Source organism: Bicyclus anynana, chromosome 22 (genome assembly GCF_947172395.1).
Source record: "Bicyclus anynana chromosome 22, ilBicAnyn1.1, whole genome shotgun sequence".
Classification (NCBI taxonomy): domain Eukaryota; kingdom Metazoa; phylum Arthropoda; class Insecta; order Lepidoptera; family Nymphalidae; genus Bicyclus; species Bicyclus anynana.
Genome location: NC_069104.1, coordinates 277,133 through 349,221, shown reverse-complemented (window position 1 = coordinate 349,221; position 72,089 = coordinate 277,133). Strand labels below are relative to the sequence as shown.

General features: G+C 40.2%; 3 protein-coding genes across 4 annotated transcripts; 1 reads left to right on the top strand and 2 right to left on the bottom strand.

Moving 5' to 3' along the window:
* Nucleotides 1–12,660: 12,660 nt before the first annotated feature.
* Nucleotides 12,661–29,826, top strand: LOC112043839 (transketolase-like protein 2). Its single transcript, XM_052888511.1, has 13 exons — nt 12,661–12,866; nt 14,663–14,780; nt 14,889–15,106; nt 15,490–15,640; nt 17,550–17,777; nt 18,954–19,141; nt 20,716–20,787; nt 22,111–22,234; nt 23,695–23,843; nt 24,569–24,686; nt 25,684–25,795; nt 26,099–26,218; nt 27,105–29,826. Exons 1-13 carry the CDS (start codon nt 12,769–12,771, stop codon nt 27,275–27,277), a joined length of 1,869 nt encoding a protein of 622 aa, XP_052744471.1. The 5' UTR covers nt 12,661–12,768; the 3' UTR covers nt 27,278–29,826.
* Nucleotides 29,698–59,482, bottom strand: LOC112043838 (uncharacterized). Of its 2 annotated transcripts, none has more exons than XM_024079455.2 (3): nt 58,971–59,482; nt 33,372–33,456; nt 29,698–33,084 (listed from the first exon to the last, which is right to left on the bottom strand). In XM_024079455.2, the coding sequence occupies exons 1-3, from the start codon at nt 59,011–59,013 to the stop codon at nt 31,128–31,130; spliced, it is 2,085 nt and encodes a 694-aa protein (XP_023935223.2). In that variant the 5' UTR covers nt 59,014–59,482; the 3' UTR covers nt 29,698–31,127. The 2 variants fall into 2 exon arrangements, with proteins under 2 accessions (XP_023935223.2, XP_023935224.2); XM_024079456.2 differs by lacking the exon at nt 58,971–59,482 and adding an exon at nt 46,535–47,039.
* Nucleotides 59,483–59,944: 462 nt separating this feature from the next.
* On the bottom strand, nt 59,945–65,799 carry LOC112043872 (B1 protein-like). Its single transcript, XM_024079530.2, has 4 exons — nt 64,403–65,799; nt 63,782–63,808; nt 63,140–63,382; nt 59,945–61,467 (listed from the first exon to the last, which is right to left on the bottom strand). Exons 1-4 carry the CDS (start codon nt 64,451–64,453, stop codon nt 61,339–61,341), a joined length of 450 nt encoding a protein of 149 aa, XP_023935298.2. The 5' UTR covers nt 64,454–65,799; the 3' UTR covers nt 59,945–61,338.
* Between the last annotated feature and the right edge of the window lie 6,290 nt (nt 65,800–72,089).

The window sequence follows — 72,089 nt, the reverse complement described above, 5'->3', positions numbered from 1 at the left end:
GGGTCGCGCATCGGCGCACCAAAGGTTATAAGTTCCAGAGGCCGGGATATTTATTCGCTCGGTTGGATTGTAGTTTTATGGTCGGCCGTAAATGCTCTGTTATTGGGCCACATTTGAATAATACGAGCGCTCCCGAATGTTTGTAACTCGCAAAAATATTTACCTTTAACTCCCGCCCGCCCTCCGCCCTCCGCCCGCCCTGTACACGTTATAGCTCGTAAAACTTGCGCCACTAATATTGGAAACTTAATTGGAGTCCATCGAAGTGTACATACACGTCTTACAAATAATAAATAAAATTAAATTGTGTGAAAATAAAATGTATGAAATAGAATAATGACAAAATCAATAGTAAGTTTATGTAACGTAAAAGTAATTCTGTCTGTCTGTTACTACCTTTTCACGCTCAAACCGTAATTCGATATGGACGTGTTATACAAATAAATTGGACCTAGCAGCAGAACGTAGGGTACTTTTATCCCGGATGTTTTTTTTGTTATTAGTTATTGATTTTTTTTTTAATTACCTACAATTTTCTTGCGGTACATCGATGATGTCAAAATATAAAACGGACATAAGCAGAAACAGCTTTGGTTTTTGTTTGAAGACTGGGTGCCATTTTGAAAGTTAACTTTCAATAGCGCCACACTTAATTTGCTAACATTACAAATGCCACTGCTGGGCAAACGGGCCTCTAGTAAAGACATCCAATCACCAAAGTTTTGAGCTTGTATCCTGCTCCCTGTTATCCGCTTGGTTTGGTGGACCTATGACATAATGAACAACCACGAAATAGGTTTAAAATCCTATGACATAACATTGCATGAAAAGCGTCGATTACTTTTATTTATAAACATATTGAATTTTTTTAATAATTATGTATTATTCATTCGTGTATCTATCTACCTTGTATAAAAATAATAAATAATATTTATATTAATAATTGATTAAAAAATATTAATTAGTTATGTGTATATTATTTTTTCTTGAGACAAAACTTCCAGTAATTGTACGTATTCGTATGAGCGACTGTAGTTTCGGATCTTGAATTTCTTGGGTTGGAGCTAGGGTCAGCCTGTGAAATATTGAGCAATTTTACCCAAAAATTTCCTCTAAAAAATTATCCAAATAATTGTATGGAAACGCCGTGTTGAATGAGGCGGTTGTCACATATTGTATGGCGCGTTGTGTAATAAGAAATTTCACACTCCCTTAATTTAACGAGACATTAATTTGTGATCATCGATCATGTTGTAAGCCTCTTGTAACGTGATTAGCGTGTGGATGTAACACCAGCTCGCCGCATGCCAGCCGCGTGCCAGCCGCGTGCGGCGCGCGCCAGTGGCGGGCTGGCACGTGCCAGTCGCGTGCCAAAGTTAATAAACCGAGAGAAAAAGGGTTACAAAGACATGTTTGCAAACAATGCGTTTATTTCGCCTCGTTATCGTGTGTTTATACTGAGCTTAAGCTAATAGTTCTGCAAACAGACTAATAGATGTGCAGGTTCGTTTGATGGCAAGTGACTGCTATAAACAGGCGATAAAGTTTGTAAAACTTATTTGTTGTTATTGTAGACAACGTTATTGATAATTTTGGCCTACCCTGGGAATGAGAACCGAATGCTTTATCTTGTTTTTCGGAATAATATCCACTTGCTATCGTGTACCTTGTGTTTGTATTGCATTTATATTATTTGGTATATTTTTATTGGGTATTAGTTACTAAATACGCTCTGGGAATAATCAACAAGACTACTCATAAAACTGAGTAAACGTCAGACATCATTTGAAGGGCTCTGGCAACGGTGATTGGTGGAGACATGCATTCAAACTGAAACGCGCTAACACACAAACTTCCTTTAGAATGATTTGTATGCCTAATAGTTAAGCTGTCGTGACAGAGGATGTCCAGGGAATTACTGCTTTTTCTGCTGCCAAGAAGAATTGCTGTTTCGGTCTAAAGTGGTGAGGTTGCCGGTGTAACACATGAGTTTTATGGATACTGGGCGGCACGTTGTGCGTCGTTTTCCTAGCATGCCACGCGTGTTTCTGCTTAGGTATAGGCAAAGGTATACCTACAAATCAAGACATCAACCAATTATAAGTGCATATACCAGTAACAGAGAACCGTGATAGCCAAGTGGATATGTGGGCATGCACCTCCAACTTTTTAGTTGTATCGTCCATTATAAGATATTAAACATCGCATGTCTTAAACGGCGAAGGGAAGACATTGAAATGAAACCTGCATACCTGAGAATTTTCTTAATTCTTTACGTGTGTGAAGTCTTCCAGCGTGGTGGACTATTGGCCTAACCCATCTTATTCTGAGAGCAGACTCGTGCTCAACAGTGAGTCGAATAAAGGTTGATAATGATGGTGATGATGATACCAGTAGCATGATAAGTGGATATCCTTCAAGACCTACAAGTGCTGCTCTGTGACCATCAGCCTGATGCCAATAGTATTATTGAGTATAATAAATCACACCTTACCATGCCTTTCAAACCGATATACATTGAAGCACTTTGACGGCAGTAATATACCTGGTAGCAGTACTTCACACACACTCCCATAAACTTCTACTACTACCTAACATGACATTATACGAGTAATATTTCTCATTTCTCTTCTCTCTCTTCATCTTTTCTAGAACTAAGCGCGACTGTAATGTGACGGGAAGTGGAGCGAAAAGTCCACCCCTAAAGTTAAAAAATGGGTATTTGTATAAGTTATTAAGTCTATAGCTTACTTACTTGTAAACAACTAAGACGACAATTAAACAAATATTACCGCATGCAATAAATTTAAATACGAACATTATAACACCGTTCCCGAAACTAGAAAGACTTATTAATTCCGAACTAAGTGACGAGTTGAGCCTCACGAACTTAAGTACAACGCAAGTAACACTTAAGTAGATGTAGTGCGAGTTGCGACAGTGGGCGGGAGGTGCGGCCATCGCATCAAAATTGTATCAGCGCCATCGGCTTCTACCCGGTACAGTCGCACGCAACGTTGGCTCCCGTATTCCGTATTATTCCTTAGCGGGTGTGTGTGGTTCCGATCTCACCGTCATGTGTCGTCCAGCCCCAGAAGGGGGAGAGTGAGTATTAAGGAACAAGGAGCGAAAAGAGACAATAACTTGTAGGGAGTCAAGAAGGCGTCCCGGGAACACGCAAAGAGCAAGCAAGCCCTGTTCCCGTCGATTCGGCCCAAATTACCGAAAGGTCAAAAGGACCATGGGAAATGGTGGGTTGACATAATTATGTTTGCTTACTTAGTAAATATTTTTGAAGTGATAACTTCTTATGTCCCTATGGCTGAGTTTGTTGTGGGTTCTTCTTCGAGCAAGACGCCTTTTGGATCCTCGTAACTTGAATTTTAAGTTTTCGACCAATTATAGACCAATAGTTTTGAAAGTGCTTGTAAATTAAGCCTAATTGAAATAAATGAATTTTGACTTTGACTTTTGGCTTTGACTCAATAGGAGGGTAAACCGTTTCGCTTAACGTAACGCGTTACGTCACAACTCTGTCTGGCTTCCTTTTTTCTATATAATATGTCAGCAGGTTTAAATTATCACCTCCACAGAACAGAGATCGCTAAAAGCTAACGCTTTTAGCATCTTATATCTGTGATCACCTCTGTCGAGTGTCCCGACATACATGTTTTTTTTTAATTTAACAACAAAACAAGCATTAACTAACTGTGATCTCATCTTATGTTATGTGACGGTGCAGTCACTTTACTTATGATAGCAGCTGGCTGAACTTAAACGGGTCAAAAGTTTCTTCTAAAGGTTTAACGCATCATACGGAATACCTGAACTCTATGTCCTCCTTTCTCTCAGTCACACTATGAACCCTATCACCAACACGGTGAATCCATGGAATGCTGAAATACTAGTCGTTTTCTTTTCATTTTATTAATATGGAGTCAAATAGATAAGTTGTCGGGACAAGAAAATGACCCTTTGGCAGATCAACGCTTCGCAGAGCTAGCAAAGAATACTTCCTTTATAAAATCAGCCGCGATTGCAGTCATGCTATAGCTAATATAACAAATAAAACTTGGTTAGTGTTGATGTCGGTGACAGTACCGAAATATTATTCAAATAAGTAGTGAAGTGAATTGCGGAGGGTGTCACACCGCGGTGTTACACTTGTCACACAAAAACTTGTGCGTCATATCTCGTAGCGTAGGTATCTCGTAGATATCTTGTCTCGTAGAGGATCGTCTCCCTGAGCCAGCGCTCCTTGGGTACTTATTTGAAATTTGTACTTGAGTCTATAGTGACTGTTTACATCAATAAGTAGACTCTTGAAAGTGTTTTCCCTTCTACTACAGAAAAGAGATGCTATGAACGATGGCATTCTTACGTGGTTGCCAGCCACGCGACCGGATCATTAAAAAATGTGGCTAAAACGGGGGAAATTATCATTATCCTTTTCGGTGCTCCCGTGTGCGTGTGCTACTTAAACGTTTAAAGCTACACATAAATCATGTATGACGGAATTGTAGATGCCTTTATCTGTTATGGTTGATTCACTTTAACCTCTTTAATGATATTCAAGTGTTTCCACGCATGGCGCAGGTAAAGTCACGGACGTTCGCTACAAAACGATATGAATAGATCATTTATACCTACCTACCTGTTCTGATGGAGCTGCAGTATTAATAAATGTACAAATACTGCAGCTACAATTTAGCAAGGAATGCAGCGAATAAAAATAAAAATCGCGACAGTATATGTTTATCTATTAAGGTTGTGATAGTACAACCTTTTTTATAATATTTAATAGTTTCCACGGACAAACTCGCTGGCCCACGTTAGTAAACATAATTTATAGACTCATATAAATAGTAGTAGGCCTAGATCTATACTCTAGTGGAGCTGCAGTATTTATACACCGGGTACAATTCGGCGAGGAATGCAGCGAATTACAAAGGAATCACAGAAAGCTAACGGGAAGGTAAACACGATACGTGCACCCCCTCGCGCTAAACTTCGCCCTTTTACAATTTGCCGACACGCTGACCGGGGAGCGGACAGAGACGTGTGGATGCGACTGCGTCAGCACGACTGCAGTAAAGGCGATCTTTCTATCGTATCTGGATTTGCTACGATTTTGTAACGTTCCTTCCTTAGAGGAAGTTCCTTCAATTCTACTAAGGTCTGGAGAGTTACATTAGAGGTAGAAGTAGAATAAACTTCTGTCTATACTGCATGAGAAAGTCGAGGGTCATTGAATAAAAAAAAGATTTAATTCTGATTAGTCAGTAGAGTTGATTTAACTATGAGTGGCAACACGGGTAGGAGCAGCATAACTCCTACCTCCTTTTTCTTTTTTATAACTTGCGCTTGACTAGGTACCTGATGGAAAGCAATTTTGAGACGCGTTGTCTAGAAAGTGCCTATTCACTCTTGCCTTGAAGGTGTTTTTGAGAAAAGAAGTTGACAAGCATGAGGCAGTTCTGTTATATGCCTATTCACTCTTACCTTGTGGATTTTCACCCTTCTCCTATCAAATTAGGCCGCTTCCATTTTAGACTGCATCATCACTTACCATCAGGTGAGATAGTAGTCAAGTGCTAATTTGTAAATAATAAAAAAAAAGTTCAATATCTCCTGTGCACACTCTAACACTCTGCGAAATATATTCTGTAAAATACCGAGAGACCAGCAACCTTCCTACGATGACCAAGGATTTGAAGTTTTTTCAGAAGGGGTGCGCCTCCCGCCTCGGCGATCTAAGAATTGGATAGAAGCAGGCGTTACTTTGTGTTACCCATGAAGACCCACTCGACAAAATACTCTCTACGTAGGTTTTAAACTTAATTGCAAAACTTTGCAATTGCACGTTATAGAGTCAACATCTCCTGAGGATGCTCCGGTTTCGGGGTGAAACGTACCTACGTAGAGAGTCTTTTGTCGGACCTGGGTGACGTTGTCGCATGGATTCGTCGGATTTTCGCGGATAATAGCAAAATAAATAAAAAAAATATCTAATCAAGAATTAATAATAATAATCTAATCTAATTCGTTGAGAATCTATTACCAAAGCAATTCAAGTGAAAAATGTAAAATAAATACGTCACTTGGGCGTATCCACAACAAGACGTCTCGCAATCGTTGGATTGATATTCAATTCGGGCGGAGAAAGATCGCCGCGGGACGAGCGGCGCAATTGAATTTGAAAACAGCATCCCTCCCCCGCCCCCGCACCGCACCCGCCACCGCACCCGCCGCTGTCGCCATGATGTACCATAACACAGGACGATGGCTTAAACCTTCGTTTTCCAACCTGTGGTCCGCGGACCCCTGGGGATCCGCGGTGTCATCTCTGGACTATACATAAATGCTAATATCTCGTAATCGCAACTTACATAAAGCGAGCAGATTTCTTTTTAGATGAGCGCAGAGCACATTAGAAATGATGCAAACTTGCTTGCATATGTTTTTTTTTTATTTTGTTTACCTCTGTCTTCGCACACTACAGGTGAAGGAATATTTGAAGTATGAATGAATGAATGATATTTTATTCATGAAAATGTAGGTTTAACATGATGGTACATATATAATTATAGAATTGAGCCTTTATACGTTTTACCATAACTGGTGTATTGAACAACTTTATTCCACTCGTGAAATTACTTGTAACCAGTTTGTGGCATTTAGTACCGACGGTGCTTGGGCTATGACCGGGACACGAATAAGGCATCAGGCGCGCATGAAGAAGATGTATCCAGCTATTATCATCATCATTCATCATCATCATTGCTGCATTCATAGGGATTTTTTGCTGTTTATTTTATTAAGGGGGTCCGTGAAAACTGTGCTTGATTTCCTAGGGGTCTATGGCTGAGAAAGGTTGGGAAACACTGGCTTAAACTACGTGTAACTTTTCATAGTTCCTCACTCATTAGACGTCCGCATGCCACAGTGTGTAGTGACTCTTTCTGCATCCGTGGATACGATTCCCACAACTGGAAATATTTATATGATGAGCTTAAGCTTTTCAATGTCTGGGTGTGTTTATACATTACAATAAGTATTTATTATAAGTGTACTCGTTTATATAAATATGTATGATTAAATCAGCTATCTTATGCCCAGCCTGTTTGAGCAGATTTATGGATCTTAATTACGAAAATTGACGTACAGTTGGACACACTGTGACGTCCGATTAACTACACAGACAATTTGCGCAGTCCTTATAAGCAGTTTTATCGTACTTAGCCAGGGCAGATACCACCGAAACGAAAGCAATCAGGAGCAAATCGTTACCTTTCAATTCTGCAGAAAACAGCTTCCTCGGCAGAGACGCAACCTCGGTACTACCAAGTTATTGTCTTTTGCACACCAAGGTTAAATCACACTTAAAAGCTTTGATTTCTTGTTTTACAAGACGTAATGTCCAAAACTAAATTAATACGTTTTAAAATATTTATCACAAATCACATTTACCAATACGAAAATTTGATAAATGAATGAAGTGCACGTTAAACTCGTTTCTGAGTTTTTCCGTTAAAGCTAACTAAATCGAGTCAACAATGGTGGCCGATCTTGCGTTCGCACGGTAAAGGAACCTTTCCATACTACCCTCAAATCGGTGAATAATCTTTCTACCCAGATTAAGGAACTGTCGCGAGTTGGGATAACTACACGTAATATTGCACCGAGTAGGTACACTATGGTCACCCTACCCGCCCGGTCCGGCGCGGCCATTCTCCCGCCCATAGACAACAGTTTTATTGTTTTTATATTTATTTATCCGGACGGAGAGCTGTTCTGCCTCATCGCTCCTTTTGTATACATTTTATTATGACGTAGCAAAAGGCGCAATGACACTTTAGGAAACGTGATCATAATGTGCAGGTTGATATAGATGTTCTATTTAAGTTGACTTTGCTTCTGTTGTAGTAGGATAGATACTTAATTTGTGTTGTGTTACTGAAGACAGACAGTTTGTAAAAGCGCATCAGCAATGCCTGTGGTCTGAACACATCAAATCAAAATAAAGTTCGTTTATTTCAAATAGGCTTAGCAAACACATACTATTTAATTAATTATAAGGTATTTATAGAGACTCTACCACAGGTTTAGAAGAAAGGTTCTGCTGATAAGAGCCGGTAATAGGTATGGTCAACAGTTGCTCTTTTAAAATCATCATTATTTGCAATATTTATTATTATCATTAAGTATATAAAATAAATAATTCTACTTCCTGTGTATGCATCTACATGTGACTGTAAATGACGTAAAAGTTTTATGATAAACAGGATTTAAATCGCTTTAAATAATTTAACGCGTTTCTGCGATGCGATCACTGGCAACACGCACTGTTCGTAGCACTTCCGCTTGATGACTCGTAGAGCTATTTTGACTTTTATTCTGCAGAAGATCTTCTCATTTCTGCTTAACCTCCATAAGACGCCCATACACGGCGACCAAGTCTCGGATCCATAGGCATCGCTGGCAACACAAGCTATTACAAAAACATTCGTCTTTAGGTACTGAGGACTGTTGGACGACAATAAAACGCGGAGTTTCCGGACGTTTACTAACAGAGTTGAATTTGGCAGTTCACTTCCTTCTCGAAATTTTACCTCTTGCTGGAGTACGTTTCGGTCGATATCTGATGAACAGGTCATAGTCATGTAATTGTTTAAAATTCATTTAATGGATAAAATTGAATCCATATAGATATACTGCAAATGTAACATCTGATCCATACTTTGTCTATCCCCGTATCAGGTAAAACAAAGGTCTTATGATACGTCAGCGATTCCAGCAGAATAGCCACCCTTATTTTATCGCACGTCCTTACCAACTCACTTTAACCCAAGCACACGAAAAACAACTTACTTCCAATATGATAAGGATCATACCAAGTGTATTTAATAAAGTAGTCGAGAGCATAAGATGCATGATTTTACCAAGATATAGAATACTATTAAACACACAATATTGGTCTTAGTGCAATTGGAATAGGTGCTATACAGTTGACATGTGTAACGTTGTGTTCTAGTTTGTAGTTGAGAAGATATGGGGCAGCTCTTATGCTTATCAATTCAATATCACAGAGCCTTTGATCGGATCGTTTCGATCGTTTACTTTCTTCTATTATTATTTCGATTGTTATTCGAAGTCAATGCTTGCATGATTTTATATTATAGGCTTCAAAGGAATTATATTAGTTGCTAATATTTTTTTCCTTGGAAAGATTTGTGCATTTTTTGTACCTATAATACATTTCGCTTTTAAGTGGAAAGTTTGACAGCTCATTCACATGCTAACTCATGTCTTCAGTCCCTCAGACACTTAATTTCGTAGCAACCCGTCACCAGATATCCTAACAGTGCATTCTACGGTCTACCTTGTTTTTAAATAGGAGGGAAAATCCTCATGGACTAATGTCCAGGCCAATTTTAGGTAGTGTCTCCCCCGGTAACCCTTCTTACCAATTATACTTTGCTGTTCCTACCTTATCAAACCATATTCGACTCACTGCTGAGCTCGAGTCTCCTCTCAGAATGAGAGGAGTTAGGCAAATAGCCCACCGTGCTGGCCCAATGCGGATTGGCAGACTTCAGAAACTTAAGGAAATTCTCTGGTATGCAGGTTTCCTCACGATGTTTTTTTCACCGTTTGAGACACGTGATATTTAATTTCTTAAAATGCACATAGCTGAAAAGTTGGAGGTGCGTACCCTGGACCGGATTCAAACCCTCCCACCGGAAACGGAGGCAGAGGTCATATCCACTGGACTATCAAAGCTCTCAAGCTAAGCTACCTTAGGTAGAGGCGTTTCATTTCGTGTTTTCCACATTTGGTTCATCATTCCCCGGTAGGGACATGCCAGATAATAGCTAAATATGCTTCTGCTCTCAGTGAATTTCCTCCCCTTCTCCTTTACCTACCCGCTACCTGTTAAAAAACCCATAGTGTCACCTCCGTAGATAGTTGCCTACCGACCTTTAGTAGGATTTGTTTATTCTTAAACATGGCCGTTAATTAGTCTTACACAGGCTATAAGACCCAAATCACAGATTAAAGAATAACAGGCAAATAGAGCGCACGGAACACGAAGGTGTCGTAGCCGTTTCAAATACATTATTCAAAAACGAATACATTTTCGAGCCAGTACGACACGAAGCGTCGCATCAGTAATTTTCGATATTATTCAAGAAATGGGGTCTTATGTTTTTAAATATTTTAAAAACAAAAACTAAAGAAATAAGATGGAGTAATTATTTATTGGTAATTATTGATTATTATAATAATTTTCGTAATTGTTGTTATTGTTAAATTTTGAAATACAAATTATGAAAAAAGTTCGTAGCGGATGTGAAGGAGACACGTGACGTTTGGGGGTTTTTATGGGTTTCACTGGCTTCCCCACGCTGCTTATATAAAAAAAGTATATTAACAAATATAAAATAAAATAAAATTATGTTATAATAAACTAGCTGACACCGCGCGGTTTCACCCGCGTGGTTTCCATTCCCGTAGGAATACGGGGATAAATTATAAGCCTATAGCCTTCCTCGATAAATGGGCTATCTAACACTGAAAGAATTTTTGAAATCGGACCAGTAGCTCCTAAGATTAGCGCGTTCAATCAAACAAACAAACAAACTCTTCAGTAGTATAGATTTCTAGTTCCCCTTTACAACACTGCAACAAACCGGCAGCACTGTAGCCGCAAGATGTCGCTAGCTGTAGACAGAGAAGCAGTTTTTGCGGAACAAACTCCGGCAAGTGGTTTTTATGATCCCGTCGTCGGCCGCAGCTCATCAATCTGTGTTTAACTTGCTTGTTGTCCGTCAAATTAAGCAGCTGTTGCTATCGTACAAGTTGCGTTATTAATGCTTCTCTGAAGACTGATATTATGATAATACCGCGATATTATAAATTGATGAAAACTTCAACGGTTCAAAATATTATGTTGTATAAATTCTATAATAATAAACTTGCTAGTTAACGACGTGTAAATGGCTATTTAAGTAGGTATATTTATACCTATGTATTTAATATGGCGTATTTGGAGCGAGTATGACACCGTCGTATTCCGTACGCTCCATCTGTACCTATACCTACCTATTATTGATTAATCTGTGATATCAAATATGTTGTATGTGCTATTATGTACTTTGAAGAGTGAAACGAACTGTCACTCGCGCCATCCTACATGAAATTTGAAATTACTCAATGTTTGGCACCCTCTGCCCATAACGAAATACATTGCAAGATTTAGGAGAAAGATGCGAATAAACAAAAGTGACAGTAGATAAAAAGTATATAAATATAGTTTTAAGTATAGGCTTTTGCCGCTTTATGTTAGGTACACGGGATTTCCTTTGTCGCTACCAGGCCACTGCCACAAAACTAAATAGATTTGGCTTCCTGACATTAATATAGATTTCGAATTTTACTATGAACACTCGAACTCTTGAAACTTTTTTTAATTCCTCCGTAAAATTTATCCTCTGAAATCTAATTACTACGTGACGTTTGATTTTGACAACGCTGAAAGATTTTCTTTTGGTTCTATGGTTCTAATCTATGACGGCAACGTCATCTTTCTCGCTCTATGGCTTAGGCAAATTTTTAATCTGTACCAAAAAGGGATGTCCATAGATGTTTATCGACAAGCAATAAAAAAAGATTTTACAGAAGATTGGTGCAGTGCGTAGTTATTCTTTCCACAGCATTCATGGCTAACTGTGGATTCGATTTGCACTATTTAGGTGATAAAGATACTTACGCTTACTTTGATGATACAATTTTCTTTTCCTTAATTTTTTTTATTTATAGATTTTAAGACAAAAACACTGAGTAACCAGAGTGTGTCGGTGCCGGTGCAACCCATAAAAAGTCACGCGTCTTCTTTGGAACCGCATATACAGCTTTTGTGAATAGTTTTAAAATATTTATAATCACAAGACGCCATTTTTCTTGAATAATATTGAAAATTACTGATGCGACGCTTCGTGTCGTACTGGCTCGAAAATATATTCGTTTTTAAGTAAATAGTAAGAGCGGCGATAGCCCAGTGGATATCGCCTCCGCCTCCGATTCCGGAGGGTGTGGGTTTGAATCCGGTCCGGGGTATGCACCTCCAACTTTTCAGTTGTGAGAATTTTAAGAAATTAAATATCACGTGTCTCAAATGGTGAATGAAAAACATCGTGAGGAAACCTGCATTTCAGAGAATTTTCTTAATCCTCTGCGTATGTGAAGTCTGCCAAATGGCATTGGGCCAGCTTGGTGGACTATTGGCCTTACCTTCTCTTTCTGAGAGTAGATAATATGTTTCCGCGCAGCGTACACTATGTACGTCTCCATAATAACGCCTGAAAAGTGTAAGGTGCCCAGAATAGGTTGTGCAATTTTACTGCCTTTATTTTTTTTCATACTGGGAGTACGATTCTTAAGGAGTAAACTCCAAAAGTCTGTATCTTATAAAAGTGAAACGAATAAATTGATAATGCGATGATCCACATCAGTTATTTATTTACTTAAACAGTTAGGTTCTTAGTTATGAATCTTGATCAAAATATCGATAATTCAAAAATCAATATTTAGAAGTCACTAACCGAGACCGCTAACCGCACCGGCCGGTTAGTTTGACTTTGACATGACATGACAGCTAAAATATTCTATTTTCGAAAGCCCGCGTGCGTGTGGAGTGGTTGTGAGGCTAAGTTAGCTTGATAATAAATATATTTTGTATAAATTTTTATTTAAAAATCCATCAAAATGAAGGGTGATAAGAACGTAGACTTCCAGGCCCTCAAGGATATCGCAAACAAGCTCAGAATCGACAGCATAGTCGCAACAAACGCCTCCAAATCCGGGTAAGTGCAGTTAACCTCAACCAAGTTTCCACTTGATTGAAGGTCTAATGAAGGTTATAAAGGGCAGGTTCTTAGCGGAATATTAGCTAGATCTTGTACATTTTCGCGTTAGTATCTTTTCTGTACACCTTAGTTACTATTAACATACGAAATCGAATGCATGGGACAGTTGACCTCCCGCATTGCCGGGTCAAATATCGTATACTGAATGATAATTACTTATTGTGTACCTACGTGAAATAATTAACAATTCGAGATTATCATTGTATATTACAACTGATAACTCTTCGTTTTATTTACTTTAATAATTTTGATAAAGACAATGAGGCTTGCTTGGGTGATAATTGATCAGATTTGGTTCTTTACACGTGCTGTTGAAATCTATATCCATACCTTGTCACTAGTGGTCACATACTACTAGCTGATAGAACTAACCAATAGTCCATTAGATAATACTTACCTATGCCTTTACTTAATCAAATAAATTTCAGTGCAATTACACATGGAATATCCTGCATTATACTGCTCTGCATCCTTCAACTACCTAATTAAAAAAAGCAAAACCTTTTTTGCCATAAAGTTTCTGTTCAGTCAAAAACTTAAAAAAAATACATTTGTAATAAATGATTGATAGAGACAATTGTTAGTTAAAAACATGTCAAGGTCAATCATTAAACATTGTTTTAAGTCATTAATTACATAACATAAGAGTTAGAATCATCTTGAGTTGGCAACAGTTTTATCTTGTACCTACAACTACATTTAAATACCTACTTAAAATACTTAGTCATTATGCAAAAGCTATTGTTGAGGCAGAAATACTGTATAATCGAGGATCATTTATTATTTATTTATTTCACCAGTGTATTTATTATTTATTTATTTTACCATTGTTCATTGTTCATTTTACTCTTTAATCTTAAAGCTAAACATTATTTAGCATGTACACTTTATAAAACAATTCTTTATTCAATTTGAGCAATAATAATTATGTCTATTATGACTTTTGTAGTTAGTCCTGAAGTACTGAAGCTTCGTTCTTTTAATTGTACAATATTATGTTTTATTATGCAAACACAGTGGCAAAAAAATAAGGAGCTGAGCAGTGTTACTATGCAATAATACACATTTTATTGTAGTTCTAAATATGTTTTGAATAACAAAACAAGTATTAATTTCTTTGTAGATTCATAAACTTATGGCTATTATTTGCTGAGTGACTAAGTCTCAGATCATCACTGGCAACGTGCAGTGTTGGTGTACTCCCAACAGTAGAGTAACATCATTTGGAGGGGCCCTTAATCAAAAATAAAGGATAAGAATTTCTCACTCTTCTTCAAAAAAACAAAAATGCTTGCCTAAAACAAATATGATAGTAAACTTAACCTAAGCCTGCAAAAAAAAAAGATTGCTTTTTTTACTTTTGTAATTTCTGATGTGAATCTCTGTAGGTAGTTTTTATGTTTTTTTTTTTCCAGGAAGCATCAGATTCAGTGATATTGTAGATTAGACTTTATTAAACTTTTCTTTTACATGTAAAGGAGCCCTGTAGTCCGGGGGCCCTTGTATCATTGATACAGCTGATATGGCAATAGCTACGTCCCTGATCTGACCCCAAACTAGGTGGACCAAAGACATTGAGTGGCTAACAGGGAGCCTCTGTATACATACACCTCAGAAATGTCATCACAAAACACCTATGCCCTGCAGTAGATATCCATCCACTGCAGGGCAAGGATGATAAAAAATCATGTTCATTATTTTTTTTAAATGAAGTAACTTGTTGTACTATACAGACACCCCACATCATGTGCATCCATGGCGGAGATTATGTCAGTGCTGTTCTTCCACACCATGCGCTACAAGATCTCAGCACCAAGGGACCCCTCCGCTGACAGATTTATACTTTCAAAGGTAATCTACAACAAATACTGACAATTTAGGTAAATAGTTAAAACTGTAGGTCTGGTTTGCATAATATTGAAATGAGTATACTATAAATCAAATTGAATTTACCTCCAGGGTCATGCGGCTCCAATCCTCTATGCAGCGTGGGCAGAAGCTGGTCTCTTCCCTGTGGAAGAGCTGAAGAACTTGCGCAAACTGACTTCAGACCTCGAGGGCCATCCCACCCCAAGACTGAACTTTGTAGATGTGGGTACAGGCTCTTTGGGCCAGGGCCTGGCAGTAGCAGCTGGCATGGCTTATGTCGGGAAGTACTTCGATCAGGCACCATACAGGTAAAATATGCTTGTATTAGAAAACTATCTCGAAATACCTCAACTGATGACCCAGGGCAGCATTTTCTTCGTCAAGTGGTAAGTGGTGGTTTGGATCATGAGGATTTTAGTTTGATTCCCGAATGAAGTCTTCTTTTATCAATATTTCAAAAAATTCTTAGTAAAACTCTCAGCCCTGAGTAGGAAGATGGTATTACACTGCTGTACCAACTGCTATGGTCATTATAAATAATTAATTTCATATTATTACAAAATTAAACATTATCATTTAAAGCCTAAGTTGAAGTGACCTTTTCTAGGAGGGGGGGGGACTCTAAACACCCCCGCCCTTACCTCGCTACAATCACCAGTCTTTTATTTAAATACACATGTCCCTGTTGCAGGGTGTACTGCCTGGTAGGCGACGGCGAGGCAGCGGAGGGCAGCATCTGGGAAGCGCTACACTTTGCCAGCCATTACAAGCTAGACAACCTGGTGGTGATCTTTGATGTCAACCGACTGGGGCAGTCCGAGCCCACCTCCCTGCAGCATCAGGTAACTTTACCGTTGGGTACTTGAAATTTTATGTACTGCTATCAAACGCCCGAATGGAAAACAGCGTTAACTGCTCATAAACCTTTTGGAATCATTGTCAAATTTTCAACTAGCATTTTCTTATAGGCCCTGAAGGCAGTAAGCGAAGGGATGGTTGAAATGACTCTCTCCTAAGAATGAGTGTCTCTCCTAAGACTCGGACTATGGCTTTTGGACTAAGAATTAAAAACTCATGTCTGGGTGACAGGAGAGACACTGTGCAGCTTGTGTTTGTGTTGCCTGGGAAGCATTGTCAGTTGATATGTCCTCCTCAGCATTGTAAAGGATCCGCTGCATAGTTTACAAGATCTATGGACGCCATGTATAGTATAGTAAGCGCAATAACAAAGCGTCACATCCTCTGTGGACAAGCGGCGTAGACAAGTTGCGCTATAGTATCGTAGCTCACTTCTCTCTTGCAGCTGACATTGCAATTGATCTTCATATCTTCATATCCTTAGCTTGGCTAGTTCGTTAATGACAGTCCCATGATATGCGGGCGACAGGGGAAATTTGTCAAGCTATGACATACACCAACAGACATCCATCAGAACTGACTTTCATTTATAGTTCCACCTAATAATTGAAATATCACCGCTACTTATAATTTAAATTTACAAAAATCCTTAATGAGTCTTTATGTCATATGGAGAAACTATTATTAGCTTTAGCTTGCCATCTCTGGTAGTTGGATGATTTATCTAATAAAAAATGGGGTTTTTCTCTTTGCGCAAATAATGAATATCTTATCTAATATTAATAATTGATTTTAGATTTATATCTAGAAATATATTAAAGGTTTAGAATAGATATAGATATAAATGCACTAGAGAGCCAGTTTCCTCCATTTTGTAGCAAATGGATAAAACAAATTATATTAATAAAAATAAATTGTAGTAATAATTGTCAAACAGCAATAAAGTATATTCAATAAACCTACTCGTAAACTCAGCACATAGATTAAGACCATTATTCATTTTTGACCAATCGAAAAATTTTCGATTATATTCCCCGCCTCTCTATACATATCAGAGCTTCAGATATATTATGTAACATCATTAAATGTTATAATGTTCATTATATTACTGTTTGATTATCTTGTTTATATAAGTGTTTAAAATAGATCGAGGTCGATTGTTATATATGTAATGTTATAGTATCTCTACCAACATTTCCTAATGCACTACACTAGCGATTTTATTTGAATGAGTTAAACATCGACATAATGCCACAGCCACATCATGCTCCTCGCGCTGCCGCGATGTTAACGTGGACACTAGGACTTAGGTAAACCCAGTGGCGGATTTACCTAAGTCCTAGTGGGCCTGGGGCTTGGGTGGTCAGATGTTAGGGGTGATCATTTGTGACAGTAAAATTGGGAATAAGCAAACAAAAATAACCCAAATTTCATGACAAATTTTTAATGTTATCACTTTTTGTTTTCTTAAAACTGGAAACCGTTTGGAATCTTATATTGAAATTCAATTGAAAGTATAACATAATATCTACAGCAATTTGGAGCCAACACTATAAATCCACCACTGCGTCTACCCACTCATTGTTGTACTCGCGCCATTAACGCCCTGTATTTGTAACGTGACCACAGTACGTCGTGGCAACCATCGACCATAGCTAATTACCACCATACGTGACAAAAGACGTAGCATCAAGCAATTTAGCCTTGTGGTATGATGCCGCGTAAAAATCCTCACAGTTGTCGGTAGAATAAATGTACCTCTTCCAAGTAAACCCAATTCTATCCTAGACATGCATTGTCACTTACCAACTCACGGCTCTTATTAGCACAACACGAGACACAAACACGAGTTTGCCTAGTTTAAGGATGCCATTGTCAATTTGTACCTTCCAGATGGACGTCTATGCAGCCCGGCTCAAGTCTTTCGGCTTCCACACACTGGTGGTGGACGGGCATGACGTCACCGAGCTGGTCAAGTCTCTGGACGAGGCGGCGTCAGTGGGGGGCAAGCCCACCGCTATTGTGGCCAAGACGTACAAGGGGAGGGGCTTCCCCGGCATCGAGGATAAGGAGAACTGGCATGGGAAGGCGCTGGGTGCTGACGGAGACAAGATCATCAAGGTAGATGCACTATGAATTCGAAATCCATTTATTTCAAGTAGGCTATAAAGGCCCCTTTGAATTCTCAGGTTATGTTATTAAAGTGAATATACCATGACAAAACAGTATCTAAAAACATCCACTTACAAGAAATCATAGTTCTTGTATTTTTATTCCACTATTATTTGCTAGCTTTTGGTTTTAGTAAGACTAACGATAGCAATAATCTATACTAATATAAAGCTGAAGAGTTTGTTTGTTTGTTTGTTTGAACGCACTAATCTCAGGAACTACCGGCCTGATTTGATAAATTCTTTCAGCCCATTTATCGAGGAAGGATATAAGGCTACGTTTTATCCCCGTATTACGGGAACGGAGACCAGGCGGGTGAAACCGCGCGGCGTCTACTAGTTTTTGATATACAAGATAAGTTGGTGTTCATTCAAAGACGAATGAATACTGCAAAAATTGTTCTTGTTGATACTACTGTAATTTTATAACCAAAAATGTATATTTATGCACTGACATAATTTTTGAAATACATTAACATAATGTATGTCTCTGTGTCCAGTGCTATATCAAGCTGTGTGTCGTACTCACGCGGTCGATGTCGACCGACGTGGTCAGTAGCACTCAGACAAAAACATCTAATAATATTTAAAAAAAAAAAATAAAAAAAAAAAAAATATTTTATGCTTTACATGCAGCAATTCATCATTTACAACCATGCATGCAGACACTCAATACTCTGGTCGCTTGATTTTCTGTTTTTCACGAAAATCAAAGATTTTCCCCAGATAAGAAGTAGACTATGTGTTAATTTAGGGTATATAAACAAGTAGCAAACGTCCGCGACTTCGTCCGCTTTTAGACCCTCTTAATCCGGCCTTCTCGCAAAATCCGTACTTAGCGGACGTCTACCAATTATAAACTACCTCTCTTCCGAATTTCACCTTCGTATCTACGTCAAGCACTTTTTGAGACTTAGTGACCTTTTGTGTTTTGTATATTTAGATCTCCATTCCAAATTTCATCCATACTAGTTAAGTAGTTGCAGCATTTACCATCGGGTGAACTATCAGCTTGTCTCATCATTTCCTGATTTCCTGGGCATTTTCCGCACTTGACCATCCATGTGGGCTGTTGTACGTAGGTCATTTATAACTATAAAAAAATTTAATGTTTGTCTGTCTGCAGCACCTCCAGTCGCAGATCAAGAACGCATCAATCACCCTGAAGCCGCAGCCGCCGCTGGCCGAAGCCCCCAAGGTGCACATCAGCGACATCACGCTGTCCTCCCCCCCAGCCTACAAGAAGGGGGAGATGGTCGCCACCCGCCTCGCCTACGGGACGGGGCTCAAGAAGATTGCAGACACCAACCTTAGGTACACTAACGACATACTTACTACCTTCTTATTCTACTATCCATGGGCCAGACTCATTACTGAGAGGTTGTGGTTTGATGAACTATTGTCATACCCGTTTCTAACGCAGACTATTACATATTATATTAGTCATATCTAAAAATAATCTTTTTAACATTAAAATGGAACTGTCTTCAAAGACATGTTTATTTATTTTGATTTTAACATAAAATTACTAACCCGATGTTCATGTTAATGAAATGGGACCAATCTGGAAGTAATGCTCTTTCAAACGAAAACAGAATTTTTAAAATTGATTACTAAATGGCAAAGTTATGGGGTAACTAAGAACCACTTCCTTTTTTTAAAGTTGGTTAATTATGACAAATAATTTTTACTCATTATCCATCCAATATTTCAACTCATCATCCCTTCTTTCACATAACCTCTTATACACCTATTTTTTGGCTTACTGTAGGATCAGTAGGCCAAAGTTGCGCGCCAAAGGATATAGAGATAATTATGTCTACTTATACATGTATTTCCTTGCAAAGAGATCAATATGAAGACAAAATATTTCAATGTGTTTGTTGTGTATCCCATTTTATGCACTGACGATTGAATCAAATTACACTACAATAGTGTATTGGTGTACGTCGGTGCTACAGCAAGCTGTGTGTCGTACTCACGCGGTTGACGTCGACCGACGTGCTCAGTAGCATTCAGACATTTGGATCTAATGGAAAACTATTTATTTCATTACTAGAATTTTCCAAAAATTAGTGATCATGTGTTGTCCTTTTTCGTTTGGAAGTTTTACTGGAACAAGAGACAAATTTGAACGAGTTTAATCAGTGTGATATATTTATTTAGCATGTTTTGTTCATAATCAAGATTATTGAGAAATAAATAACTATAATTTTCTTACATGCCTGGTCAGGTGAATGGAAATATTGGTTGTAGATGGTGACTGCCTGGTGGGAGGCTTTGGCCGTGGCTAGTTACCACCCTACCGACAAAGACGTACCGCCAAGCGGTTTTAGCGTTCCAGTATGATGTCGTGTAGAAACCGAAAGGGATGTGGATGTTCATCCTCCTCCAAACAAGTTAGCCCGCTTCCATCTTAGATTGCATCATCACTTACCATCAGGTGAGATTGTAACCAAGGGTTAACTTGTAAAGAATAAAAAAAAAATAAAAAATAAATGAAAACTTTCCTTGACCAAATCCAGAACATTCTAAATAAAGACCTGATTAAAAGTATCCTGTAATGTTTGCTCACACTCTGGTGATCAGTTGATCATTCGGTTAATCACTTCCACTCGGTTGAACACTGTATCTACTTAGTACCATTGTGGTATGTACTACTGTAGCACCCAAGTGCAACTGATCCCCTCTATCCGAGGCCTGTATAGACTAATCTGTTGACAGCCTAGGATGTTAACTACTTGGCTGTATACTACATACCTTAAGCCGAGAAACTTGAAATGATTGTTGAGAATAAAACAAGCTAGGAGATATAAAATTAATGGTCTCTGCCCAATACTAGTATGTGTTATGTGTATTCCCCGCTACAGCAGAGGGTGTTGTTACAGAGTGATCGCCATGGACGGGGACACCAAGAACTCCACCTTCAGCGATAAACTGCGCAACGCGTACCCTGACAGGTGAGTGCACCTCTAAAGACTTGACTATGTAGTTATGTACTTAAAATTTCTGTTTTGTACAACCTGTATTTAGTGAACTTTTCCTTGATAATAATTGGTGAAATTTTTACAATCAATTTACATTAAACCCTGTTCAAACTTTTTTCGCTAATGTCTTTAAAAGTTGTCCTTTAATTCTATGGATCAATCACAGTGTAAACAATATCGGAATCATCTTGTCCAATTCCGTCCAACAACCCAAGGCAATAATCTGAAGTCATGAGGTGGAGCACCTACCAGACTGTGTAGTTTTATGCACTGACGAAAATTATTGATATACATTACTTAATGAATGTATGTCTCTCTGTCCAGTGCTATATCAATCTGTGTGTCGTACTCACGCGGTCGATGTCGACCGACGTGGTCAGTAGCACTCAGACAAGAACATCCCTTAATAGTTTCTACCCTCCATTGATTCATATGATACATGTCACCATATTGACACCTTATTTTTTCTCGAAAGTGCTCACAATATCATTAACAACGTCAAACATCGTATAAAACTTAAAATACGCACATATATCGCTAATTAAAGCCTTGAGCTCGCGTTTTGATATTTGTTACTTCTAAGACCTTGTCCAGAAGGGGCAAATTCGAATCATATCGCGCGAATTCATACGCGCGTTGTCGAAGTACTAGACATCAATACATCGCGTCCACAAGCATCGCGCGAAGTTAAAATACGCGCGTAAATCGCGTGCACTACGCCAGACTCTCGACTCGCGCGTGATTCGCTCGTATTCGCGAGTCGAGATACTAGGAACGCCTTGTTGCGTCCAGTTAATGCGCGAACTCTAGAGCGAGTACACGTTCAACTCCATGTTTCGTACTGAATTCCTCCTCAAAGTTCGCGCGTTGGTACGCCCCTTGTCAACGCAACGGTCGCGCGTAATACGCGCGAGAGAATCACGGCGAATTCGCCCTTTCTAGACAAGGTCTGAGTTGCTTAATGTTTACACGCGATTTCGCAGCAAATGTATTATTGACTACTAACTTTATTGCTCACCTAACACACAGCCACATGGCCAGTTTTCTGTAATAATTGGTTTAATGAAATCCTTTCTGTAGATCTAGAATGCGTGTCTCGTGACATGACTGACTGTTGTCGACCATCAGTGGCAAAATTGAATTTCTATGGGGCTTCTATATAACGAAAGAGGGCGAGCCTATCGATTTCGCTGCTACTGGTCGGTGTTATGTATATTTATCGCCCCGAGATGTGTAGTGGATGCATCCTAGGGTTATTAGACGTAGTATTATGTGAACGGGTGGTGTCATGTGCAGATACATCGAGTGCTTCATCGCGGAGCAGACGCTGGTGGGCGCGGCCACGGGCGCCGCGTGCCGCGACCGCGCCGTCGTGTTCGCCTCCACCTTCGCCGCCTTCTTCACGCGCACCTTCGACCAGGTACTGCAGACGGTGGAGGTGTAACTATAATACATCATCATTAGATGCCTTCTTCCAGCTGAAGTTTGCCGGTCATGTGTAGAAAACTCAACCGGTCTTTTGCAGTATTTTTAAGCTGTGTATATGTTAACTTGGTCCACTCTTTGACATCATCTATCCACTTTCTCCGCTGTCTTCCTGGAGCACGTTTTCCGGGTATCTTACCTAAAGTGCATGTAAATAATATTTAACTAAAGAGTGATGTCAACGTAACTGTCTTTTCTCAAACTTCGCTGTTCACTCCGCCTATCCTCGTGGTGGACTTAAAGAGAACACAATCTAATTAGGGAGCACTGGTTTTATATTTGGAGTGCATGTCTCAGTAGTTGTATTCCACAAAACGAGTGCTACATGAAACTGTTGGTCGTACTCACGCGACTACCATTAGTCGATGTGGGCAGTAGCTTACAGACATGTATCCAACTGAACTGATAACATAAGTTGCATTTAAGTTTTACCCCCCCTGGACACATACTGATATCTATGTCGCTCATTGAAATGTTAAGTTATGTTACTTTAAAGTTGTTTCCATAATTAAAACAATTTTAAAATTGGTGATTAACGTATCGGCAGTGCAGAACTGATATCTAAATCCAAAAATAAGAACATCACACGACAGCTAACTTATTAGGTTAGGTGTAAAATGCTTGCCCGCAGATTTGCTCGATGTACCAAAGAAGTTAAAATAACGCTTTTCAAAGCCTACTGTCAATCGTTCTACTCGAGTGGTTTGTGGGTGACATATTCACTTAGATCACTAAATACCCTTAGAGTTCAATACAATAATGGGTTTAGGATGTTGTTGGGGTTGCCAAGGTATTGTAGTGCAAGTGGCATGTTCTTCGATGCTCGCACTGATGGTTTCCATGCTATCATGCGCAAAAAGGCAGCTTCACTCCTACAACGTCTTCGCGATGGCCACAACAGCATCCTGGGCTCAATATTGGAGAGGTTGAGCTGCCCAATAGTGGCACGATGGATAGCTATGGCTACAGGCCGTTTTTGTAGATAGATGTTACATAGATAGATGTTACTTTTATTTTTAATTTTAATTTTAATTTTTAGGTTCACTAACAATACTAACATAGTTTAAGGTAAAAAATTGTTATTAATCTTACTAACTCATCTAGATTATTATTTATATGGTTCTTGAACTGAAATAAAAATTCATTTATTTATTTTTATTTTATTTAGCGATTTCGTTCATTTCAAGCAGTAAAACGTCAGAGGAGTGCCGCTTTTTGGGTTATGTTGTGGACAGCCAAGATCCGCATTACGTTCGAGTTTATCTACAAGACATAGTTTTTAAATTAAAACTCAATCTTAAGATAAATAGACGTCCAAGTTTTATAACACATTCCATAATTTTATTTAACGCCACATTGTGGAAAGTTTCTCATTATAATTGTTTGTATCTACAGATCCGAATGGGAGCCATCAGTCAGAGCAACATCAACCTGGCGGGCTCGCACTGCGGGGTCAGCATCGGGGAGGACGGACCCTCGCAGATGGGACTCGAGGACCTGGCGCTGTTCCGCGCCGTGCCCACCGCCACCGTCTTCTACCCCTCGTGAGTGACCCCCGCCATTTGTTATCTATAATGACTTTCCAAGTAATTTGCAAGTGGTTAATAAGTGGTCATTTGTAGAAAACACATATCCGACGATGATACAGACTTATTATTGAGATCGTTGCATCATGTTGGGAGGTTTTGAGCGAACGTGGAAGCTTCGCCAAAAGGGGAACTCTTATCGGTCGATGATGAGAGAGGGAAGAAACATCTGCGTTGCAAAACAAAACTTGTCCTAATAATGCGTTGACGCTGAATAGAAACTTGCTCTAAAAATGCGCTGACGCCAGGTAAGATTGTTGAATCCAGAAAAATCTGTCCAGAAGTCAATTGGATGATGCTACAATTCTGACATCTCATTGTCATCCACAAAGAATATTCACAAGTTATCTGTGTCGTGAAGACTTGTCTGTTGTCATGTTTGGATGATTAATATGCTTTGTGCGTTTTTCTTTTTAGAGAGGCATAAGGATTCTGCATGTAACATGAAGCAATGAAGCAACTTTTCAGTTGAAAATATGAAATAAACGTTCTTTAAACGGTGAACGAAAAACATCGTGAGGAAACCTGCATAACTGAGAACTTTCTTAATTCTCTTCATGTGTGAAGTCTGCCAATCCGCTTAGCGCATAGTGGTGGACTATTAACCAAAACTCTCATTCTGAAAGGAGATTCGTGCTCAAAAGTGATCTAATGTGTTGTTAACGAGTGAGCTGTCCCTGCAGCGACGCCGTGTCGACGGAGCGCGCGGTGGAGCTGGCGGCCAACACGCGCGGCATCTGCTACCTGCGCACGTCGCGCCCTAACACCGCCGTGCTCTACGACAACGACACCGTCTTCAAGGTGACCACGACACTGCACTATCCATCATCATCGTCATGGGCGTCCACTGCTCTTGCATGGACTTCCAAACACAATAGACTCGAGCCAACAGCATCCAGCTGCTCCCTGCAACCAGCTTGATGTCCTTGGTCCACCTAGTGGGAGGTCGACCGACACTGCGCTTTCCGGTTGAAAGTGCCATTCCAGCACCTTGGGACCCCAACGTCCATCGGCTCTTCGATCTATGTGAACCGCCTATTGCCACTGACTTTATGAATAAGAATAAGAAATAATCTACTTGTTTCTGTTTTGATCACATAGTGTGTCTGAGTGTGACTCAGAGAGTGACTGTGAGCCTTTTTATGAGGGCCACAGTTAATGAGCACACAATCATAATCTATGTCTATGTCAATCTAAATTTATAATATAGTAATATTATAAAGAAGTAATGTTTGTGGTATACCACTAGAAACCCACGCTATTATATGTATTTACTAACAGTTGCTCGCACTGCCCACTCCCCTCTGTCGTCACACTAGGCATACCATTCGGAAACTGGAGCACATCTAGTGTCCCACCAAACACCCTCCCACCCATCGACTATACTGTAGCGTGTAAGTCGTTATATATGACGTGGACACTGACTAAATTACACCTCTGATTATCCGAGTAAGACTAAATCACACGGGCTGAATATCGGGATATCGTGGTATGCCTCGACTAGGTTCTACACTTTACGTCAGGGATGGCAAATACAAAGTAACACTATCGATGATCACTTAACTTACTTCTACAGCTCTACCCTCTAACCACAATATTGATCAAGTATAGTGCTGATACTATCACATGTAAACCAGGATTAACTATCGTTTAGCAAGGGGTTCACCACGAGCGGATCGCGGACTGGCAACCGCTAGTAGTAGGGTTAAAGGGCGCTTTTACAACTAGTAAACTGTCGACATGCCGAATATGCAACCTGAATGTGCAATCACTACAACAAACAATATATCTGCGGCAGGTGGGCGAGGCGAAGGTGGTGCGCAGCGGCGCCGCGGACCGCGTGCTGCTCATCGGCGCGGGCGTCACGCTGCACGCCGCCCTGGCCGCCGCCGCCGCCCTCGCGCAAGAGGGTACGCACTCTCATCCCTTCACACATGTCAACCATCTCCCTCAGTGGCGTGAACTGCATACCCTAACAGTTGTCTTAATGCCTATTAAAGGAAGATTTTCCCAGTTTGCTTAAGGTTCTTACTAGTGCATCCCCAGATCGAAAACCGTATGCACGCCACTGATCACCATCTTATTCATCAACCATCACCTATCATCATCATCAAATTGAACAGTCAGAAAAAATAACATTGTACATGTCCTTCCATTTGATTTTCTCGAAGTACCCTCTATTCTAACAATAGTATATTGATGTTGTGTCGCAGGCGTGGAGGCGCGCGTGCTGGACCCGTTCACCATCAAGCCGCTGGACGAGGCCGCGGTGAAGAAGCACGCCAAGGCGGTGGGCGGCAGGGTGGTCGTCGTGGAGGACCACTACCAAGCCGGTACGTACATACTCTACAGTAAACTTGATTGCTGTAGTCAGCGCGTTATCAACTGAGTTGTGCCAACGATCATTTCCCAATGTATCTATCTACAAGAGATAACTACTGACCGCTATGTTGTAGATATCCGTTGTACGCGTACTAAGCGGTTTGGTTCCTCATTCATTATACGCACTGCAAAGATATGGAAGGCTCCTCCAGCTTCCGTTTTCAATACCATTTTTATCATATGGGTATCTTCAAGTCGAAGAAAGAAAGAATGGGCATTTTCTAGGCCAGCGAGTTCCATCATTGATTTTTATTATCATCATTGCTTACTATTATTGTGTTACTAGCGGATGCCCGCGACTTCGTCCGCGTGGAATTTAGTTTTTTAACCGGGATAAGAAGTAGCCTGTGTGTTAATACAGGCTATAATATGTCTCAATACCAAATTTCAGCTAATTCGGTTCAGTAGTCGAGGCGTGAAAGAGTAACAAACATTCATATCATCAAAATTATTAGTTTTCGCAAATTTCGGGAACCATAGATTTTTTCGGGTAAAAAAGTAGCCTAAGTGTTAATCCAGAGTAAAATCTATTTCCATTCTAAATTTCAGCCAAATCGCTTCAATAGTAGCGGCGTTAAAGAGTAACAAACATCCAAACATCCATACAAACTTTCGCGTTTATAATATTAGTAAGATTCATATTAATTTATTATAAAACATCTAAAACTTACGTGATTCTACGTTAGAGTCTGCTCGACTAGTTTTAAACCCATACGGGACTATTTGTCACGAGCTGGTTCTTGCAACGCGGCGCTGCCGCTCACAGCGCGCGTTAAGAGAGAGCTTGAAGGGAGTGTGTGTTTAACGTTTTCAATAAGAGTACATGTATGTGGTCAGGCGGTCTGGGCGAGGCGGTGCTGTCGGCGCTGGCGCTGGAGCGCGACGTGGTGACCGCGCACCTGTTCGTGCGCGAGGTGCCGCGCTCGGGCGCGCCCGACGAGCTGCTCGACAAGTACGGCGTGTCGGCGCCGCACGTGGCCGGCGCCGCGCGCGCGCTGCTCAAGCTGTGAGTGCACACGTGCTCACTACTCTTCATTTCATACTCAATATGCATACATTTTTATATACACCGCGTCTATAACCCACCGCGACATTGCCAATACAAGTGTTCAATACAAGGAACCCCTTGCGAACGTACGCGAGTGTGTCCAATACAAGGAATCCCTTAGTTCTATGAAAAATAGGCTCAAGCAAATTCACACTCTAGCAGGAAAAAAATTGATGAAAAAATTAAAGATCCTGTTAAATTCTGTTTCGTAAGTATGAAGTTAATGAACTTTGACTAGTTTCAGAAATGTTGTTTTATAACTACATACCTACTATCTTCAATATACATATCGGCGGCAATGTGTCTAAGGTCTTTGCTTAAAAGCTTTGTCAATTGCCGACAACGCGGCGAGGAGATAGGTAGGTGTGTAAAAATACAGGATGTTTTAAAATAATCGAGTTTTGAAAGTTTGTTAAAATTGTAGCTCGTTAAATTATACTTTTTTTATAATAACACTAATGGATAATAGATATTGGGCACATTATGTGGGATTTCATTTTATGAGGAAGAAAATTGCTCGGTGTATATTTGTAATATGATAAAATTAATTAATTAATTTAAAACATCGCAATAGTAGCGCTGTGACGTCACAAAAGTCAAGAGAGACTTTTCTATTGGTTGCCTGAACTTATTGATGTGGAAAATTACATCAATTTAATTATAGAGTTGATATATAAAAACTTTACAGAATAGTGTTGCAAACGTTTTTAATATTATAGCTATTTGTATGAAATGAAGGGTAGTTTATGAACAAATTCCTTATATTTTGTCTTTAAAATTGACGATATTCAAAGATCAACTTTTATTTTAATACTGGCTAATTGGTAATATTAAATATATATACATCTCACGATGAAAACTATTGTTTAGTTTTAAGTTTCAAATGGTTAAGTTTGTAGCAATGACAATAATACTTTAACTGTGTTTTGAATCAAATCATCTTTATAAAAACATTGATTAGCGATTAATTCAGTGGTTCTGTTACTGTTCTCTATTTGAAGACTCAAGTGCGAATTCCACAAAATAAGCAGTTTTTTATTATTCTTTTACCGCGAATACTTAAACTGCTGTAACTCTTTTTATATTTGTATGTCCGTTTATCAAGATAAGGCTGATGTGTGATAGTATAACTCATGTGATTATAGATCTAACGGCAGGCGCCGATAGCTGTAAATTGTTTTTAAGAACTGTAACATTACCACCACCATAGAGGCAATTGGCTTTTTTAAAGACTATTGACACTGTGCCGACCTTGGTTTACTAACTTTCCTAAAAAAGTACAGGCCAAAGAATGTCTGTTAGTCTTTCTACTTTCAAGAGTTCAGAAAGAGCGATATATAGACAAAATCTATATAAATAAAGCCTGTTAATAATTGAAATTAAAATCTATTCTGTTTACTATTGAATCTCGCTCGGCATTGTATCTGTAAGTCTCAAGTTTCATTCCACTTCTCTATGGTATTGAAAGTTCCTTACAAAATTAAAATTACTTATAAGAACAACTGTACAACATAACATGGCAAATGTTTTAAACATTTTATAAGATAAACTTTGATGATTGCCATTAAGGCAGCATTTTAAGAGTTATATTTCTTACCATCCAACGTTGAATATTACTTTATTTCCATTAATGCAGGCATTTGCTAAAATATGACAATTCAACTTAAAGTTGTTGTCCATCTTTTGCTTAGTTGTGAGTGACATTTTACTGTGAAAGTCAGTAATGACGAATGGTTGTTGTATGCATATATTCTATATACATTAATATAGATGTTTTGTATCGTTATATATTATAGTTGGGCTGGACATAGCAGAATAGCACAATATCATGGTTCAAGGTCAAAGCGAAGGGCAGAAATCATATCGCATCAAATATGCAATATGTCCAGCCCTAAGTGCCTTTTATATATTTATATTTGCACAAGTTTTACAGTTTTTAATATTTTAAAGGGTTTAGATGTAAGAGTAATCTGTTATTCACTTATTAATATCATGTATAATGAAAAAATCACTGGCGGTTTTGAATTGTCGGAATTTTATAATAGGGACCAAAATGGAAACCGTCAGTGAAATGAAAAATGATCAAAACAATGTAACCAAATGTAGTGTTATTCCTTTCACTTTGTTTTAATTGAAAAGAGATAACACGACATTCAGTTAGCAATTTTAGTTTAAAATTTTGTTTTGAAATATATTATTTGCGCTACGAAATATTTCCATCAGAATTCTGTTAAAAACATTTTTAATGTCAGTAAAAAATAATTTTATGAACTTTGGGTAACTTTCGAAAATATATCTAAATAAAAAATATTTGGTAGCGTAAATTGAATTAATTATCTGATAATTGTAGGGGCTTCCTATTGGAGTAAATCACAAGAAATATTAATTTGTTAAACGTTTTATTGGTTCCACATTACATTCCTGTTGTTTTTGCATTTTTATTGTAAATCACAGAACTGTTTTGAGTTTTTTTTCATTTATTTTTTTAATAAAGTTTATTTGAGTACAAAACGTAGTCTTACTTTATAAATAAGTAACGACATATTAAATTAACGTTAATTTTAATAGTATTTACACATAAATTAACAATAACTAACAGATTGACTAGAACCACTCGATTATATGTACATATTGGTTGCAACAACAATGTGTACTTACTGATCTTAAACTAAAGTAAAAATTTGTCTAAAAATTCTCCTATCCCTTTCTACTGAGAACGTTTAGAAAGGGACTTCACTATACCCGTGGGAATTTACTTTAGACAGATGCACCATTCACACAGGTAAATCAGGGTACGAATATTTACGCTAAAATGTACTTAAAATATATACAATTAAGGTACAGTTTCTCTTAAAACTATCAAACAGCTTGATTAGGCGTCGAGTGACTAGATGTTAGTATTTCTGTTATTAGCTTTAGGCAGTCTATGCAACATTAAGTACAATAAATTATCTTACTCGTATCATATTTATATACGTAGTCAGTAGTCTGAGCTATCTGTGATTTGCTTAGCAATGCTTTTTTTTAATATTATGTGGTATCTTTGCATATACTCGGTATGTCGCTAAGCAATTTATCCATTAATTATAAATGAAACATTAATTATTTTCTGAAAATTGTTATAGAAAAGGCGACCCACAAAAATTGTAGTCGGTATATTTGGATGAGTATTTTAAAACTTATTATTAAATTAGTTTTACAATACTCGTCAAATTTTGTTTAGAATACATAGTGATATACAATTAGGCTCACTATTAAAATTCTGCATATGTGAATACCGGAAAATTTCATGAGAAAAACGATCTTTCTTCGGTAAGTAACAATTTTCTTTGTGACATCAATGTATCTTCATTGCATTGTTTTATGAAGTTGAATAATATTTTGACAATTTTAAAGCAAGTTGAACAACGAAAACAAAATAATCATAATAAGCCTATTCACGCGTTCTTTTTGTACATTAATAAAATAAAACCAGTATATCTTTGTGGTAAAAACGCTAACTATAAAACAGTTCAGTTATGGACGGAAAAATCTTAAAAACACAAGTCCAAATATTATGTCTCACTATAGGCAACGTGTTATAAATGCATCAATCAGCCACCAGCGATTGTTAGTAGCTTTTAAAAGTCTTTGGCGTATAAGTGTTTTATTTGTCCTAGACGGTATTTGAAAATCCATTTTATTATAGTAGAATAATTTGTTGATATATAAAAAAAATCAAATGAGCAACTGGAACTGAAGTTTTGGCTTGAGTTTTTAATACTGTCTGGAACAAATAAAACACTGCAATTCTAAAATATAATCCTACAAGTTCAACTCGTCCATTCTCCTGCGACGGCATCGTTTCCGGCCGGCTGTTCGGTGTGAGTGTCCGCCGTCTGCCTGTCGTCCAGCTCTCCCGGCAGGTAGTCCTTCCAACTCCGGAACAGGTACCGCGTGAATTTGCGCAGTTGCCGGAACTTGCAGTACGTCGCACCTTCCGCCGACTGCAGCTGCTGAGTCTGTATCAGAAATCCCTTCTCTTTAAACGTCTGCTCCAACTTTTCCCTCTGCAACGTCTTTCTCGACTTCCTTTTCTTTTTATTCAAATCTTCTTTTAAACTCACGCTCGGGGTGTCAGTCTTCGGCAAAGATACCGACGTTCCGACCGACTCCGTCCTGTCTGTGTTCAAATCTTTCTGTAAATATTCAAAGCCTTTGTTGCTCCCTTTGTTCCCCGTGCCGCTGTAATACCTGAAGTTGCCCCCGGAGTCGACCGACAACATTTTCTTTTCTTGCAACGAAGGTTTGGAACCGCCTGTGAACTTAAATTTACAAATGCTGACTTCCGTCGTGGGTGTCGTCGAGTTGCTTTTGGCGGGCATCGGCGGGATGAATATCGCCGAACGTTTCCTTTTCACCGGTCCTTGGAGAGGATTAGGTGACGCTCTCTTTTTCGGAGGCTCCGGACTTTTCGTTTCCTCGACCTGTTTGATCACTTTAGGGTCGAGAAGTTCCGAAATTTGTTTAAGGACTAACTTGCTTTTGCTGTCGTCCACTGACGGCTCTACGTTGTTGTCGCTTACCGGAGTCGACAACTTGTCGCGATCCTCGGGAGAGAACGGCAGCTGTCCGGAAGCCGCTAGCCGCTGATAGTATAACAATTGCGTCTGTAGAGCCAAAGGATGCATGTAGATTCCGGCGTTCGGCCAGTAAATGTAACCTGGGAATTTCTCGTCGTCCGGACTGACCGTCGACTGAGCCGGTTCCGATAGAGTCGGAGATACATTCCTCGTTTTGCGGGAAAGATCCGGGGAGCTGTTGGCGGTCGAAGGGCAATTCGTATTCCTCTGTATCACAGATATAGCGTTGGGTTGTTCGCTTTTCACGCTCTCCAGCTCCGAACTGTCTTCGAGTTCCGTCTTAACTTCGGGCGCGGACGTATAAATATTGCCGAACTTTTTCTGTATTTGCAACTTTAAATCGTGTAAATCTCTTATACAAAGATTCAGAGGTTCGTCGTCGCTATGTAGGGGTCCAGCCGTAGTTATCGGAACTTCAGGCATGGGTTCGTCCGGACTGCAAAATCTATGCGGGGAAGGATTCTCTAGCCGCCTCTTATACTCCTGAGACAGTTTCTTTTCCAAGAGATTCGATATTATTTTATTCTGTAAATCCGTTTTGGAGGTACTGTGCGGCGTATCTACACTTCTGAAGGGAGGGCACATTGTCAAATTATTCAATCGTTCTTGAGGCGGCGGCTGCCCCGGTACCACCGTGCCATAATTTTCATAAATTAGGTGACAGATGTCCGCTTTCTTTGGTTTCCTTCCGCGTCGCGGCTTGGAGTTGTTCAACGTCATCTCTCCCATATATGGCAAATCTTCGTACGTCATAATCTTGCTGGGAGCGATTGCCGGAGTTTTCTTTTTCTTCTCGTCTTTTTTAGCCGCCATGTTGAAAGAATTGGGGACTGTTAAAGGCCCTGTCTCATTTTGGACTCCGGCGAGTCTTTGTGCCCAGATCTTGAACGTTTCGTTGTTGAAGCTGCTCTCGGTGTTTTGCTCTTTCGGCTTTTCCGCTGGTTTCTTGTTGTTGGCTTTCTGTAAACTCTGCTCGTAATGATCGAGGTACTCCTGGGGCAATGCCTGGTGGTGGAACTTGAGCTTCCACCTGTTCTTCTGTCTGCTTCTGGCGTGTTTTGTTTTGGGCGGCTCGGGCTTGTCGAGGTTGCGGTCCTTGCTGGCCGACAGGAGCTGTTGGCGGAGCAGTTCTTTGTTTTCTGATGATCTGTGAAATATAAAAAAGAGTTTATTAGATATGGTTTAAAACGAGATACAGCAATCTTTATTGCTAAATATCTATAATCGATAGCAAGAATATAAGGAAATTTAACAATTGAAAAGCGAGGTGAAGGTCTATTGGAAGAAAATCAGACACTGACAATGTACCTAATTTATTTTTCCGACCGACTTCAAATCAAATATTTAAACTTATGCATTGGCATGTAAATTAGAGTGGCATATTTGTAGGGATGAAGTCAGTATATTTTCTGGACACAAATGACTTGAACTCACTTGGTGGTGGCGGCGGTGGTGGCGAGGGGCCGGCGCGGCGCGGGCGCAGCACACACGTCGCCGCACGCCGCGCGCCGCATCACTTCTGCAACAAGAACACTGCGGTTAGCACGTGCTACGGCCTTCGACCGTGAGCCTAGTGAGCCTAGTGAGAGCCTAGTGAGACACAACTCGTGAATAGTTAGACATATTGAGAGTCGTGCCCAGTGGATATTTCGGAGGGTGTGGGCTCGAATCCGGTCCAGGACATGCACCTCCATCTTTTCAGTTGTGTGCATTTTAAGAAATTAGATATCACGTGTCTCAAACGATGATGGAAAAACAAACTATTAGTAGCCTAACCCCTCACACCCTGAGAGTAGACTGAGCTCAGCAGTGAACCGAATTTGGGTGGATAATGATCATTGACAACCAGTAGCGGCTGACTTGAAATACGTCTCCCTCTTTCGACCCAACGCAACGAAGAAGTGAGCGACATTTTCGAATCCGCCGCTGTTGGCCGATAATTATCTTTCTTTTGCCCCGATATATGTCGTGGTGCACATCTTGGGCCTACTCAAGTGGATGTTGTGTTTTGTAAGCTAAAAACTATTATGTTACTAGCAATTTTATAGAAAAATTGCGAACACTGCGTGTTCTCTACAAAATAAGACGGGGACGTTTCAAGACACTTCCGCATTGATTCAAAGATAAATGATTACAGTTTGTTATTGAGAAAATGTTACTTTATAAATATAACCATCGTAATCCACAAAAATAAGACGTTACATAACAGCCAAAATCGGCTCAGTGCCGCTGAAAATGTCACCAGGAAGTACTTAATTGTATCTATACATAAGTAGCCATTTGGACGTTTCACAAGAAGGCCCGACTGAAACATCTGAGGTCATCCAATAATGAACGAGTGATAATAATTTTGTGTAACACATTTATTATGCTATTTTCCGCGAAACACTAACAAATCTGACACACCTAACTGCTCTCTACGAGATACATTAGGTATATCTATATTTCCCTCGTATACGGCAGTATTTTCATGAGATCTAGGTACTAAGACTCGATTAAGTTAGATTGTAGAAAAGTCTCTTTTCTGTTACAACTAGGTAGGTATAATACATCAGTTGCAACAGCAATGTTCTTTCTTCATATTCCTCATTAAACTTTTCTTTATTCCTTCGTTTAATTTAAGGAGGAGCGAAGGGAAGACCAGCTTGTTCTAAAATCTATATTTCAGTCCTAGAAAATAATGTTTTAGATCAATCTTATATTTTTAGGGAATTCTTTTCTACAATAAATATTCACTAGTATAGGAAAGAATGCTCTTGTCTGTCTTATGACTACTACTACTACACAGTAGACTTGTAATATGAAAAACTAAGTAGATATATACTAAATGCAACTTTATATAGGTATACAATTTTTATAAGCTCAGCTCAGAGCTTTGAGGCTTCGTTTCATTACGATCAGACGTAGAGATTTTATCTGATAAATAACGATTTCTGCGCAATGCTACCGGTACCTATCAAAACATGACTTACCCAACTAAATAGATTGTAGAGCAGTCCTTAGCGTCATCAAACAATTAACCAAATCTCGGCGCGGCCAAGTGTTGGCGCGGTATGCCGTCGAGCGTGTGCAACTGAAACTTGATCTGTTGTACCGTCCGCAGACCGAAATACTGTCGTACTGATGTCGCAACATAACACACACACTTTGTGTAACGTATTTATGTATTAACGGGTTTTTATCGTTACAATAGCGGACAAACGTTCACCAGTGCCCTTTAAAAGTTTTATTTATCTGCCTAAATAACCTCACATCACATTACATGGAGTTTGGTACTTATTTGGAAATAAATAAGAAACTTGGTTCCTAAACTTGCTTGTGATCTAGTACAAGTAAGTCGGAACCTTGTGCGTTTGGCTTAAATTAGATATTTAGATATTAGTTTGAGCCTTAGTTGAATATGAAAATTAAACTGAAACTAAAAAAGGTTGCAAAATCTCTACGAACCATAGGTGGCTATCAAACGGCATTTATGATACCTTATTATCTACTTCCTATGTAAAATATCGTTCTTATCTAGCCAAAGAACGTTGTAAATATTTCAAAAGTTACAGCTTAATTAATTCCATTAGCACTTCGCTGTGGCTACAGTAATTCGTCGGCCATCAGCCATCAATGATTTACTGCGACTCTGTCTCGCACACACGAGCGCGTGCGTGCGTGAACGTCCGTGACGCAAGCACGCACGCACGCACCGCTGTCCCGTTTAGCGAGATATTCTTATTGTCGCGAAAATGTTGATAGAAGAGGTAACTGATGCATCTTTAAAAAAATATGTATAAAACATCTATACTAATATTATAAAACTTAAGAGTTTGTTTATTTGATTGAACGCGCTAATCTCAGGAACTACTGGTCCGATTTGAGAAATTCTTTCAGTGTTAGATAGCCCATTTATCGATGAAGGCTATAGGCTATGTATTATCCTCGTATTCCTACAGGAACGGGAACCACGCGAGTAAAACCGCGCGGCGTCAGCTAGTACTTAATGCTAGTACTTAATGTAATTCAAGACTTAAAATATGGGGATGAAAATTTTACTAAAAAAATAAATCACAAAATTATCATGGTAATTGTTATATTACTGACTGACGACTCGATTGTCGCTAACGGCCCGTATCCGTGACGCACCCGCATGCAACGACATCTATCTCGTTCGCGATAGGTGTTATGTCGTATCAGCCGTATCAATGATACGAGGTTCCCGGACTACCCCTTGCGTGTGAAAGCACTTTGTTAAATGTAATCCACAATCTCACTTTATGGTGCTTCCCGAAAAAAAACATGAACGTAGAGTTTTCACCTTAAAAATGACAAAGTAAAAACCCCGTTTTTTCCCGGCATATGTACATATTATGTGCCTACGTTTAACCGTGCGTCTTATCCAATGTAGAAAAATAAAAGGTTAAGTCAATATTATATCATATGGTGTTTAGCATTTTTGTTTCTTTTGTGAGAAATCTTTGTCCATCATTTGGGCCCTCCAATTAATTTTGGGCCCCTCCAAGACACGCTACGCCACTGTGTTATACCTACCTTGTACTATTATGTATTCTGTGGTATATAAGTACATAATTTATCAATAAATGTTTCTTATCGCTTATCCCGCGGGTAAGTGTTTACCCTGTTCCGGTGTTTGCCCTCAAACACAACTATCCGATTAACAAGCGTACGAAGTTAATAATGTTTTATGTTCATAGCGGCTCATGCGTTTTGATTTACAAGCCATAACTGCTTAATTATAAAATCATTATTACAATTTATTACACATTCATTGATGGTGGTTGATCCAAATATGATTATAACGTACACGAAAATATAAGTAGGTACATAGAGTTATGAAAATAGAGACCATCAGGTAGTATCTAGTACTTAACAATCTGAGTAACAAAGCTTAACATACACTTATAGTCCTAAAGACTTTAAATGAAACCAGACACTGTCCGTCTGTTCCAATGTTTAAGCTTAGACGATTACGATATAGACTTGGACCGACGACTTAACGTGCTCTCCATAGCACCGGGGTGAACGTGTGACGCCCCTGGAGGAAGCAAATATACTGCCTATCCGAGGAATCATTAAGGACCTTCTGTGTCATGCTTACCCTACTTAAAAGTGTTGTCCACGTCACTGCATAGGCTATTTATATTTGTGTATGTATTCGGTATGTCACTTAATTCCTGAATTGATTCAGCCCGAAGCAATTCTAACAAAAACCAGTGTTCAAGATTTACATTGAAAGAAGTTGTGGATGGATAAATTCGTCAAAAAACCCGCACCTTATCGCGATTCGGGTTTTTATATTAATTATTTAACGTATCTCACAATTTTCACACTTGAATAGAAAACCCACTAAACATTACGTTATCTATTAATGTCAGAATATACCCGACTGGCGACTACTTTAATAATTCCCAATATTCAATAAACAATTTTTGTGTAATTCCTGTGACCGTTGACCCAAGCTGCACCTAATTAAATAAAGCTGATTGAGCTGACAAGTTTTATGGCATACTTAAATTAGAGTAAGTACCTAAATAACTGCTTTTAGTTTACCGGAAATCTAACAGGTAAGTTATACTTATTAGAACCATCGCACTTATTTGAACCATCCCACGTTAAACAAATATATGAAAAATCATTGACAACACGACAAAGTGACTTCATCCCCGTATCGTCTAATTGTCCCGATAACCAATGTGTTTGTTGAAGCAACAATTAGGACGTGTACCCACAAACAGCGAGTGATTTCACCGCTCCTTGCCGTCCGCCCACCGCTGCCAAATATGACCTATTTACAAAATAGCCGCGCTTTATACTGTAGTCTGTGTTTCCGTTTGTACATCAAACACGTTTCCTGATATAAATCAATACATATAACTTTTGTTTCTTTGAATCTCTTCCAAAAATATTTTTTTTTTTTTTTTTTATTCTTTACAAGTTAGCCCTTGACTACAATCTCACCTAATGGTAAGTGATGATGCAGTCTAAGATGGAAGCGGGCTAACTTGTTAGGAGGAGGATGAAAATCCACACCCCTTTCGGTTTCTACACGGCATCGTACCGGAACGCTAAATCGCTTGGCGGTACGTCTTTGCCGGTAGGGTGGTAACTAGCCACGGCCGAAGCCTCCCACCAGCCAGACCTGGACAAATTAAGAAAATCTCAATCTGCCCAGCCGGGGATCGAACCCAGGACCTCCGTCTTGTAAATCCACCGCGCATACCACTGCGCCACGGAGGCCGTCAAAATATAAATCAAAAGTTACTCTGTTATAGGTGCTGATTAAAATACTTTATCACAATGTTTTATTTTCACGACTCTTTACATCCTATCTACCTACTAAGTACCCAATGAAAAGATCGGCAACACTGTTCCCTCATATGTTTATTTCTCCTCATGGTTGTCAAACTAATAGCTTTTATATTCTGTCATAAGAAGTACCTATAGCTAGGTTTGATTGCAAATGATTTGTTGCTTTTATTTGTTTGTATGTAGGTAGGTAACGAAGAAAAATTATACTAAATATATGAAAATTAACAGACTCGAATATTGCTTTAAAATTAACTAAAAATGAGAAAATAATTATTATGATATAACATATTAAGAACCAAGATTTAGCTATTTCTAACTGAAAATAGAGAAACAGTTTACCTAATATTCTGAGAATACAAACTAAGTAACATGAAAATGAAAAGCTCAATGTTAACATTATTTTGTAGTTTGATCTCATTACGGATATAGGTAGATAATATCTTGCATAGAGTGAGTGGAACTTTAATATACCTATGTAGTTCCAACTCGTAATAATCGACGACGTTCCGTTGTCTTGACGAATTAAAATACACACGCAAATCGGTAGCACATAAATATAAAAAATATGAAAAACCTCCGCCTTCACAGTGCTGTAAAAAAAGTTCGACTTGTTTTGTGACCAAAATCGAACGTTCAAGTGTCGCCAATAAGGCTCGAGCGCATTGTTATGGAGTTTAATATAATAAAGGCGTAAAGGGAATGTTAATAGCGCCCTTATTTGGCGTATACGCGGAATGTAGTGATTCACTCACACAGGCCCGGCGCGGCGTAGGACGTAGGCCGTAGCCCGCGCACAGATCGCTGCCAATGCACGCTAAATAAATAATTTATCTCAACTCAAATAAGCCTAATTTGAAGCTGCTTTGATAAGTCAGAGGCTTAAAAATAAATGAACCATTTACTTATTGATTATTATTAATTTTCTTCTCAATTAAGCGAAAAGTTCGTGCTAGCAGTGGGCACGACAGAAGTTTATTCGTCTATTTCGTATTTTTCTCTTTTAGAATTTAATTTGATTCGTTAGGATTTTTTTCTCCCATAAGACTTGAATCTGGCCCTTCAATCATGAAGATATTAAGGCGTTTATATCAACTAACTAAGTACCTTGTCTTAATTTTGGAGATTTTAATAAATTAATAACAAAAGGACAAAGGGGCAAAGAAAAAAAATACATACAGCCGAACGTAGAACCTCCTCCTTTTTGGAAGTCGGTTAAAAAAATACCAAAATATGCAAACGGTGCATCTCAAAAGGGGGGGAGGGTTTAAGGGTGCACTTCGCTATGTGACATAATTAAATATTATAAAATATAGAACCTAATTGTGGCCCTAATGTGTATACTTGTAATATAATAATTAGCATAACAGTGAACTCGCCCTCCTCACAAAAACATCAAGTTTAAGAGGATGGCTATGAATAGAAAAAGGAGTAATTTCCAAAAATGCTCCGGTTTTGAGTGAAACGTAGTCGCAGCTTTGCGGAGCATACCGAAATTTTGTTGTACCTATATATTTACTAAATTTTCGAAAATTACATGTATTACGAAGGTCATTGATATGATAACCCATGCTATTTATGACATTTTTCTGATAATTGATGTTGTGGTAGAGCAAAACAGCGACAAGAACATTGCGGGAGACAATTTGTTGACAACGTCCATATTTGGACGACTCCGCTTGAACTCTAATGAGCAAGACAAATAAATTTCACCACGTTGTGTACACTGGGTTACACGACATGTACGGGAATGTTTTCACCTTGTGTGAAATTTCATCAAACGGTAAAAATAGTGTAATAGATACCTAGCAAGTCCTTATACCTATTATACACTTGTAGCTGTTTTATCTACTCGAGCCTGTAAGAGGCGAGGTGAAATGAATAATAAACAGGCGAATGATAGTGAAATTAGGCAAATTAAATTAACACCAATGCCACACATGTACAGGTGCAGGGCAGTGCATTGTGTGGGCTATAGCTTTAAGGCTCACTAGGTTAAGAACGTGACCTGCTAACGAATTTACTCTATTCCTGTAACTGACTGTATTGTAACTTTCATCTACATTTAATAGATGTTTTACATTACATAACATATCAATTAACAAAACATAACACAAAAGTTTTGTTGTATTACTCGTTAAACAAGGCAGATCAGATCAGTGCCGGATTATGTTTCCGTTTGGGCTCCCCTATTCTTGAGTAAACTCCAAATAATTAATTTTAAAAAATCATTAATCAAATCCATCAAAGTCAATTTAAAACGCGTTTTTTTTCTCTCGGTCGTCTGTAGACGGGACGGGATTCATGAAGCAATTGTTTAAATAGACTAATCCAGCACTGAGCCAGGTATGGACACTTTAGCAGAGGCGTCCTTCCCTATGGTGCAGGGGGTTGCACCCTGGCGCCGCGATCTCAGGGGCACCCAAGCGCCACTCGCGGCGCGGGTTATGATGGCAGGCCCGGGTATTAGAGGGTGCTAGGGTGATGATTGCACCCGGGCGCTACGTGAGCTGGAGACGCCTCTGCAGTGCACTGTAGCATTCGACACTATGTCCAGCTGGTCTATTTCCTACTTTGGTCTTTATTATCAACCATCCATCAAAATAAAAAACAAATCAATTGACAAAATGTCATCCGCATACCATGATACAAATTAAGAAATGTCATCCGGTGCTTACGGTGGATATCTAGTAGATGACACTTTGTTGTCCACTTCAATAGGTTGATAATAAAGACCAAAATAGTGAATAGACCAGCAGGTATCCGTCGGCGACATTTGTTTCTCAAATTCGGAGTGGAAAACGTCATTTTTATTGCTTTGTTATTAAGAGTTCTATGGTTACAAACTTAGCCATAAGATGAGGCGATTTGCTGGTTCCGTCAACATAAAGTGTATAAAATATGTAATTGCTTCTAAGTTTAAGTAGGTAGGTATGCAACTCAACGTCGTCGTCGGACTGTGTACTTATGACAACATCAGCAAGTTAGCTCATCACTGCATACAACAATTAGTTATGACATAGATACCTACCTATTAACTGGATTTGTTTACCTTCGTAGTCCAGTTGGAAATCCCTTGCTTTAATAGTAGATACATTATGATACAAGTGTGGAGTTGAAAATTACAGCCGAGGCGAAATTGCTAGCCCGAGACGTAGGCGAGAACGTGCACGATATTGAATTTGGTGAAACAAGAGAAATGGTTTTTACGAGCAAATGTGTTTTAAGAAATTAAGAATGTGTTTTATGAATGTTTTAGATTTTTTCTTTTAGGAAGAAAAAAATGTATGAATTCGAGCGGTTGTATGAAGTAGCACAGACTCCAGCATCTCCTCTCACGGGATAATATTGATAACAATGATATTTTGTACTACAGATAGGGCATTAGTGCATCAAAACTGAGGCGGACAAATGTGCATAATTGTCTTAATTTCATTTAGTCGCTTATTAAACAGCTAAAAGTTATTTAAACATATAATATCTATATAGTCTACAATTTCGAGTTGTGTATGTTTAGGAAGTGTAAAATCTATATAAACATAAATATATAATATAAGTAAACAAAAAATTAAGAATGTGTCATTCAAGTTGCTATATTCGGATCACATTTTGCGGTGATTTTGTAGGCACGCCACATCTATAGTATAAAATAATCATTGATTGATAACCTCTTTATTAATGGCAAGTGCTTACAGACGTATGTTTGTAACCGTTATCAGTTATCACATTGAGTATATACTCGTAGAACAGATAACTGCAGTGCTGTCAGAGAATAATCATTGTAATTAAATTATTAATTGTAACTTATCGACTGCGATTATATTATGCCGCGTGTTTACTTGTTTATGGACTAGTAAACAAATCTAGTAGGTTCCTACCTAAGTATAAAGCTGCTTGTTATTGTATTGTCGATTATTGTAAAAAATGGTGGAGCGCTGTTACTACCTTATGTACCTAATCAATACCTACTTATAATAAATCTGTAGAGAGGTCAATTCTGTACATGAAATATATTTCCAAAATACGAGTAACAATCAGGGGGTGATTAGTGATCGATACTGATGCCAAAAATGCAATCAGTAAAATTTTTGTATGTCTGTAATCTGTATGTTCGTTATAAAAACAATAACTACTCGACGGATTTTAACGAAACTTGCTACAATTATTCTTCATACTCCTGCAGGGCTAGCACGGGCAAGGGAGAAATTTATCCACGGGGAGAGGACAAAACGTTTATCCCCCACACTCGTTTTATCCACTCACCGCGCATGGGCACGCCGGTGGATATAATATCCCCGGTGGATAAACGGAGGGAAAGACTTGTCAACCCATTTGTATATATCTTACTAGCGGACGCCCGCGACTTCGTCTGCGTAAAATTCGATGTCAATTTTACTACTACCCCCTAACCTAACCTAACCTACCCCTACACTACCCCTACCCTATCACTACCCCAACCCTACCACTGCCCCAACCCTACCCCTACCCTACCCCTACCTTACCTATACCCTACCCCAATCCTACCCGTACCCTCCCCGTACCCTATCCCTTTCCTACCCCTATCCCACCCGTACCCCTATCTCACGCCTATCCTACCCCTACCCTGCCACTTCCCTATCCTACCCGTACCTCTACCCTACCTCTACCCCGACCCTACCACTACCCTAAACCCGGCCCTAAACCTACCCTACCCCTACACTACCCCTACGCTTTCCTACCCGTACCCTAACCTACCCTGTAACTTCTCTATCTTACTCCTACCCTTAGCAAAATCGGTCCAGTCCTTCAAGAGTGGTGGTATGACCAAGAGAAATAGAGACTTCTATGCTAATAATATAAAGAGGTAAAGTTCGTGTGGTTGTAGGAGGTAATCTCTGGATCTACTGGACCGATTTGGAAAATTGTTTTACCAATAGAAAGCTACGTTATTTGCGAGTGTCCAAGGCTATGTTTGATCCCCATATTCACACGGGAACGGGAACTACGTAAATGAATTACCTGAACCTGGTCCTGGACCTAAACAAAGAAAGTACGACGTATCTAAACTATAAATTAAAACTTAAAGTAATTAAAGTATGTCTCTAATCTCTATTAAATAGAGATTAGAGACATATTATTTAGAAATAGAGTCTATTTCTAAATCTAAAAAGCAAATACGTAAATAGTTAATAGACAGAGTCAGACAAACAGTACCTAGCTAACTTTAACTATCTACGTGGTACGTGCCTAGAAGTAGAACATAATCATTAACAATTAACATCGACTTGCCAAAATCTCAGTTAATTTTTCACCACCAACACCAATGTATGAACATTCAATTTCGATCATCATGTAGTCGGCATAAATCTCCCTAGCGCCGTACAAAAATATGGTGTTTTTGCTCAACGCCATCTATTGGTAAATGGATAAAACGCCTACATAGAGTTTAGTAACCAAAAATGCTGATCCCTATAAAATACGTAGAAACCTATAGAAGAAGGTTCAACTTAATTTGGCGGTTGGCGCTTAAACATAAGCGGCATTCCGCCTTTTAGAAATTTTGTATTATCTCCGAAACTATTTAACTAATTAACATACTATAAAGGGCAAATCTTATCTCCATAACATCCTTGTGATTATTAAATAAATTATTTTGATAAGTATTTAAGTTAAGTAGCATAAATAATGACGCAAACCTAAGTATATAAAATTAATAATTTTTAAAACACAAAAGGTACTATATCTGCTAATGTATAGAAGATAGGTATATGGTGTCGCGGACTTTTTTGTAGAACTTTTAAAGATACATAAAGCCTCCATACATTAATTTCAATTTTACACAATGGTTGAGGCAGCGCATGCGAATAAGTCTGCCTAAGAGGATTTTCGGTCCGACCTGTATGACAAAAACTGTGATAACTCGGCTAATATATATGATACCAATATAAAATATAGCCTATAGCACTCCCCGATAATGTAGCATTCTACTGGTGAAAGAATTTTTAAAATCGGACCAGTAGTTCCGAAGATTACCCCATTTAAAAAATGTGACAAACTTACAAACTTACAAACTTTACCTCTTTATAATATTAGTATAGATAAATTGGCATTAGGTATATTAATAGTCCGAAATAAACGTAAATTTGATAATATTTGGTTATTTTGTGCATATTATTTATCTGTTTTCTGTTGGCATTGTTTTGTTTGGTGATTGTTTTTTGCGGTGGTTTGTAGTAGGTATCTATAGTATCTATCATACTAGCGGAGCCGGTCAAGCTTCGTTGTGACATAAGTGCACTTATTCTCTATCCCTACTCTACCCTTCTTTACCTCTACCCCTACCCTACCCCTGCCCTACCCCTGCCCTACCCCTACCCTACCCCTGCCCTACCCCTGCCCTACCCCTGCCCTACCCCTGCCCTACCCCTGCCCTACCCTACCCCTACCCTACCCCTACCCTACCTCACCACTACCCCACCCCTACCCTACCCCACCCCTACCCCACCCTACCTCTACCCTACCCCCCTACCCCCCCCCCTACCCCCCTACCCCACCCCTACACCCCGCCTAACCCCCCCCCCCCCCCTCCACCCTACCCCACCCCTACCCTACCCCACCCCTACCCCACCCTACCTCTATCCTACCCCCCTACCCCCCCCCTACCCCCCTACCCCACCCCTACACCCCGCCTACCCCCCCCCCCCCCCTCCACCCTACCCCCCCACCCCACCCCTACACAACCCCTACCCCCTACCCCCTCCTAACCCCCCCCCCCCCCCTACCCCACCACTACCCCACCCCTACCCTACCTCTACCCTACCCCACCCCTACACAACCCCTACCCCACCCCTACCCCCCCTACCCTACCCCTACCCTACCCCTACCCTACCCCTACCCCACCCCATATTGCGAAGCAATTGTTAAAGACCAAAACATGCGAGACATAATTGTTTTTTTAAGTAAAGTTTTATCCCCACATCAACTTCACAGGGATAAATTTATCGCGTTTAAATGTCAAAAGTCCCAAAGTATATCATTTTATCCACTCCATATGCCATAGTCGAGGAAAAGATCTCCACGCGTAATGTCAATCGGGGATTAATTTGTCTTTCCCTTGTGGCCATGCTATGACGGGTGGATTTATATCCTTAGTCAGTGGATATAATGGGTGGATAAAAATTTTATCCCTTGCCCATGCTAGCCCGGCTGGGCAGGTAATAGTATACCTACTTTTCACCACGCTACGATCAATAGGAGCAGAGCAGTGAAGGGAAATGTTGGGAAAACGGGAGAAGTTACTCCATTTTTACAGCGATACTACTCATATGGGCTGGATTAAAGAGGTCTAAGGGCGGACGAAGTCACGGGCTAGTAATTAATATATTTTTACTTAAACAAAATAAAAACAAACACTTCTTCATAGATAGCGTTACTTGTTTTGATAAGGAAAGAAACGAACTAAATTTAATTCAAAAGACCACTATCTATAACAAAAAATTTGAACTTTTACAAAAGCACTATTTTGACATTTTGTGCGCCTTTGATGATGACTCGTCAACGGCTATCAAGTAACAGAAATGTTACACAATGATACCGATTTACACATTAGCAAGTTCTGATTAATCACACGACATTGCGGTATATTATTCCAGCTTGAGTTCCGATGTTCTCGTCTTCTTTTTTTCTACAATCTCTGGTAGCAGTACTTTTAGCTAGAGCATTCTAAATTCATGCAATTATGTAGTTACAGAAGTCTTAGGGTCTGCTTCCATCACGTCCTGTTAAATGTCGAGTAGCTAACTGATTACCAAATTTTGTTTTTGTCAATTGACATAAACTTTATAGATTCTATCCCTTATTCAGAAGGTGGTGAGACCGGCCTTTAAACTTAAATAAATGAGGGTACAAATAATTGCCTTTCTAAGATGTGTTGCTTTATCTCGTAACTGTCCAGAGGATGTGAAATTCAAATTCTCGTTTCATATGCATATATAGCTCAACATTCAGTGGATAGCTGAAATCGTCATTCAATTTGCACCCCACCCGGTGACCTACTGTGAAATGTACGTCTATGAGAATTTATCTATGAACGAGAGGAAATTATTTGCTTTTCTTTTAAACATACCTAAATGTGCTTTTAAAAAATTGAAGCCTAGTTTTATCATGCATTTCCATTTATGATTTGCGATTTGCATAGGTAAGGTGATATTACGATTCGTTGCTACAGATTATAATGGGCTCTACCATAGAGTTGATTCTTCGATATTTGGTTACGTATTAACAGAACACTCAGAAAACATAGTCACCTCCGGCTTCGGGGAGCATTTGCGACATCCAAACTGGCTGAGGCACAATCACAGGGAGTCACTGAACACGGTTCGGGGCACGGGCACTAGTGGGCACTGCGGGGCACTGGGCACTGTCGCGGGCACTGCACAGTCGCGCGCGGGCACGTGAGAGACGACGGAGCTGCACCGCTGCATGTGTCGCGGAGCGCTCGCCCCGCACCGGCTCGTCTAAATACAGACAACGCGGCCGAGTCCAAAATCGCTCGTATTGCTTTACGGCCTAAATTTAGAGGCCGCCGGCTACAGAAATAAATGCGTTTTTACGTGTTTTCCACGAGCATTAGACGCGAATAGGAGCTCGCGGGCTAGAGCCGCGCCGGCGCGCGCGAAACTCGAGATTCGTGCCGTATTTGGCAGCGCCCGACGGTTTTGGGTATTTAGTTTCGCCGAAGACGCCTCGCGCTAATTCGAGCATTCGGCGGGATGCGATATCGTGCCTTATACGGCAACCGATTCACGCGTACGGGACCGCGCGTGGAGCGACGCGTATTTATAGAATGCACTAACTACACTCGCTGACGCCGTCGATGGTGATTCATTCCTAGCTTGCACTCAGCTCAGGGGGTTGCATCGCCACCACATCCGTATCTACAATAAACTTTCTACTTATATCTATTTACAATTTTATGGAAATTTGCGACTTTTTACGTAAATGCTAAATTATATAATTAGCATTCCACTATTAAAACCAAATGTATCTAATACACGATTATGGGGTATTAAGGCTTCCAGTCCACCGAAGCGGAGCGAGACAGCGGAGTCAAGAAACGGAGAAATATTAACCAATAGTATTGCACAAAATCGCCGGTCCTCATAAGTGGACAGGGACTTGCTAGCTAGTTTAAAAATTCATATCAAACCGGTAAGCGGAGCGGGGAAACGGAGCGAGGAATCACGCATTACTTTCTCACTTCGCTCCGCAGCCTCGCTCCTCTCCGATGGACAGACACAGTACCTACGCAACTCCGCTCCGCATTAATCCGTTTCTCCGCTACGCTCACTCGCTCCGCTTTGGTGGACAGGCAGCCTAACATTTGATTAGCCAAAGTTATTTGCGAGATTGTAGGGTTTGAGTTCTATCCGTTGAAATATATTCACATCCCTGTGGGCAACCAATTTTCACAAACTTGTCTAATTAAATTATTAAGGTCCCTAGCGAAAGGTCGCCGCGAAGCTAACGGTCTAGTGACTGGAAACAAATAAGTATAAAAATATCCTTCAGAAAATATAAAAAAAAATAGGCACGTCTTATACCTACTTGGACAATGGACGATCTGAGGCCTTGGAGTCTGTTAGCTTCCAAATCACCACAATCAAAACTCCATATTGGCTACCGTACCTAATTACCAATGGTAGGACTCTCAGGAACCCTCGGTAGTCCAACTCCGAGTAAACAATCTAATTCTCAAAAGATTCAATTTTTGTAGTCAGTTTCTTAATTTGATGACATCGAAAAATTAAACTTTAAGGGGCTCTGCAAAGGGTTGCCACGAAGCTAAGAGTCTAGCGACTGAGGACCATGATTAGAAATTATACCGAAGAAAACATATATACACTACAATTTATACTTGGAAAATTAGTTTTATGGTTCACCATTAAAACCTGCTGTAAGGGCCAGGCTAAGACCTCCCAAACCCACCACGATATTGTCCATAATATTGTCTACCGTACTGAGTACGGTACTCACCTACTCGTATGGTAGGACCGTATGCTGACAAATAATATTATTTTACTACAGGTTATGGATGCTACCTAAACTGCAGTGGCGCTAACATGCAAAAAAAAGACAAAATACCGACCAATAGCAACGGTAGTTCCCAGTCCCATCTCTTTGGTCCCAACGCAATGGAAGAGATAGCGTATATTATATTTGGTTATTTCTCTTGACGAGATTATCGCGTTAGTCGCATGTTGGCGCCACTGGTGACGCTACTGAAGTCCCATTAAAGGAGCTTAAGGCACGATCGCGTAAAAAAACTTTCAGCTTTTCTTCGGAAAAAAAACTTCGGAGGTCTGTCGCAATCATTTATTGTGAATAGATAAAAATCGCAGTGACACGTCGCTAATGTCATTATCTGTAATGTGTAGTTGGCCAACGACTTGCGCCTTTCACCCGCCGGGGGCGGGGCTCACCACTCCCCCGCACACTGCTCCGGATCGCATTACTAACGAGGTAACTAGACCTAATTAAATGATATGTAAGTATTTGTATTGTTCTGCCCTCTTCTTTACTTCGGCGATAGAGGGTCAGATACACAGTGCTGTTGGCGTAGCGTGCGTAGAGATGTGCGATGACAAAAATATCGAGATCGCGCCAATAACCAATATTCTGATACAATTTTCACTGCGCTCCCTCTGGCACCAGCGATAGATCAGTAATATAACTAAATATATTTTTTTACAGTTATGATTTCTTTGTTGTATAAAGTTTTCAGTTAGGTAGATACCTGCTCAGCTCTCTTTCTTCTCCTTAGTCTTCGAACAGTGAGCGTTGCCAGTGATGGTCCGAAACTTGGTCGCTAACTATGAGCCTCATAAGAAGGCTCACTTAGCGGGTGATGAAACGAGCTATGCTCGAAGTATTTCTGTATGATCGAATGTGAAATGAGGAAATCCGCAGAAGAACTATAAATTTAGGAGTCGCAAATCTTAAGTGGCAATCGGAGAGGCATACAGTTTGAAGAGCTGATGGACGTTGGAGTCCAAAGGTTGGAGAGGCTACATGCACCAGAGAGTTCAGTGTTGGTCTACTGTCCGTCAGTGGACTAATGATATGAAGCGAGTCGCAGGAAATCGCTGGATGCAGTCTGTTCAGATTACCTTAGTGTTTTGAAGTTGTTACAAAAGGCCAAGGCATGTTCTAGGACCTTCATCGGTTGATATGATAATGGCTGATGAACTAAGCATTTGCGAAATAAGTACCAATCTATTTTTTTTTATTAAGTATGTAGGAACGAATAGGTAGCGCCCTTACTACATGGCACAATACATACAATACAATTAAAAGATCAAGCTTAGTTGAATAACACGAGAGTCATCGATAAAAACCTACCCAATTGTTCTCAATTGAAAACGTTTTTCTATAAATCTTTCTGAATGTTATGAACCAGTGACAAATGAATCAATGGGTGCATTGTCCATTGAATCCCACTCGTCATGTCATGTCGTGAATCAGGAGTGCAGTTTTTGTGGCAGGTCGTCGGCTTGTCGCGCGACGCGGCGGCACATAATGAGCGGCTAATGAACAGATAACGCGGTGCCGCCTGTCGCGGGCCGCAGACCGCGCGGGGGATACGACGCAGGGGTGCGCAACACTTGCAGCAGTATTGTGGTTTTCTGTCAAATCCCTATCTTACAGCTGTCCAGATCAACGGCTAGACCGTACCTCCGCGCTGGATATTAGCCACATGGGGGTGGTAAGTATAAACTACGGCTAACAAGGTTAGAGAAAGATATAAGAAGATGTATAGGGACGCGTCCCGGGGACGATCGCCGGGGCACGTCTGGAGCTGACGCTGGACGTGCCAGCATTCAATCCGTTAGTCTGCTCATTACTCAGCAGACGAGTGGTAGTCGGGGAATCTGAAAATAGTAAAGCTGACCAACGGGCGGGCGGATGATAGTCTGCAGACCAAGGCTTCGCCCATACGGTTCATACGTATTCATACGGTTTATACGTATTGACCACAGATAAGGTACTTGACGTGAGTGACGATAAAAGAAGAAATGTTAGAATAGAACTAATATTTTGCTTAGGAATAGAAGCATAAGGAGAAATAAGTCACATAAGGAAATAAATGTTCTTTTTCTTACAAATCACAGAAAAGAGTGCTTATTGCAACTGACTTTTGGGTCGTGAAAAAAAAAACGTCTTTACCATATAATATTTTTTATGTATTGAAATCCATACAAAAAAATTACAAATACACTGCAAAAGTTCATATATTGTCTTATCTTATCAAATTTTACAAATCGTTCAATAAAATGTTTGCGATCCCTGTAAATCGTCAAAGTAGCGCGCGGCGCGTGGGCCCGCCATCCGTCAGCTGGGCCCTACTTGGGCACTGTATGGGCACGCCTCATTGAGCGCACTAACCGCTTAATATACGAGCCCACATCGATACAATGACTGCTATCTCCTCATCTCTCATTATAATTAACTTACTTTTTGCAATCTTTATAAGGAGACTAAATATCTGCTTCTAATACACAAATGCTCGCCCACTGGATGAATTTCTATGATAATCATTTTAATGCAATACCATTTATGTATTTGCATATTTCCAACCTGCTATGATTTACTTAGACTGCATTTCTATACTTATAGATCAAGTTAGATTGCAGTCAAGTTATAATTTATTGTTAAAAAAGTGACATTTTTGCATCTAGTCTTCAGTGCAACAGCTTGCGCGCTGGACAGCCACAAAACATAACATTCATAAGCAAGAGGGACCTTTATGGCTTTCAGAAGTACAGCGAGACGTCGTGAAAAATGGCATCCCTTTGTTGTCGACGTCCGTTTTGCGTCTATGTTTCTAATCAGAACTGCTTAGATGTGGAATGTCCTTCTGGTGTCTGTGCTTCCTAACACGTACAATTTGTGCACCTTCAAGGCAAGAGTGAACAGGCATCTTCTAGGCAAGCGCGCTTCATATGAGACCTCATCATTTCTTTCCATCAGGCATAATTATATTCGAGCGCAAGAATATACCTACAACATAAAAATAAAAAAGGAAGGAGGTAAATTAAGATTGTAAGATTCATAATCGACCTTTTTTAACCGCTCACTACGGAGCCAGAGGGATATAGAACATAGACCCACCACACTGCTTCAATGCAGACTTTTAAGATCTTCAGATTTTAATGGTAATCCGGGTCCAACGACTTATCGTGCTGTCTGGAGTGTACCATCACCAAGTTTCCCAAGATTGTTCGTCCTACTTCATCAACAGCCGATGGACGTCCGCTGCTGGACGTAGGCCTCTTGCATACAGTTCCGAACACAACGACACGAACGGTCTTGAACTGCAGCATCCAGCGGCTCTCTGCAGCCCGCTTGATGTCCTCGATCTACTTACCTATGTATAAATACTAGCATTACAATAAAACGTATCTGTAGAAGTCAATATTCAACCGAGCTGATTTTATTATGTATTTGGTACATCCAATCTGATAAGACTTCACGACAATTCTTGCGAATAAATAAAAAACTAATGAAACAACCTAATGATCGCCGACAATAATCACTTAGCGAGCCGCACGACACTTTCCTTGTAGGGCAAGTTTTTGTTGCGCGCAGCACGTGGGTGCTCGCCCGCGCACGAGCTGTATAAACTTATAAACTTATCGTTGATGTGTATTGATGGCTAACTCGACTGTTGTTGATAGTTCGGAATTAACGTTGATCAAATACCGTACAACAACAAACAACTAATTACAGTATCAATAATTATAATGTATCCTGATGTTTTTGCATGCTTTTCACCTCCAACTTTTCAGTTAGGTATGGGCATTTATGAAATTAAATATCGCGTGTCTCAAACGGTGAAGGTTAAACATCGGGAGGAAACTGCATACCTGAGAATTTTCATTATTCTCCAAATGTGTGAAGTCTGCCAATCCGCATTATGCCAGCGTGATGGACTATTAACCTAACTCCTCTCATTTATTAAAGGAGACTCATGTTCGACAGTGAGATGAACTATAATAAAGCTGGAAAAAAAGTAGATATCTAGATATAGAGTTAGAAAAGTATATAGTTTTAGATATCAAAGTATCCCAAAGTGGTCCTGATACGTTTCAATTCGATACCGGAGTTTCTCCAGGAATTAGTAACAGTAAAAATAATAGCTACATTTTTAAATATTCCACTTTACAATTCTACATTCTAGACTGGGTGGCACCTAATTAATTGTTTCTTTCGCACCAACTGATTCATCTCTATATTGTCGAATTGAGGCGATAAGGCGTGCTTATTAAGTTAGTCTTTTGACTAAAAAATACAATAACCTTATTTTTTATTGCGAGAAATTTATTTTAAAACTCAAATGTAACATCTGATAATTAGTAATTTAAAGAAGAACGTATGCTTTGGGCTATGGTCTTCAAAACGAAAAAGTTCCTGCGAGCTACAGAGCAAAATTAGCAAAAGTGACCTTACCTAAGATCGTAATGTTTAGAAGTCCCTGCAAAAGATATTTCACATCAATATCCATCGATTGAGATGACGAAACCAAATGTTAAAGAAAGAAAGTTTTAAGTTTTTAAAAGGCGATCTATATAAAACATGGAGAAGTCACAAATATAAGGTACCCACCATAACACTGAAGGGTCGGTTATGGTCATAATGCCCCATAAACAATAAGGCTTTGCGAGTTAATATAATAACATGAGCAGCCGAGATGGGCCGCGTGGGAGAGCGCTTTGGATGCTGCGTGTCTGAGATGACAAGCACCTACGTATTGATACGAAGATTGATGGATGCAGCACATACGAGAGCTCCAAAACAGACGCTAAGACACACAGAGTTTGGGCCGCAATTATGTTATATATGGAAGTTGACAGCGCAATTGAATTATAGTTTGTTATTATCATAAATTAATCTATCTACCTCATACCTGTATAATAAAAAATGTCTTAGTAAAAAATTTAGTTTCTTGCACTGAATATGGAAGCTCGCACAGTACTTTACCCACTCCTTAATCAATTTAACTATAAGATAGCTCGATAGGTTGTTAGCAACGGACCGACAGCCTGCCACAGTCAGACATCCCATTTGTGAAAGGCTAAAACTCGTACGAAGCGATTTGCTTATTCGTTTCTTAGACGCATGGCTAGAGCTCTCTCCCGAAGTCAGTATTTCCTAATTCTTACAACCTGGGCATCTTTAAGATGCAAGTGTATAGGCATATTCTAGGCACGCGTTCCATCTTAGGCCTCATCTACACTAACCAACGGGTGAGATCGTGGTTCAGCGCGAGCTTATTCCTTATCAAAAAAAGCTAAAAGTTTGTCAGTCATACCCCTACTATTGGTAAGCTCGGAAACCAGATATAGAGTTTTTACCGTGGTATCTTTGGAAGGTAACAGATTTCAAGGATCCATCAGACTCCATATCCTCATTATCCATATGATCAGTCTTCTTAAAATAAGGTAGATGTAGACATCTGGTTATCCCACTCTCGATCTACAACGCAAATTGTGGTACCAAGTTCCCCTAGAGTTCCCTAACTAACTAACTAATTTATAGGAACCCTGAAATGACCTTTCATTTCAGGGGCCCACAAAGCCTCATAGACCAACAACTTAGATGACTGTGTTGCAAGTGAATATGGGCGGTGGTAACCAGGTGACCCGCATTTTACTCGTTATTATGTATTTATAATGATAAAAACGACCGGTAGGTTTATTCAAGCAGACAAAATTTTTCGATTAAAAGAGACTTTACAATAATTATAATTTTTCAAAAATATTATTATGATAGACATTAGACCAGACTCCTTTAGTTTAATTGTAATTGTACACTCGTATGGTGTAAATTGCGATACCTTAGTTATTGTAATGGACTTGTCCAGCCCGAGGCTATACGTAAATTGAAACTAATGATTATAATATCAACGCGTAGGATTAATGATTGTTAGAGTTTAATGGACTCTAGATGGATTGAACTTATATACTATCAGATGCATATGACTTCGTCCGAGTTTAAAGACGACGGACATAACTAATTAGGGGATAGATAAGTTTTCATCATTAATAGCCGATGGACGTCCACTGCTGGACTTAAGCCTCTTGCATGGATTTCCAAACAATAAGGACTCCCCTGCAACCCGCTTGATTTCCTCGGTACACCTAGTGGGGGGTCTACCAACTTCGAACAATAGGTCGAGCATTACGGTGCGGGGTCGGCATTCTATAGCACCTTGGAAGGAACTCCAACGTTAATTATTGGCTCTTCGAACTATTGCCACTTGCCATGCATTGCCACTTCAGATTCGCGTATGGCTTAGCTATGTCAGTGACTTTGGTTCTTGTGCGAATCTTCTCATTTCTAATTCGATTACTATTCGATTCGATTATTTTAAGCATAACTCGCTCCTAAATAGTTTCTAATGCTGCAATAATAATAAATAATTATTTCTGTAGCAAAACATCATTGTTTTCGATATGAAGGGTAGTATCTAGACCTAGTTGTCGGTGAACTCGTACTCACACCTACCTATGCCTCATCCCTCAGGTTTCAGAAGAGGATTACCTACATACAACACATTTCTAGCATATCCTGCGCTGTTTTGCTCTGTTAGTGTCATAAGTAATCACAATCACTAATTATCTGGTGGTATCACACACAGAATCTTCTGTTAATTTTTCGGCTTTCGATTCGACAGAAGTTAGGTTTGCATTGATAAATTCGGTGAGCTACACTTACTGCTTATGCTTATGCAGATACCTATGTTTGGAGCAAACGTGACTTAACAGCCAGAAGCCTGTCTGCGGGGGCTCCGTATCGGAGGCAACGCTATCTCGGACGTTGTGAATGAGTATGGTCTTATTGGCGGCTATAAGGAAATAACCGCGAGGACATGTCCGTTGTGCGCTCAAATCGCTTCATATTTATGGAGGCCGCATTTGGCCGCGCCGGCGAACGAGACAGATTTGGCGCTATTATTGATATTTTAACGAGATATGACGGCTGAATAACCGCCGAGTCACGCGATCCTTTGCGGAATACGCTCAACATTCCCTAAACATTACATCTAACTAGGGATAGGTACATTCAATCCAAGATAGAAACTGCGTAAAAAGGTTTACCTTTAATTTCAATCGATTAAATACATAATTTATATTAACGCCTAACTACCTAATAGAGCTTCCTGTAGAGTACTGACACCAAGCTTATATCTGTAACTGCAGAAGTGTAAGAGCCGTGATAGCCGAGTGGATATGACCTCTGCCTCCGATTCCGGAAGATGTGGGTTCGGGAATCCGGTCCGGGGCATGCAACTCCAACTTTTCAGTTGTGTGCATTTAAAAAAAAATATCACGTGTCTCAAACGGCGAAGGAAAAGCATCGTAAGGTTCTGTATACCAGAAAATTTTCTTAGTTCTCTGCGTGTGTGAAGTCTGCCAATACGCATTGGGCCAGAGTGTTAGACTATTGGGCTTAACCCCTCTCATTCTGAGAGGAGATTCGAGCTCAGCAACCGAATATAGGTTGATAATGATGATGATGTATTTGTACCAAGTAGATATGAACTATATGTTTTAACTGCCTCGTAGGGCCACGCGAATACTTCAACAGGTACCCGTTAATATCAATAAGCATCTGGTAGTGGTCGTTAAAGAAACATTACCTACGAGCAGCACCCGAAGCCTGCTAACCCGTATTGGAGTAGCATTGACTATCTCAACTCCATATCCGCTCTCCGATGAGGGAGGTCTGGCCCTATAGACTGATAATCATGATGATACCTGTAGCACCTTCAAGGCTGTAAACAGCCAAGTTAGAAGTCAGTGTTCCATCAGGTAGGTATGTCTGCAATCAAGCGCAAGTCTACGTACTATAAAGAGCTGGTAAAGTTTTTCCTGTTATCGGATGACATGCCATGTACTCATTAATCGCGTGTTGAGCTGCAAATTGTCCCACCTACAGCACTTGTTGACTCAGCTCGTCCTTCCGAGAACACTCGCTCTACAGAATGTATTGTCGAAACGGTCGATATCGACTCCTAGGGGTCGATATCCACTTTATCGTTGGTCTGAAATCTTTTTCTACAAATCATTTAATGAGATGTAAATCGCATGAATTACAATCATGGCAATAATTCTGGAATGTAGCACGCGTCAATGACATATTTCACGTGAAGATGAAAGATATATTGCTGGCCAATGATTTTATTAACCGACTTCCAAAAAGGAGGAGGTTCTACGTTCGGCTGTATGTATGTTTTTTTTTTTTTTTTTTTTTTTTTTTTTTTTTATGTATGTCCAGCGATAATTCCGTCAATTATGGACCGATTTTAAAAATTCTTTTTTTGTTTTGAAGGGTTTACTTCCAGGGTGGTCCCATTTTTTTTATGTCAGGATCTGATGGTGGCATCCTGGAGAAATTGAGGGGAACTTTCGAAAGTTGTAGAGACGGCTAGTGCGTTTGTTAGTGTTTCCATAAGGTATTTTAAACCACTACAACTTTATGAAGGTTTGGAGTTGGTCTGACGATGGAGCCGAAACACAGACGATGGAACTCGTCAACGATTTACAGCAGTCACCTTTTGTTTGGGCTTGATTAATTTGTATTGATGAGTACTTTCCACCTGTATGGGTTGTGACTGTATTAAGGGTCTGGTGATGAAGACGAGGGACAGTGAAGAGAACTCCTCGACGGTTCACAGTAGCTACCTCGTGTTTGGACTTGATAAATTTGTATTGATGAGAACTTTCCACCTAGATGGATTGTGACTGTATTAAGGGTCTGGTGATGAAGACGAAGCACAGTGAAGAGAACTCCTCGACGGCTCACAGTAGCTACCTTGGGTTTGGACTTGATAATTTTGTATTGATAGGAACTTTCCACTTAGATAGGTTGTGACATGTGTACACACGCAGTAGGTATTCTAACACTAAAAATAAAAAAATAAAAATTTTAATAAAAAAATTCAACCGACTTCCAAGTCAAAAAATAACTAACTAAAAAGCAAAAAATAACATCTAACCTATGTGCTACCTTCTGATCAGTTTGAAGGCGGTGCCAAGCCAGTGTTGTGTTTTAATTAAAGCTGTTTCTGAAAGAACCACAGAAATTTTGTAGTTAAATGGTGTTTAATTAAAACATCACTGGCTTGGCACCGCCTTCAAACTGATCAGAAGGTAGCACATAGGTTAGATGTTATTTTTTGCTTTTTAGTTAGTTATTTTTTGACTTGGAAGTCGGTTGAATTTTTTTATTAAAATTTTTATACTACTAGATAAGTAGGTATAAGCCTACAAAATCACCGCAAAACGTGATCCGAAATTAGTCTCTCCAATTAGCGCACAACGCACAATTCTGTGTTTACTTACATTATATATTTATGTATATTAATTTTTTTTACACTTCCTGAACAGAGAACTCGACATTGTAGACAATATTTAGGTATTATTTGTTTAAATAATGTTCGTTGTTTACAATGCGACTACGTGAAATAAAGACAATTATCCACTTTTGGTTGTTTTAATTTCGACACGCTAGTGACATATCTAATAGAAGAAAATCTTTGTTGGCGACCGTCGAATTTATCCAGTGTCATCTATTGCACCCAAACGCAACGAAACAGAGCGATGTATTCGACGTTATTGGTCAATATTTGTCTTTCTCTCGTCCTGAGATATATCCTGGTGTGTATCTTTAAGCTTGCGGGATGATCAAATGATTTCCACTTCTTTATAATGCATTGCGGCTGCTGTGTGGAAGTAGAATAGCTCGCAAATCTCACTATTCGGGACATTTTTATGTTTGATTCTGCAATACGTAATTTCTTTTAAATTACGTACCTAGTATTTTTCGAAATTGAAACTACTGTAAAGTGTCGATCCCGGTTGATAAGTGTGAACACTCGCAATGCTCGCATTATAAAATTCTCGCTCAACCGGAAATAGATTGAATACCAACGAACAGTTATCAGTTAGATATTATATCTCGTGCTTATTTGTCTCGATTAATTAATTATTCAGAAATAGCTACAAGCCTGGTGCTAAATACATAATCTGCTGGCTATGCTAATATCGATACTGGACGCAACTTGTTGCAAAACCACTTACAACATTAGATATGCTTATCAAGGGTTATTATCATTTATCCATACTAATATTGTAAATCATAAACGCTAGGATAAAGTGCCGTACTTACCTGTGTCTGTCCATCTGGTTTAAACTTAAAAACGCAGTAAAACCTACGTCTAAAACTTTGCGTTCATTTTTAAATGAAAAATATAAATCTTAATACTTGTTACGTTACGTAAATATTAAGTAAACTATACAAATGTTTACTATTCTACAAATTTACCTCTAAACAGTTGTGTATTTAGGCTTTGCAAGATGGTAATAACAGAAATAATAATTAACTATGTACTTATGTACATATATCCATTAAAACGAATCTATTTACTTATCACGTTTCAAGTTGGTAAGTACTAAACAGTATCTAAGGCTTTGCGAGATGGTAATAACAGAAATAATACTTGACTATGTAGGTATCCATGAATTTTAAACGAATCTATTTACTTAGCACGTTTCAAGTAGGTTAGTACTAAGTAGTAAGCTGCCGTCAACGGAAATAGTGTATCTTTGAAAAATAAAATTGAATATTATACATGCTCAATTAAGTATAGTATTACAGAGTAGAAAAATAATAATTTACCTTTAACAACGATCTCCGGAAATCTTGCTATGATTCCACACATCAGACAATACTTTTAAATTTCATTACACTTAAACTCAAAAACACTGAGAAAATCACAATAAAACAAAACGATTAGCAACAGGTACAAAAACTTAAATAGAACTTTATTCACATTTTTAAATTTTATCTACTAAAAAATAATCACTCAGGCTCTGAGAATAGTTTCAGAATTTGAAAATAGAGCTTTCACATTCACTCATTCACTCAACACATAAATAGTCTATGGTTTACGAAGCTTTCGCACGGAAAAAAGTTACGCGCCAAATTCGAAAATGGAATTTAACTTTTTTCGATCGCGTCACGTTGAGGCAAAGGCTGCAACGCAAACTGCCTGCCGCCGCTCGTAGCCAGTGGGTCAACGCCTACAGCCTGCAATGAGATCATGAAGTTGTTTCGATTGTAATTCACACTTATGCGTAACTGGTAACAACTAAATAACTGCAATCTAGCCGTGGCCTGCTAAGTGGGAGCCTGTACACAATTCTAACCGACTTAAAAAAAACTCAATATTATGCTTAGACCGTTTTTTTTTATATTTCGGAAGTTATATTGTCGTGTATTTTTAATGACATGTTAACGGTTTCTACATTAGTGTATCTATGGTTTCTACCTTAAATATTTTAAGAGTTGGTACAGAGTACGCTTGGCGGTACAACTTTGCGGGTAAGGTGCTAACTAGCCACGACCGATGCCTATATAGGATTATAATAGGATTTGACACAATATGCAGTTACAAAAAGGAACATTTTTAATTTAGCATGGTTTTTTTTTCAATCACTATTAGCGCTCCATTGCGCTGAGCTAATTAATGGGAATCGAACCTAACACATCAGGGTTGTAAAACAGTTATCGTGTCCAATGGCGGCTAATCTCTATTTTCATTCATAATATTAATACTCGTGGTAAACAAAAATCTCAATGAGCGGTTACAATTTAATAAACTTTATTGAAGAAAAATACATTTAGTATAAAATAAATAAACAAAGTATCAAGAATACTACAATTAAATATATTCCAATACATCGGTAACTTATAATATACACGTTTACAATAAGGGGATGACACGTTCAGTTCAGTTCGAGTCACATTATCACTTTGATAAGACGATATCATGAGGACTGCTCTGAGGGATGGATTTAGGAGGTTTAGTTTTGTAGTGTATGAAAGGAGGTCAAAGTGGGCACTTGCGCTGTAGGCGGGGCATACATTTAGAGAGATAGGTAATTCTATCTAAAACAGAGTAGGTATAGGTCGCGCCAGACTACAAGTCCGCTTTGAACACGAGGCATGTAGTTGCGCAATAAGCGAAAACTAACCCAGCCGGGATCAGTGGCGTGCACTTCATACATGCATTAAAGTACTGCCCTAATAGTTGACTTCTTAATGCTTATTATATAAATGTTTTTCCAGTTAGCTTAACTTTCTTACTAGTGCATACCCTGAACGACAACCTTATGCACGCCACTGGCCAGGATAATGATAGCTGTGAAGTTCGGCGTGTTGCAATATCAGTGCGGATTAAAATTTTTGTGCGACCTATATCTATACAATATATTTCAAAATAATATTGTTAAATACCAAATGCTCTACCTACTTATTTACCTATTCATTTATATTACTTACAAAAAAAAACAATTATGTAGTAGTAAATAGTCTTATAATAAGTGCGTTATCAAGTGAGTTGTCGGGACTACTATACACCTATAGCCTAGTCAGTACAAACTACAAAGCCAGCCTCCGCACTTACAGGATTAAGGACTGAACACCACAATGCTGCTAAAGTAAATAAAACTCACTAAAAAACAAAATATCGACTCAGTTGATAACGCGCTGATATAATTGCCTCATTGATTAACAGTCTCATGTCATGAATTTTTTTTTTCTTGTGCGTACAAACATAAAAACAATTCTCTATTGCTGGTACTGCATACAGTTAATATGTTTTTCAGGTGCCTGTCTATCAGAGGCGAGGGATGGAATTTTGACGAAGGTAAGTCGCCGAAGGTAAAAAAAAAGGAAATTCATCCCGCTTGATACAAACTCTGGTTTCTCATACATCCATACATATTCATTACAATAATGAATGTTATGTATGGGTTTTTAAAAGGTAACCCAGCGGGAATCGGCCTGTATGGACTCTTCGCCGCTGCTGTCTATATCATAGGTTCTCAACCTTATTTTGCCCACTCTGCCTGGAAGTATCAAAAGCCCATAAGGGGACGTTATCACTAAAGTTGAGGATCTTTCTATATGGAGGTAGTGGATAAGTCAGAACTGAAGGCGTCACCCCTGACTGCAAGCTGCAGGCGCCCAGATGCCGCCGGTGCTACATGTCGTCGTCAGTATCATTGGGCAGGTGATGCAGCAGCATCGCCTTCCGGTCCAGGCCGCAGCGGAACAGACTCCACGCCAGGTCTTCGGGCTTGTCGCCTTGCTGGCCACAGCTCTCCAACACCTGGGGGTGAGATGCATTTGTACACATGATGACAAAAACTAGGTATAGAGTATAAATTGAACTCTCTGCGCAGTAAAACATTCTCGAGTAGCTATAGAAGTCCAGACGTTTTAGGTTTTATCTGTAAAATTCGGAATTCGGAAAAAATCCTAGTGACCCGAATTTTTGTTGTACCTATTATGGCGTTGTATAGATGTGAAAAATATATACTGTGCCGGCTAAAATACTTATAAAGGTCACGAAAATTAGTTTTCGCAAATATCTGGTGACCGTTAGTTAGCATCACGGTCGTGACGAAGTGAAGAGAAATAGACAAAATATCGTCCAATGGCGGCGGAGTTGCCCCAGCCCCATTTCTTCCGTCCCGACGCAATGGAAGATTTATAGATAAAGGTGTTTCCGGTTAAACCGCCATGGATTGAAATGTGTCTCTTCACGCGATCATCTCGTTGGTAGCATGTTAGCGACACAAGTCATTATACAAATTGTTTGTCATGAAAATATGTACAATAATATCTCTTGCATTTTTCTGTAAAATGAACCATTTTCGGAGTAAGACATAAGTATATAAGTAAATAACTTAGGTACGTAATAGGGTAAATAGCTCAGACCAATTATAGAAGGACCTGTATCGCACTCATAGTCACGAACAAAATTATCTGTCATTTTCTGAAGAAAACGAGCTTAGATTTGGTATATATGTTATACTAAACTAGAAGCTTTTGCCCGTTTTTTACACAATTCAATTACACAAAAAGGTATTTTTACGGAGCTCTTTAACCGACGAACACGATTACAACTATTTAGGATCACATCATACAAGTTGCAATGTATTTAATTTATTGTTTTTTTTTCTCTCTATTCTTTGTATGATGTGTATTCTGAATAAACTTTTCTTTCTTTCTTTCTTTCTATTTAACATCGATACTATAAAGACAGTTTTTATAATCGCATTAGATCGTTGATCATATACTTTGACAGAAATGTAACGTCTAGCGAGGCAGGTCCTATACAATAATTGGTCTGAGGGTAAATATGTAATTTACCCTACTACGTACTTAAGTAGTAGACGCATAGAGTAATTACTATGTATTATACCCTTACAGGGTTTGATCCGCCCGTTGTATGTAGGGTCATTAAGAGTGTGCAATATGTAATTTGGTGGTTACAAATGGTTCTGGATCTCAGATTCTGGAAAAGTTAGGAGCCTGATATTTGGGTAAATGATATTTCAAAGTGTTAGCTTCGTTATGACTATACAAAATACACAATTTGTAAAACTTTTTTCAATACTTTATTTTTTTGAAAAATACATGTTTTGCTCACATTTTGCTTTCAATGTCAGGAAAAGCAAACTTATTTACTTAAATTTTTGTTTTGTATAGAAAATTAGGTATATATCTTAAACATGGCCATTTTGTTTTTCGTTATGTTGTTTAATTTACTTGCAATTAGGTAAAAATGGTTTTGGCGCTCATGTCATAAAATTTGCGTCGCGCGTCAATCGCTCCGTGCTTTTCACTCACATGAAAGTCATAGTTCGGCGTCTCGCTTGCGCTTCGAATTTTATCCATATCGTACCGACGCGCTGCGCCCTCTTAAGCAAAATGATTATAAACATATTTTTTTATTTAATAAAAAAAAACATTATGAAGCGACGACCATCACTCACCTTGGTAGCATTCCTGGCATCAGCGCGCGCCAGCTTCCCCATGACGGCAGCCTTCTGCAGCTTGCCGTCCTTGCCGATCAGCTTGCAGCGCCGCAGCACGCAGTACACGTGGCGGCGCAGCGCGGGCTCGTCGAGCGGCTCGCCGCGCAGCAGCCGCAGCACGGCGTCGCGCGGCGCGCCCGACGCGGCGAGGCACGCGTCCGAGTGCGCGCGGAACATCGCCTTCTCGTCCTTGCCCAGCATCTGACCACCAGGTCAATAGGGATAATGACAGGTCTTTAAATTGTAAGCATAGATCAAGAATAATAAGCAGATGGAGCACGGAACACGACGGTGTCGTAGCCGCTCCAAATACAAAATTCAAAAACGAATACATTCTCGAGTCAGTACAACACGAAGCGTGCATCAACAATTTTCAATATTGTTCAAGAGAGTTAATACTCACAAATAACGTGGCTATCTATTGGTTTAAGATTTTTCATTTTGAAAAATGGCTTCGAACGTCACCATGGTTCGTCTCGTTCAAACTTTACCTACACCCAAACACAAAGTTTGAGCAGTATGGTCATGAATTGAATGCATATTTTATTCCTGAGCCCAAGGACTTATTTACTTATTATGTACTTTATTAAAATGACTTACCACGCAGTTTTTACATTCTGGGGCCGCCTGAAAACAGAAAAAAAATAGTTGAATCAGAAGCTCGTCAATTTTTTTGATATCTTAAAATACTAAGTAAAATTCACCTCTAACCACAAGCCAACCACCTGACAGGTGAGGAAGAACGGGAGCAGCATCTTGGTCAGCACCATCGCTCCGTCTTGCACTCGCAGCGATAATAATAGCAGCACTGCAATCAATGGCAGGCCTGCTGCTCAGAGTCTACCACTCTATAGTCTAGTTAGCAGTGAAGACATAAGCCGTAGTGTTTCACCTGACAGGCGGCCAGTAACGCGAGCAGCATCACAGGCAGCACCATCTCTCCATCTTGCAGTCGCAGCAGCAATAATAGCAGCACTACAATCAACGTCAGGCCTGCTCCGACTATACACTCTACAGTCTAGTTAGCAATGAAGACTTATGGCGCAATGTGTCAACTGACAGATGGCGAATAACACGAGCAGCATCACAGGCAGTACCATCTCCCCATCTTGCAATCGCAGCAGCAATAATATAGCAGCACTGCAATCAACGGCAGGCTTGCTCCGAATCTACCACGCTATAGTCTAGTTAGCAGCGAAGACTTATGGTGCAATGTGTCACCTGACTGGCGGCGAATAACGCAAGCAGCATCACAGGCAGCATCACGGTCATAATCCTTTCGTCGTGCACTTGCAGTGGCAGGTGAAGCAACACAGTAACCAGCGCAAATCAAAGCAGCGTCCGCACTCACACTCGCGCGTCTTCTCCTCGTCGTCGTAATTTATGCTGTCCATATTCACCTGTTCCCAGCACCACTACCAATGTATTGTTCGAGTTCGTTTCGAGTTCTTTTACGATTTTTTTTTGTGAGACCGCTGAAAAATGTTTATTCGTTTGGTTGGTCAAAAGATTATTATCAAGCAAATTAATTGTAGTAGGTGTTTGTAGAAAACTGATATACACAAGCATTAACTAGTGTAGACAGTAAAAACAATGTCAATCTTTAAAGTACATGATGGCTATAAATGCTAGTAACTACATTACAACTTTAAGCAATGTGTTAAAAAACATTTACTTAGTCGAGGTTACTACACTATTGATGAGTTCCTTAACGACAAAGGTGCTTGGAGGCCATTGGATCAGCTTCCACCTTCACACAGGAAATAAAACTATAAGAAATTGTAATTTAATTGTTATCAAATGTAAATTGTAATACTGTATGACTTTTTTCAAAAGAGCAACTGTTGAGTTTCTTGCCGGTATCTTCTCAGCAGAACCTGCCTTCCGAACCGGTGGTAGAATCTTTACAAATAGTCAACTGACGTGTCAAAAGTGCTTGTAAACTGAGCCTACTTGAAATAAATGAATTTTGAATTTTTTTGAATTTGAATTACAACATCGGCAGTTTAATGCGGTAATTATTGCGATAAACAGGCGGTGAGCGGTGAGTAGCAGTAAACCGTTTTGTTTTCATCAATTGTTTTTGGGGTTCCGTAGTTAACAAGGTATCCTTTTTTTTTGCCATGTCCCTCTGTCCGTCCGCAATTCAGCTCAAAAACGATTACTACTAGAAAGCTGTAATTTTATAGGATAAGTACTTCCCCTACATGTAAAGTGGGGATGAATATTTTTTTCGATTGGAAAAACTGAATTCAGAGATTGGCCCGCTTATTCTACCATAAAAACAAACTTTTTCGCTGTTTAATAGATTGACTTTCGAAGTGCCTACTCGTTTGTATTTGAATCGAGTCGTGTGATTGTGGTTCGTAGTAGGGGACGTGTGAGCGGGTGCACAATGGCGCGTTGTTTAGTAAACAGTCGGCTGAGGCCCGAACAGCGCACAGCGCAGCGCGAAAGTATTCGCCACTCTTCCTTTATTATGGTTTATTGCAACAATAACAAACACCTCGCTCTTCACAACATCAATGCGTGATAGCCGTGATCTACGGCTACTTATAATAAAAGAGGTAGAGTTTGTGATGTTGTAGGCGTAATCTTTGGATCTGCTTATTTATCCGATTTCGAAAACTCTTTGTGAGTGTCATAGGCTATATTTTATCTCCGTATTCCTACGGGAACGAGAACTTCCTTATTAGATACTTATTAATTTATAAATTATATAAGCAAATACATACTTATATAAATTATAGATATACAAATATATTATTTTCTTACAGATTCACTCACAGTGGACACAGATTCACTTCAGATTCACTTCAGACAATTTTCTTCAGTCTTTGTTACAAGTTACAAATATTTTTCTACGTTAAAAGTTAAACACTATGCTCTTTTCTTGAGTCATGTATGGGACAGTGGATGACAGTTCTTCGTCACCCAGGCGCTTCTGAGTGTTCTGAATCGAATGAACTGATAGGGATTAGGCGAGGTATTTTCCAGGGCGATAGTTTGAGCCCTTTATGGTTTTGTCTAGCCCTTAATCCTCTCAGTACTTTACTGCGGGATTCAGGGCTAGGCTTTCGCCTTCGCAGGGGTGGTGAGCTCATATCTCACTTGCTTTACATGGATGACCTCAAGCTGTATGCATCAAAGCGTACAGACCTAGTGTCATTGCTGAAGATTACTCAAACCTTTAGCAATGACATAAGGATGGAATTTGGTGTAGACAAGTGTGCGGTCATCAATGTAGAGCGAGGAAGGATAGTGAGCTCCGAGAATATAGTTATTTCAGAAACTGTCATTCTCAGATCACTCCTTGAAGGCGAGACCTATAAATACCTTGGAATGACAGAAGCACTTTGTATTGAGGCAGGGAATATGAAACAGGTAGTGAAAGAAACGCTTCTTTAGCCGCCTGAAAAAAGTCCTAAAAAGTCTTTTATCAGGCGGTAACAAGGTGCGTGCCTTTAATAGCTGGGTCATGCCCTTACTCATATACACTTTTGGCATTCTAAAGTGGACTCAAACCGAACTGGATTCCCTGGACTGTAAAGTCCGTAAACTGCTGACGTCATACCGGATGCATCACCCCCGTTCATCTGTAATGAGATTGTACCTCCCACGCAAGTGTGGAGGACGTGGCTTCTTAAACGCCAGGAACCTCCATAATCGTGAGGTGTGCAATCTCAGAGATCATTTTCTCAAGATGAATGTGAGTATGTATCAGGATGTCGTTGCAGTGGATAAGGGACTTACCCCGCTATCCCTAGGCAAAGAGAACTGGCGCAAGCCTATAGTAATCAGTAACTCAGATCGTGTGGCAATATGGAAGAGCAAGGAGTTGCATGGACGATTCTACAAGGCCCTTACTGGGCCGGATGTAGATCAAATAACATCTGTATCTTGGTTGCAATTCGGTGACCTCTTTGGGGAAACCGAGGGTTTTGTCTGTGCAATTATGGACGAAGTTATAAAGACGAGAAACAAGAGAAACTACCGGAAACACATTATGAAAGATGGCACTCTAGACATCTGTCGAGCGTGTCATCGTCCTGGGGAGTCCCTCAGGCATATTGTGTCCGGGTGTTCTCACCTTGCTAACGGCGAATACTTGCACAGACATAATCAAGTAGCCAAGATAATCCACCAACAGCTTGCTCTTCAATATGGCCTTATCGATTTTGAGATGCCTTACTATAGGTACGACCCAGCGTCAGTTCTTGAAAATAGCAGTGCATTGCTCTACTGGGACCGAACGATTATCACTGACAGGTATATTGTAGCCAATAGACCTGATATAGTGCTAGTCGATCGGTCAGTGCGTCGTGCAATAATTGTTGATATTACTGTTCCACATGACGATAATCTGGTTAAAGCCGAAAAGGAAAAAGTATCAAAATACTTGGACCTTGCTCACGAGATTACCGCCATGTGGAATGTTGAGTCAACTATTATTGTTCCGATAGTTGTTTCAGTCAATGGTCTTATAGCGAAAAGCTTCGACCAACATCTTAAGAAGCTTTCGCTTAACTGTTGGATCAAGAGTCGGATACAAAAGGCAGTGATTCTTGAGACGGCGCGTATTGTGAGGAGGTTCCTCACTCTGGAGCCCTGACCACCGGTTGCTTGGACACTCAAATGTCCCGCAGCGGGAGGGTGAATTTTTTTTTATAAATTTTTAATAATGTTTTGTATTTTATTATACTTATATTGTTAAAAATTTAAAAAAAAAGAAGTAATAAATAAATGAAATAAATAAATAAAAAAAACAATTTTAATAATTAGCACTTTCGCGAACATTTCATTATATGTCTGAAACAAATGAAATTGTTAAATTAGTGCTAATACCCTAAAAAAATCATGAAAGGTTTTAACGATTGCATCAGTTTAAATTATATAAAACATATGAAGGACGAAGGTACAATAATTATAATACTAATACTACTAATTAATTAATACTAGTAATCATAATATAGGTATTATTTACACGAGATGCCTGCGAGTATTTTACAACAAACCTTTGAAACCCTTTGCTATTATTTATGTTAAGGAATTTCTAAAGTTAATGTCGCTTTTGCACTAATGATGAATGAGGCGGGCTATAAGCTTGTTTAAAATTTAGGAAACTTGTTCAGTCATTTCATGATTCATCCTCAACATCATTAGACTGACTGTTCACTTCACCTTCTACATATGTTTTCTATGACTTCACTACTAGATTACCGGACATAGGTATAGTCCTCTCTTTCTCTTTGGTTGCGTTGGGACTAAGTAAATAGAGAAATACGTTGCTGGCTCGGCCATGGTCGATTTCATGAGATTATCGTGGCGCGCATTTTAGGCCTACTGGTGGGTCTTGTACGCTAGCTCTTCAACCGTTAGAAGCTAGATGAGAATGAATGAAAATCCGGCCAAATGTGAGTCGGACTCGTCCACTGAGGGTTAAGTACGTAGGATCTTTTCTGAGTTTGATCGCGAGGAGCGTCGTCATCAGCATCTGGAGCCACATGCTCGTGCTGCTGCCCGCTCTACGCATCTACTGTACGGTAGGTACTTGTCATCGGCGTGCAGGCGGTGCATGCACACTGCGGCGGGCGCGCGCGGCTCGCGCGTGCGGCAGGCGCGCTGCACCATGCACGGCGCGGTGAGCAGCGCGAGGAGCGTCGTCATCAGCATTTGGAGCCACATGCTCGTGCTGCTGCCCGCTCTACGCATCTACTGTACGGTAGGTACTTGTCATCGGCGTGCAGGCGGTGCATGCACACTGCGGCGGGCGCGCGCGGCTCGCGCGTGCGGCAGGCGCGCTGCACCATGCACGGCGCGGTGAGCAGCGCGAGGAGCGTCGTCATCAGCATCTGGAGCCACATGCTCGTGCTGCTGCCCGCTCTACGCATCTACTGTACGGTAGGTACTTGTCATCGGCGTGCAGGCGGTGCATGCACACTGCGGCGGGCGCGCGCGGCTCGCGCGTGCGGCAGGCGCGCTGCACCATGCACGGCGCGGTGAGCAGCGCGAGGAGCGTCGTCATCAGCATCTGGAGCCACATGCTCGTGCTGCTGCCCGCTCTACGCATCTACTGTACGGTAGGTACTTGTCATCGGCGTGCAGGCGGTGCATGCACACTGCGGCGGGCGCGCGCGGCTCGCGCGTGCGGCAGGCGCGCTGCACCATGCACGGCGCGGTGAGCAGCGCGAGGAGCGTCGTCATCAGCATCTGGAGCCACATGCTCGTGCTGCTGCCCGCTCTACGCATCTACTGTACGGTAGGTACTTGTCATCGGCGTGCAGGCGGTGCATGCACACTGCGGCGGGCGCGCGCGGCTCGCGCGTGCGGCAGGCGCGCTGCACCATGCACGGCGCGGTGAGCAGCGCGAGGAGCGTCGTCATCAGCATCTGGAGCCACATGCTCGTGCTGCTGCCCGCTCTACGCATCTACTGTACGGTAGGTACTTGTCATCGGCGTGCAGGCGGTGCATGCACACTGCGGCGGGCGCGCGCGGCTCGCGCGTGCGGCAGGCGCGCTGCACCATGCACGGCGCGGTGAGCAGCGCGAGGAGCGTCGTCATCAGCATCTGGAGCCACATGCTCGTGCTGCTGCCCGCTCTACGCATCTACTGTACGGTAGGTACTTGTCATCGGCGTGCAGGCGGTGCATGCACACTGCGGCGGGCGCGCGCGGCTCGCGCGTGCGGCAGGCGCGCTGCACCATGCACGGCGCGGTGAGCAGCGCGAGGAGCGTCGTCATCAGCATCTGGAGCCACATGCTCGTGCTGCTGCCCGCTCTACGCATCTACTGTACGGTAGGTACTTGTCATCGGCGTGCAGGCGGTGCATGCACACTGCGGCGGGCGCGCGCGGCTCGCGCGTGCGGCAGGCGCGCTGCACCATGCACGGCGCGGTGAGCAGCACGAGGAGCGTCGTCATCAGCATCTGGAGCCACATCGCTCGCGCTGCTGCCCGCTCTACGCATCTACTGTACGGTAGGTACTTGTCATCGGCGTGCAGGCGGTGCATGCACACTGCGGCGGGCGCGCGCGGCTCGCGCGTGCGGCAGGCGCGCTGCACCATGCACGGCGCGGTGAGCAGCGCGAGGAGCGTCGTCATCAGCATCTGGAGCCACATGCTCGTGCTGCTGCCCGCTCTACGCATCTACTGTACGGTAGGTACTTGTCATCGGCGTGCAGGCGGTGCATGCACACTGCGGCGGGCGCGCGCGGCTCGCGCGTGCGGCAGGCGCGCTGCACCATGCACGGCGCGGTGAGCAGCGCGAGGAGCGTCGTCATCAGCATCTGGAGCCACATGCTCGTGCTGCTGCCCGCTCTACGCATCTACTGTACGGTAGGTACTTGTCATCGGCGTGCAGGCGGTGCATGCACACTGCGGCGGGCGCGCGCGGCTCGCGCGTGCGGCAGGCGCGCTGCACCATGCACGGCGCGGTGAGCAGCACGAGGAGCGTCGTCATCAGCATCTGGAGCCACATCGCTCGCGCTGCTGCCCGCTCTACGCATCTACTGTACGGTACCTAGGTAACATTGTTCAATTGAAACCTTCGTTTTATCTATCTACTTAAAATAGATAGGTACTACAATAAAAAAATACATAATGTATCTGTACTTTAAGTAAAAGACAATCCAATGGATTTCATGCGTCTCCCTATGATACTGTGAAGACTGCTTTACGAAGATCAGATGCACCTACCTTACCTACATATATCTATCGACCTTATATAATTTTTTTTTCGTGTTGAGTAAGTGCCGACGGCTCCATGTGGGACCACTACGGCGTCACCGGCGTCACCTTATATCAATAAACTTGCGTAACTAAAAATTCTAATCCAAAAAGACAAACTTTACGCGTATGCATAGAATTAAATAGACACCTTACCTAACTATTCGTAGGTTTTTTATTTTTAAAGCTTGGTAGGACCGAAATACATACATCTATCTATTAAACAATGTGACTAATAAAAAGACTATAAAGTATGTATAGTTCCGTGCTCAACAATGCTGTGAACGGTGTTAAGGTGCTTAGAATAATATGCACGTCAAAAATTGCGGCGGCGCGCGGTGCGGCTCCGGTGCGATTGTTGCCCGTCTAAACTTGCGGTGCGGTGCCAGTGCGTGTGCGGCGTCGCGACGTGTAAACGGAGACTGTATTTTAGGTGAGCCCTCGCACCTTTTATTAAACATTTCTACAAAACAAACTCAATACCTATACAGCTACTTATTTAAGTACATATCTAGCTGCCCATATCCCTGCTTTCTGCATCCACGGCCGTGGGTTCGATTCCCACAACTGGAAAATATTTGTGTGATGAGCATGGGTGTTTTCCAGTGTCTGTGTGTATTTATACATTATATAAGTATTTATATGTAGTATATAATTGTATATTAATATTATAATATCAACTATCTTAGCACCCATAACACAAGCTACTCTGTATGCTTACTTTGGGGCTAGCTATGTGTATTGTTTAAGTATATTTATTTATTATTATATTTATTTATTTATTTATTTATTTAGCTATTATAAAGGTGCGAATAATTTTAGGTTATCGGTCATTAAAACCTCATTAGAATTCTCAACGCGTACCTGCCAACAGAATAACATACCTGAAAGTGTTTAAAAAGTGTAACTAGACGTGCACACTTAGCTTTTTTAAATGTTTATAGAGCTATGCGCCTCGAAAGCGCTTTAGGCTCACAATAGCCAAGGACGCTGCATCTCGAAGCAATGCGCCACAAACAGACTGAGAATTTTGGAAACAATCACGAAAACAACAACTGAAAGACAGTAGCACGCCATAACGACATTTCGTTATTTTATTCTCTATGACTTTAGATTTCGATTTTCAAAAGTTTTTATTAAAGTGGGTATTTCCATTGATTTACGAGTCGGTACAAGTACTATAA

Bases quoted from the DNA above. Each gene is read 5' to 3' on its own strand.
- LOC112043839 (XM_052888511.1), top strand. From the start codon at position 12,769: ATGAAGGGTGATAAGAACGTAGACTTCCAGGCCCTCAAGGATATCGCA. The intron at 15,107-15,489 runs GTAAAATATGCT...TCCCTGTTGCAG, and splicing joins TTCGATCAGGCACCATACAG to GGTGTACTGCCTGGTAGGCG. The intron at 20,788-22,110 runs GTGAGTGCACCT...TGTCATGTGCAG, and splicing joins CGCAACGCGTACCCTGACAG to ATACATCGAGTGCTTCATCG.
- LOC112043838 (XM_024079455.2), bottom strand. From the start codon at position 59,013: ATGTGTGGAATCATAGCAAGATTTCCGGAGATCGTTGTTAAAG. The intron at 33,457-58,970 runs GTAAATTATTAT...TTCTTGTTGCAG, and splicing joins TCCGGAGATCGTTGTTAAAG to AAGTGATGCGGCGCGCGGCG. The intron at 33,085-33,371 runs GTGAGTTCAAGT...TATATTTCACAG, and splicing joins ACCACCGCCGCCACCACCAA to ATCATCAGAAAACAAAGAAC.
- LOC112043872 (XM_024079530.2), bottom strand. From the start codon at position 64,453: ATGACCGTGATGCTGCCTGTGATGCTGCTTGCGTTATTCGCCGCCAGT. The intron at 63,809-64,402 runs GTGACACATTGC...TTCTGTTTTCAG, and splicing joins CGTTATTCGCCGCCAGTCAG to GCGGCCCCAGAATGTAAAAA. The intron at 63,383-63,781 runs GTAAGTCATTTT...CCTGGTGGTCAG, and splicing joins CAGAATGTAAAAACTGCGTG to ATGCTGGGCAAGGACGAGAA.